This window comes from Plectrocnemia conspersa, unplaced genomic scaffold (genome assembly GCF_051122295.1).
Source record: "Plectrocnemia conspersa isolate PC_06_02 unplaced genomic scaffold, ASM5112229v1 ptg000007l, whole genome shotgun sequence".
NCBI classification, from domain to species: Eukaryota; Metazoa; Arthropoda; class Insecta; order Trichoptera; family Polycentropodidae; genus Plectrocnemia; species Plectrocnemia conspersa.
Window position 1 is genome coordinate 4658874 of NW_028277171.1, and position 72089 is coordinate 4730962.

Below are 72089 nucleotides of genomic sequence, written 5' to 3' on the forward strand. Positions count from 1 at the left end.
CTTTTTTTGTTAAATATACATTTGCGACATATATATTAAAAAAGTAGAAGTCCTACATAGAATTCCCTTCCTTTGTTAAAATTATATTCAACAAAACACAATGGAATATAATCTAATAAAAAATCGGCGGCCTTTCTTTGAAACTCATATTACGTTTTGATACAATGAAAATATATCTATAAATTCTATTCATATAAGTTTAGTATGTAGATGTTTATTTAATTTTAATTTATATATACATATTATTGTATATTATATATAATATTAAAATTTAAGATACGCGTGTTTTGGTTAGGAAGCCAAAAATATTAGATTATTTCTTTGTATTTGTATTCATGTTTAATATTATATGGCTTCGTGTACTCACTATTATAGTTATCAAAGGACAACAAAAGGTCCATTTGTTCTGGTACATCCATTATTTTGTAAATAAATACCCAGTAAGCGAGTTAGAGTAATCCCTTTGTGACAAAGCGTCAAAGGGTTATACGGGCTCTCAGTATTTTTATACCATCGACAAATTGCTGTATTTATGTTGTTATTAATCTATAATAGGTGTACATAATAAAGCTTTTATGTCGTTGATCTAAATAAATTTTGATATTTATAGCAAAATATATTTATTTTTATAAATCACATCGCTCTTCTTTTTTAAAATATCATATTTTTGAAAACATTACTATTTGATATAATATTTAAAAAATGATTAGTTATAAAAAACGGAGTTATAGGATCTAGATTATAATTTTATTAAAAAAAATCGAATTGACAGAAAAAAATTCTCCGTATTTTTTTTCGTATCCTTATGTAAATTAAATTTGTAATGTATATCATTATAATGTAGTTCAAAAGAATTTCTGTAAATTTGGTTTTGATATGTTTAACATGTTAAAAATAATGCATTTTAACGATTAAATTGATTGATGATATCTAAAAACTAGATATTATATATATATATATATATATATATGTCTTATAAACGTCGTGTCGTAGTGGGAACGCTCTTTACCAAGCTTTCCCACTGCGACTGTGCTGACACGATTTTATTGCTTTTGACGTGAATTTTTGCCTTCTGAGAAGCGATATTTGTTTTTGCGCTTTAATCAATACTCTCATATCAAAAGTCCGTTGTAATATCGAAAAAGATAACTTTAATATTTTAAAAATAGAGTGTAATATCGTAGTGCAGACAGACTATGGTACGGTATGCGAGATGCGACGTCTGTCTGTATTTCTTCCGCTTATTTTTCTCTAAGAGATGAGTTGGTTTAGCTTGTATTTTGGACTTGAACTAATAAAAGTTCTAAAACTATAACTATTTGTAAACTTTCATTGTGTTAGGTTTGGGTTTGAACAGCAAATGGACGTTTCGCAACTATAAAGCTTAGTATCATAGACATTTTAGAGCGCATATAATTTCACCAGCGCCCATCAGTTATTATATAAAATATATTTTCGCTAATAGAAATATATATCTACTGTTGAAAATGTATTTGAATATTTTTTAGTGAAAATTTATCTTCACTGAAAAATACACATTTACTGTAAAATTTATAAATATAAATAAATAATGATAAGTATGTAAATGTAATAATATAATTTTACTAGCACCTGCCATATAAATTAAATTTTCACTGATAAATATAAATTGTATGTATATATCTAACTGTGAAAATATATTTTGATATGATTTCATTGAAATGATATTTTAAAAAATATTTTTCGGATAGATTTAAGACTATTTTTCTTAGATTTTCTTTGAGGCATAACCCGAGAATCAAGGACAACATTTCAGTGGTATTTTTTAATATTTTGATTTCATTAAGATTCATAGTATTTTAATGAATGTATGTCCCCACCTGTCCCTCCTCCAAAGGACGTCTCTCACAGTTACTGATATTGTACAAAATTATCTTAAACAATAACAATATTCAGAGTTGATTGATTTTTTTTAGCAACTGTATCGGAACAATATTTTTTATTTCAATTTTTGCATCACATATTGATTTTAAATGTAATATTTCTTCAGATTTCTTCTCACCAAGATCATCGTTATATTTGTTTCGTAGTTTTTTTGCCTTTTCCCGAATCTCATCATCATCCAAAACGCGAAATAACCACATGAAACTAAATGCATTTTTATTTCTTTTGCTGCATAAAATTTAGTTGTAAAATTACCAATAACACAATCTATAAAAACATTAAAAATATTTAATTCAGTTGGTGTTATTGTTGATTCTTTGTTATTTCTTGGTTTCTTCCACTTTCGTCGATCTGAAAATTAAGAAGAAATACCTAGATTTACTGCTACTCGTTGGGTACATACAACATTCGCTAGGTATTTCCTCCCACCTAACTTTAACAAAAACAGAGCCGCATTAAAAAAATACACTCTGTTTCTTTGATTATTAATGCTTATTGTTAAAATATTTTCTAGAAAATGGGTGCTTTTGAAGGCAATGATCCACTCCTTTTATTTCTGTATAAATAATAATAAAATGCACTCTAAGATTATGTTTTGTTTATGACGTCTATTTTAGAGAATACATTTATCTTACATTTATCTTATCTTCTTGCATCGCTACTTCCATTATTAAAACAGATATCGAAAAAACGAGTTCATTGTTTATAATAAGTATAATATATTATTGTTTTTTGTGCAAAAAGGAAAGTTGTAGTCGACCCATTGGTAATATGGACTACACTATAGTTAACAATTTTTGTCGGGCGATTCGGCCCAGTAGATCCAAAAGTTTGGACACTCTTAGTTTAGATGTAAATAGTATTGACGAGAGATTATTGTCGTATATGCTTTTTGAGATCAGGAGCTAGAGTTGAAATAGTAGAAATAGTCTTATTTGGAACTCGTATTTTTAGTACCTTATAAATACTAATTCATTTCATATAGTCGATGGATATCTGTATTTCTTAACACAAGACAAAAATCACTTGCTACACTTGCTGCTCCTAACTCATATTTTATTGTAGTATTTTAAGAATGTACGTAAAAAATTCTATCCCGCGCAAATCAGAAACTATGGCCACCCCATCAGATGGTAAAGTGTGTCGGCATAAGTGTGACGCGGTCTCGTTGCACAAATGCTGCTTAATGCACAATGCATAAATAATACTTGTAATGACAAAGCTCACTGTCCGCCATTGTGCGGCTGTGGCTATGGGCTAGCTGCGGCTGGCTAAACCACTCACCCTCAAACCGCACACAGGGCCGTATCGACGTTTTTGGCGCCCATGCCTAATGCCTAACTCGGTTCTCTAATACAGTTAAATTTTATATATGCATACTTTAAATGTCAATTTACTTGTGTATAATGCAGGCTTGGCAGTTATACATTATACATAAAAAAAAGTATTATTTTTTATGAATATGCATGACTAGACTCTTATGAAGGCACAATACGCTTCTAATTGTATCATCAAACACATAATGTATTTTGAATTTATTATAGTTATTTTAATCATATTTAAGGCTACTTGTGAGACTTGGATATCTGCAGGAGTGGAAGTGAAAAATTGTCTTCTCAAAATGCAATAATAAAATAAAGTTTATAACCATTTTTTTACCGAAACGGTATGCCGAAGAGTTTCAGCTTCTCGTGATGTGTTTTTCCCTAGTTAGGTATATAAGTTATTTTCTGTGATATTTGTTTCCATATAAGATTATGTTTTAAGTTGAATGATAAACCTAATAGCTGAGAGCAAATACCAAGAACTTTAATTAGAAGACTTCAAACACTCCTTTAGAGACTTTAGACCAGTCTAGTAATTTTAACACACACATAAATCGATTTAATGTGAAATATGGAATTATTGACATTAATGTGGTTTATAAAAACCGTTTTTATTAAAATTTTGAAAAATTGTAAACCATTGTTTTTAAAAATAAAATACTGGTTTGCGATATTTAAATTATTATGTAGATTTTTTTTTTTTATGTTGATTTTATTTGAAAGCATTATTTAATGAAAAACCCTTAAGAGTATTACAGAAGAGTAATTAAAAAATTACCTAACTGCTAAATAAATAAATATTTTATATAACATAACCTAACCTGGTAGAAATATGAGTTTCCTAGTTTTAATTTTGGGCAAAAGTAGAAATTTTTCTCGTTACTTCCAGAATTGTTTGTGGTTTATTTTTAAGTTACTCTACATTCTTTTTTACAAATTTATTGACTGAAGCAATATTAGCCAAATAGTTATTTGTGTTTATTATGTGTACAAGCTTAAAATATGTTTTGAATATATACTAAACGTATTTTCAAAACTTTTTGCAGGTTATTTCTAGATTCCTACATATTTTTTAACAAATATTATATTCGCGTCACCTCACCCTTACTCTCACTGTAAGGGTGAGGTGACGCGAAAGAAAATTGCCGTGTTCATTTCACAGTATCATAAAATGTCTGCAAAAACGATTGGTTTATTTCGGTTAATAATTTAGAGATTTAAATAAAATCCACATAGATATTTTGCTGCATACTGTAGGTTCATATTTGCTATAACCCTCATGTAAAATTGTGTTCTCGCTACTTTGTTTAAATTCCATAACTCCAGTTCTCGTATAACTAAAAGACATGAATATGTATACATTGCGATAGCTTTACCGCAATGCAGGTGTAATATACTGAACGGTGGTGGAAAATCTGACGGATGGATTTTCCGAATTGTAAAACACACGTACAAAACGCATTATCGGTTTCTGGTGAATTATTCGAGCCTGCTATCGGGGGCCCATACAAATGAATTGCGTGCAGATTTATCAATATTTGCGTGATATACGCGCACGTAAACCGATTATGAAAATGCACTACTGCAAATGACAGCGATACTCAAATGATGTTGATTTGTCGGACGTGAGTTAAAATTTAACCGGAATATGTTACGTGACGGTTCGATTTGTTGTTATTTTTATGGAAATTTTGGAGCAATCATTTTCAAACACCTTTATTTTTACTATATAATTATATTTGAACAGCGATTTTTTTCTATACTCAATCTCTTTATTTAATGGATTAATACACCGTGTTATATGTATGAAAGACATTAAACGTTTGTAAATGAATTGTTTCTTTAAATTATAAACTCTAGTTCATTCAGATACATGCTATTTTACATGTTCATTTTAAACTTTATTAGTTATGAAATTTAATATCGCTAGTATTGAGGAGCGTTCTGATTTTGCTACTGAATTGTGTTTATTTTGTAACCAAACAAAACATTAATCTAAACTGGAAAAACAATGATCATCAAAGTCAAGGAGCAATCGAATCAAATAAAGAATAAAATAGCAACATATTTTGTTGAAATTACAGGTTTTAAAATAGTTCTACTTGAGTATGTGAAATATGTATTATCTGCTGGTGTCCTAATTTTGGGGTTTATTCTGTATTATGAGAAAGTTAATTATTTTATTCGTAGTCTCTGAAGTAAGTTTGAGCTGGATTAGTGGACGTCAAGCTGCAATTTTCACTGGTCTGAAGTTAAGTCAGCCTCCTCTTAGTTGTTGTCATAATTTAGAGGGTTCTTGAAGTTCAGATGCCTTGAACTCTAAAGCGGATGTTCAATTTTTAATGTCAGTAGAAAATTTTTCTGAAAGATAATGATACACGGTCGACTCCGCGGTCAATAACATATTTCATGGCCTCCTTCCAAGGAAGATTTTATTGTCCGCTCCTTTTCAGAGGGACGACTAATTACAGAAGGTTGCGAGTATTTTAAAAATAAATTTTTGTTAGGCGCTAGAGCAGATAAGGAACGGCAGTTTTGAGGGCACATCTGAATGCACGCGTTATCTTTTATCAAAGATATTTTAATCCTTTGTGGTTTATAGTGGATACTTTGCAGTACTAGCTGTTAAAATGTTTCTCACGGTAGTGTGCAATTAAAAAAAAATGGGGTTAAAACGCTTTATCATGTATAGAACTGTCATTGAATTTGTCCATCAAGTTTTTTTTAGTGCGAATCAATAAATTAGGCCAAATAAAATATAAAAAAAATATTATGAGGGAATATATTAAATGAATGCTATTCTTACAATGAAATTTAATACTTTATTGAGCAATTTTATACCATTAAACAATTAATAACAATTTGGGAGAGTAAGAATGAAACGTAAATGGGAGTTAAATTAAGAATATGAAAAAATATCAATTAAATAGAGAATGAAAACAAGAATTTAAGTAAAAGTGGAAATGGGAATGCATATGAAAATAATAATATAAATATAAAAGAGAAAAAGCTTAATTAAACGTTAAAATATGAAATAGATGCGATAATTGTGCAGTAGAAATTAAAATGACAGAATCTTTAAACATCTTATGAAAAACCCATATTTTTTTGTTATAATGATGGTGAATATTTTTAAAAGGGATTTTTCATTCCATAACTAACTAGGAAATATCTGTATAAAATCTATTATATATACTAAATCCTATAAAAACAGCAAATTAAAAAAAATAGAAAAAAATATTAATTTAATTTGGTTTTTAAAATACAATTTGAAGCTGAAATTTTGTATAAGTTTAGTACAAATTTTAAGGAAAATATAAAATATATATACATTTCCTATTATTTACGATGCGATTTTAATTGGAAATATATGTACTTATACACAATTCTTTCTATAATTTAGTTTATTTTTGTTGATTGAACTATAATAATAACTTGTTATAATAAGTTAATCGTACAAAATAATATAATATATAATAAATTATGTATAATACATAAAATTTTGATATTTCATAAATATATTTCCTTTACAATATTTGTAACATTTTTCTTAAAATATTTGTTTAGTCTTTGATTAGGATAATTGATTTATTATGCAGTTATTAAAAAAACTGTTTACTAGATACTGGCGAATGTATTATATTATTTATAAATAACTTAAATATATAAATTAATAATTTTAAGATGATTTAAAATAATTATATTAGAACAGTGCACTATTGAATACTATGTGTATTCGAATGTTAATATATTAAATGTTCGCAACGATCTATATAATATATAACTAAATTTCCTCTTATAAAGATATCTCAAGAACCTTTTCTTAAACTTTTTCGAGTAAGAAAGAGTATTTAGGTATTCGAGGATTGCAAATTATAGATCTTTAACTATAGTGTCATAGAGGATACGAATAACTGAAATGCGTTTTTTGTATCAAACCAATATATTATTACTATTATATAAAGCAATAATTTAATTTGCAAAAGTAATTTTTTTGTATAGCTTGAATTTGTCATGGACCTAATTGTCGTTCTTATGTGATATGAATTCTGATTATAAAACATAAAAACACGATAAATGAACGTAAAAAAATACATAACGCTAGAGCTAAAATTTGATTATCAAACACAAAATTGAATACAAATTGTCAAGTAAAGCGTTAATCAAACAACTTTCGAACGATGATTACATTAATTAGGAATTCAACACTTGAACGTTTGATTCACCCTTTGCACAAGCGAATCGCCCCCCAAGCTGGATGTAAACGGTAAATAAATACCCCTAAATGCCTCTTGATTATTCGAATAATGGGACCGCGGTGCGATTCAACAAAATTTAAACCCATCATACACCCTTAGCCTAAACCTAGGCACTGACAAAACTGCGAGCATCGTGAATACGAGTCGAAGTAAATCGCTAGTAGCCAACGAGAGGGTGATTCAAAGAGTAAGCACAAATAATAACATTATTAAACTTGGGCACCCTACTAAATATAGAGTTAGTCGAATACCTTACAATAATGGCAGCACCGCGAGGGGATCTAGGTACACACATGTGATTCGCCCCAGGGTGCCTCGCAATTTGTGATTGATGCTATACACTGAGGGTTTGAGTCGTTCAAAGGAATATGGATTTTGTGTGTACTGGTCGTAGGGATCAATGTTAATGGACAATTTGGGGCAGAGTCGCGATGTTCTGGCAGTTTTGCAATAATTGAATTCTTATGGGGGATGAAGACCGCAATTTTACACGTTAGCGTTTTGTAAGTCGCAAATATACTGGTGGCATTGTGTTGAAGGAGATTAACTTGTACGACTTTGGTAGGAGGAGGGTATGGTTCTGGTAGATAATTAGAATATGAAAATTGATATCGTTGAGCTAATTGAGTGAAAGATACATGGGATTAAAATAGAGAATATTTTATAATCTGTATAAATGTAAATGAGGTCGTTGGCAAGAATAGGAATTACTATTCATTCATCTCATATCATGATCAATATAATTGAAAATATATACATATGCAATAAGAGCAATGCAGTTAAATAGATACCGGAAAAACTAGTAATAATTTATTTTATAAATATAAATAAATTATCATAGATATAGAGCTATTAAATGCTGCTATCGAGTTGAATAAGCAGATCTTGGTAGTCAGAGAGTTTTCACTGGATGGCGTGTCGAGTTGTATTATTATCGGCTGTGATTTCATGGAGTAGTTGGAATCTGTCGTGATGTTCTAGATTATCTGCTGATGTGTCTCGTATCCATGTAGTGTTTTGGCTCGTCTCTTCTTGGCCGTCTTTTACTCATATGTAAACAAGTGTCAGATCTTTTATAATACTGGTTCGATACTCTTATTTACGTATGTATTTAAAATAGAAAACTCATAGATGGTCATTCCGGCGACCGGTACCAAAGTAAAATGTGGAATAACAATATTACTATGCGACATTTCATTTCAGACACGCCGCTGTCAAATAATTATGCGTCGCAGTGGGAACGCTCGTTACCGATAGTTCCCACTACGACGGCACCAACACGATTTTATTGCTTTTGACGTGAATTTTTGCATTCTGAGAAGGGATAATTGTTTTTTGCGCTCTTCAGTAAGGCAAAATTAGTTGTGATTTATTTGATTCTCACTCGTAATATTGCTACAAAAAGTTTTAATATAAACGTTTGATAATCGAGCGTTTTCACCGCGATGAAAAAATCACAATCTGCCCCAATTAAGTCGGGAATATTAACTTAATTTATACTGATTCGTATGACCAGTGATTGAAACCCGATAATTAAAAATATAACTGTAGCTTAACTAATATATAAAAAATAGTTTTGAATAAAATTAAAATCTCTAATTGGTTTCTCAAATTTATTGCATTTTTCTAATAGATTAGATTCTTGTTGGTTTAAATATTTTTGTAACTACTTAGTTAATAAAAGTTAGATTCTTATAGGCTTCTCGTCACTAATATTACTAATTCATAATATTCATCATTGCGTAAATTAAAATTATAAGTTTTTCACATACGCCTATACTAATTTTCAATGAACGAACCACCATTATCTTCATCAAGTAGTTTTAGCTCCGCATCGGAAGCGTTTAGATCTATTTTGTTCCGTGCCTGATTCGGTAATTGTTGCCCTTTCATACAAAATATGCTTCACAATAGAATTCAGAGATAAACACAAATAATATGCATAACGAAGGGCACACGACCAGCAAGTGAAGGAAGAAATCCGTGAAAAATTCATTCATTTTTCTTCTTCAATCCCCATACATAGGTTAGATGCACACGTCGAGATTGGCGAATACTATGGTGGATATAAAAACCTTTGTTATCCCGTATTGGACAAACAAGGAGACAGTAACCGAAGCGACGCTCATTTAATTACATCCGTTCTGATCCCTCCCCAATATCCCCCCGGTGCTGCTTTACAACTATTCGTGATTAATTGAGGAGAATATGCACAAAATTGTATAAGATAAAAATAATATTCATCGTAATAAAAATTGAGGGTATAACAAAAATATTGATATGTATAACAAAAAAAATCCATCAAGATACAATTGCTCAATTAAATAAATTTACGCACTAATTTCAGATATATGATTGGTATTTAAAACGATTTTATTATTTAACCTCCTCAAGCCCAGTGCACATTGCAATGTACAATAATTTATTGCTTGTTTTTGAAGCCATTTTTGACTTATTTTCACCGGGACACAAGGTACACCATATTATTTCAAAATACAAATAAATATTTTTATGTCCCTTTAATGTAAGTACTTAATAAAATATTTAACAAATATATTTTTTGTACAAAAAATAAAAACTCAGGTTTGAGCAGCTTACAAACTAATACTCTTGAATTAAAAATAGATAAAATTTATATTAACTCATATACAAATATCTGAAAAACTTGTTTTGGACACTTTCTAGTGGAAGCCCCTTAATTGTATTGCAAGAGAAATCTCAATGTCTTAGATTTGCATATTTTTTTATATACTGATGAAATCTGTAATCTACTTGAAATATTAAATTTTACTTCCGCGCGATCAAGCACTGTGCTATCCATTTCATTATGAAAATAAAGTGGTGTTTTTGATTGGATATGACTACGTGGCGGCTCTGGTGGACGCTGGCTCTCTGGGAAGACACAGTAGCTCTGCGCTGCAGCGTCTGACAGCCACGAAAGCCCTCTGAAAACGTAGCTGTTTCTGGGGGACTGACCACCCAAGGGTAGAGCCCTGGAGACTGGATTCATATTTAAGTAATAAAATAACAGTGAAGTTAAAATAAAGTAAATACTTAAGGTAACAAGCCAAAGTAACTGCTCTTAAGCGATGTTCCAAAATTTATTGGATCACGTTAGGAGAAGCAAAGCTAGCATCTTCTCTCTATTTAAATAATCAAAATATAGCTCACGTAAATATTTAACGGTCTTACAATGGCCCTCAAATTTATTACAAACAATGCACAATTTCGGCTGAATTCCTTAGATATTGACAGACAATTGCATTTTTGTTTTGTATATACGTACCCAATGGTATTTTTACATTATTGACAATTTGCGTCAGTTATTCGCGTGACGGATAAATAAATATGCATTAAAAGCATTAATAAATCGAAAGGGAATCTTTTCGACGGTTTGTTTCAAAATCTGTTGCTATGTTTTGAAAATAGATAAATAAATATGATATAATTTATTCTTTTCTTGTATGACTTTATTTTTGTCTCGTAATTGAAAAAAAATCTATATTTTTCTTTTCGTTTCTTTGCGTATCTAGGTAATAAAACACATTTTGAGTACCATTTTAATTATTTACATCCCGTCATCATCCGTCGGCTTTTATACGCACATTCATTAATCCCTAACCTTTTTAAAAAGCCGTTAATATGTCAGTGGCTCCTAAATAAAACATATTTTATTGGTTCGTGACCCATATTTTGACAACAATAAATAACACTTATTTGACCTTAAAACGTTGGTATGCAATGTGTTTATTTCAGATAATATTTATTTATAAATCAATCAAATAAAAAATGGCAAAAATGTTTGGATACGCTTATATGGAATAGCAATTTAAATGACCCGGAGTTAGACGTATATTCACGTGATTCCAATCGGCGATCCTATTGAAGTGGATATGAACTACGTGGTGCTTCCGTTTTGGACATCACACGACAGACGACGATACTTTCCATACGTGATAGATAGGGTTGAAAATATATTTATAATTAAATATAAATTAATAAAAGCTTAAATATTTTAATTTTAAAATGGGCATGGATATACTATATATTTTTATATATGTGTTTATTAAAAAGGTAAATAAAAATTATATTTACGTATAATATATATTCGAAAAACTTGAATTATAAATAATTATCAGAATATTATAAATATGGTAAAAAGAATATTTTTTTAATATATGTTGAATCCTTTGACAGCCCTGCCGATGATGCAAATGGTCCTTACATGCAATACCATTCCGGAAGGATGTTTCGCAGAAGGTCCATCATCATGGACGTAACAATCTCTGACACGCCCTATTGAAATCTACCATATCCTTGTCTGGTATCACAATGACCGTACATAGTACCTGTACTGTATACGTATGTATGTGATTTTGCACATATATATTTAAAACTACTCTCATTGCCCTATTTTGTAATTTTTGCAACATCGTCTTATCTAATTTATTGAGCATATATAATACTGTTGCACAATAATTAAAGTAGGGCAATATAATATTATTGTAGATTATTTTTTTGTATTTATACTTAACATATTTCTCGTCCTAGATAAAATATATCTATTTTTCTTTTATTTTTTTGATTATGTAATTACAATGTTTAATAATAAAACGTACAGTCGCTACATCTGGCGGAGTGAATGTTAAAACTTTTAATAGTAGTATAAGATCGATTCGATAGATAGCGCTGTAACGATCTGACTTAATAATCGATATTATTATTAATAAAAAAAAATTAATATATCCACATATATATTAGATAAATTGAATTAATAAATAATTTATATTTATAGTAACATATATTTTTTTTAATTGTATAAAATTTCTGTGTTTTATATTTTTTCTCTGAGTGTTATAACTAGTCACCAGATGGCACGTAAATATTATATATAATTTAAAGTGATATACATATTAAACCTAATTTTTTTAACATGATAAAAATATATAATAATTGTGCCTCACATTGGATTAGAATCCTCGAAATATCAATTGATAAGCAATGACATATACCACTGATCTGGTAGTAAGATAAATATTTAACTGGAAAGAAGTAGCCCAAGGGTTAAAAATAAAAAGTGAGGGATATTAGCGGATAACTCAATTGGTTATCGCGGCCATTTTCGGGCAGCTAGACATTAACTTAGTTTGCCATTTGATATCATACGCCTCGAGGCATGGGGGTTGGAGTAGTTGGACGTGCGTGACGCGTTTATATACATATATATATATAAATAAAATATTTTTACGGTATTGATTTTACTAAATACTATATTTTGAACATATATAAATGTTATGTGTTAGGGTAACTGAAACTAACATGTAGTATAGTTAGTATAGTTTATGAATCGCGGCACTGCAATCAGTCCGTATGTTCTTTGTGGTTGCTAACAACAAGGTTGTCCGATTAAGTTAGTGTCCATTGTCGGCGACAGATTTTAACTTGCAATTAGGTATTGGAATAAAAGTCTAAATTACAAGTTGCGCTCGACAAAGGGTTGTCATTTATGATTTAAGCCGGGATCAATTCGAGACCTAGGGGTGGAGCTCATATCGTTTTAGATAAATATATATATATATATTTTAGTCAAAATTTTAAATTAAACTTGAATTTTTTCTACGTTTCTGTACAAATCCAGATGTACATGTACAGTTATATTTATGTATATATTACAGTAAATATGTTATTGAATCGTTATCGGATTGTTCGCGTATCGATTTTTACCGTGATATTTCGGCCGGATCACACCAGCCATCTTCGAACGAATTTAATTTTCACTGCAATTATATCTGAACACATATCCAGAGCCGCCGTGAGTAAATCATGACAAAAATGGCATTTTATATATTTTTTAACATAGTAATATAATTTCTTAAATAAATAATAATATGTACGAGTAAACCCTTTCCATGCTACAAATATATATAAAAATTAGCCACCATTAGGGATTCTGTGTCGAGACAACCCGGGAATTTATTCCCGAGAATTCAAAGATTTTTGCTGTCTTGAGTCCCGGGAATTTAAAAATTAATAACCCGGGACTCGAGACTTTCCGAAGTGCAATTTTACAAAAATATGTAAAGAGCGAATTTGATGTCGAGCTTAAATTATGTCTCGATATGAAGACAAGGTGGAATTCCTTATTACCCATGATCTCGAGATTTCGAAAGTTTTGAAATTGCATTAGAAAATCATTAATTGATCTTGGCATCGGCCAAATTTAGAATGAATCGAACATTCACGTATTGGAAAATATTTGTGAAGTACTCACTCCTATAAAACTGGCAGCTGAAGCTCTAAGTCGTCGAGATGCCACTTTATTAACTTCCAAAATTATTGTTAATTTCCTTTTAAAAAAAATATTTGAAATGAACACAACTCTGTCGCACGAACAACCAAAATATTTCAACGACTAGAAATAAAAAAATCAACTTTAAAAAGGAATTTCAGATATTAGATTCAACTATCAAGCGAACTCCAAATCTAGAGCTTTTATTCAAATCATTGCTTACAATTAAGCCAACATCTACAGAAAGCGAGAGAGTTTTTTCTACATCTGGAATATTTGCCACAAAAACCAGGAACAGGCTATGTGATTCATCATTAAACGCCTTGGTGTTTTTAAAAACATATTTTTCCTTACAAAAGTAAAGGTTTTAACTTAATATTGATATAAATATTGCGATTAAAAAAATTGTAATAAATTAAATTTAAATAAATATCGAATAAAGTGTTTTTAAATTGTTTCAATAAATTTTCACCTATCGTACCTATAACACAAATAATATAAGTTAATAATAATAAATTAATTAAAGTTAATTAAAGTTATTAATAATAAGTTAATTTTTTAACATACTTTTTTTTCATGATTATACGAAAAATAATCAAAGTCTCGAGTCCCGGGAATTCCCGAGACTTTAAAAATTTGGGTCTGGAGTCCCGGGAATCGACTAATCCTGAGACTTCAGAATCCCTAGCCACCATATTTTATGCGAAATATTTTAATTATGCATTAAAATTAAAATATCTACTCATAATATTTACCTGATAATTAGTCGTGTTTCCAGTTAAGTGAATTTCCAGTGTTGGTCAAAAGCAATAAAATCGTGCCATCGCGGTGAAAACGCTCGATTATCAAGCGTTTATAATAAGACTTATAACCATATTACAAGTAAGATATTACACATCTAAACCAAATTTTGACCAATAGCAAAGCGCAAAAAACAATTATCCCTTCTCAGAACTCAAAAATTCACGTCAAAAGCAATAAAATCGTGTCGGCGCCATCGCAGTGGGAACGCTCGTTACCGAGCGTTTTTTCTATATTGTATTTTAGGAATAACCACATAAAACTGAATGTATTCTTTATTTCAAGGGCCCTGGCAATTAAATAAAAATAGTTGATTGAATATTCATTTGTACTATCTTGAATGAAATTTGAAAAAATATTTGAATAAAACAATTTGTGTAATTTGTAACACAGGTTTTAGGGCCATTCAAAAATCCATGGTCATGGCATTTATTTTGTTTCGAAATGCATGAATGATGATTTTAATAAAAATTATTTTATGTCTTCAAAAAACAATTGTAAATAGAATATTTATTGTGTATCTACTATGACCGAAATTTGCAGAATTCGTTTGTAGAACGAAACAAAATATTGGAAAGCACCACCTTTTACGCTTATCTCTAAAACAGGCGTACATCTCAAATTCATGTTACGTTTTTGTATTTTTAGTTTATTTCTAGTAAATAATTTATATTAAAATCCGCACAAAAAAAGCACCAATACAGATCCGATCTTTATGCGTTTCAAATTTGTTTTAAACATTATTAGCTATAAGGAAGCCTCTAATCCCCTTCTTATATGTTATTTTTATTCTTCTCCAAGTGCCTAGTTGCTGAGACAAAGAAGAAAGAAGGAAATATATATTTAATATAATAACTGCTTATCGTCAAAATAGACAGATTACATTTTATTAAAAAAAAATGTTTTATTGCCATGTGATTCACAAATAAAAAAAATATAAAAGCATTTTTTTTTAGATGAATTACTTTGTTCTGAAACAAGATTACAACTAATCGCCTAATTCGTCACTCTCAAATTAGATTTCGCTACTGCGATTATTTTCTTGGTCATTAGAGTAACTCTTGGAATTTGATAGTGTTTCGTTTGTTAATGAATAACAAAAAATTGGGCCAGACATTGAATACATAATGCGACACTGAGACGATTGATCGGTTACGAAACACCGCCCGGTGAAAGATCTATAGATCGCTGTTGCGATCTTGTGACATGATAATCGAGTGCTTAGTTTCGAGCACTGGGTGCACTTAGTTTGTCTCGGCGGCCGATTGTCTTGAGGTCAAACCAGTTATCGAAAATGGGTCGATGGCGAAAAAATGGATCTGTTTCGCGCGTTACCGCATTTCTTACTGCTGGGATCTCGTTACTCGATCGTATTTAAATTATGTAACTTGTTGCATTTCTTTTTTGTCTATAGCGTTTATTGGTTGAATTAAAACATCGTGGAAGATACAATTTGGATTTTTTTTATTAGGATATAATAATAATATTAATATTCACATAGTTATTATTGGTAAAATGTGCACGTGTCACATTTTTTTATTAAGCTCTAGAGAGTCGCATATGAGTATGTTTGCGAATCAATTAGTTTTAAAGAAATTTGCTGATACTATTAATTTAACACGTAATTAAGACGCGAGTTATATAAAAATAATAATAATTTGCAAATAAATACTATATCGATGTATATACAATACATAATAACATACAATCTGTTTTTATAAAAATACAACAATATTTTTGAGCAGATCATTATATTTTTATGGGAAATAAATATTGGTAGGTTATGGTTAATTTATACCTTTTTAAATTACAGTTTATTATTTTTTAATGGGTAAAATACAACTGCATCAAATTGTTTTCATTACGGTCCCTTTACTAGAATAATATTTCTTAGTAGCATAATTACCGCACCCACATATAAGAAACTGTCTTTTTTCGAATTGGAAAGGTGTATTTGTATCAGACGAAATAAAAAGTATTGCCGTATAAAAAATGAAACATATGTAAGATGTGTATTTTATATAATTTTTTCATCATAATCATACTTATAAATATTTATATGAAAAAGTTCGGGACTCGTTTCGATTGAAATTACCATGACCTATAAATTATTATTACGCAATTTTTAATAATATAGGTTATTATTTTATATTTAATTAATTTGCTTAAACAAAATATAGCATCTGTATACAGGTGTTTTATTTTCATGAAAAATTACATCATTTCTACATATAATTTACGATAATTTATGATTTTAATGACTGTTAATATATATATTATCTACAAATCATATTTTTATTAAATGAAAATTTTGGACCTTTGAGCTGTAATAAATTTGAAGTTGGTCGATACGATCATAGCGAAACGCATTATTACTACACACAATCACGATCGCGTTATACAATTATTGTTTTATGCAATTAATACACATATCACCAAATGGAACAAGCTATTAATTTTTTGACACCTTAATTTCCAAATGATCGCGGTGAATTAAAATAATAATAATAAAATACATTCGTGCAAGGTTCCCGAATCGCTTCGGGCTAAAGGCGTATATGTGGTAAGAGAGAATGAATGACTCGTTCCAAACAATGTGTGGGCCAACCTCGAAATGTAGCATAAGCAAACGGACTACAGGTGGTAGGGTGACCGAGTGCGAAGTGAGGGGTTCGAACCTGGAGCTGGTATAAAAGCGCTGACCAGCTATAGCAAATCATCAGTTCACTTTTGTTCGCAGAGCAAGAATTGTGATACAAAAATGGCATTCAAGGTATACCGATAACTTCTAATTTTATTTTTATTTATATTAAAATTATTATATTTTTATTATTATTATCGATATTTACATTTTTTATTTTATTTGAGAAGTGCAAATTAATTTAAAAAAAACACTATTTTATGTTTCTTATTTCTTGGCATTTTTCATTTATGGAGATTTAAATTATTATAAAAAATAAAGTTACAGTTATTTTCATGTATTTATTTGGCTTTATATATTACATATTTATATGTTATTTAAAATTCAAATTTACACAAAAAAAAGTAATCAAAGAAATGACCAATTTATTTCCCATGAGATGAACATTTAAGTTTTTTTAATAAAATCATTAGCTACTAAAAAGTTTTGCTAATACAGTTTAACATTTATTTTATGTTTCCTTAGTTTAAGTTATTTTACTTTAAAATTAAAACTAAAGTTCAATACTTGAGTATATATACTTTCTAAATTTCTAAACCAAAATTTAAAAACTTATTGTAAAAACAAAAATGCAAAATATTTGGCTATAGTTTGATTGATATCAGAACATATATTACCATATCAAAAATATTTTTTGTTTTGCTAAAATTTTACAGCATTTTTAAAGAATATTTCATAATTCAGTTTATATAATTATTGTAGAATATTTTAAAATACTTTTACTCGTATTCGTTATTCATATCTATCACTAAAAACGAATTCTTAAATTACAAATAATCAAAATTAATATAAATTTTCCACTTGCTAACTTTAAATAAAACTAATATATTATTATTTTTAGTTCGTAGTTCTCGCTTGCTTCGTGGCTGCGGCCCAAGCTGGAGTTATCGCCCCAGTGGCTCACTATGCCTCTCCAGTGGCTCAATACGCCGCTCCAGTGGCTCAATACGCCGCTCCAGTAGCCCACTACTCGGCCCCAGTAGCTCACTACTCCTCCCCAGTCGTCAAAGTAGCCGCTCCAGTAGCCCACTACGCCGCTCCAGTAGCTCACTATGCCGCCCCAGTCGTCAAAGTAGCCGCTCCAGTCGCCCAATACGAACACTACCCAGACTCCCCAGCCGAATACAACTTCGAATACTCCGTCCATGACGAGCACACCGGTGACGTCAAGAGCCAACACGAAGTCCGTCACGGAGACCAAGTACAAGGATCTTATTCCCTCATCGAAGCCGACGGATCTCGCCGTGTAGTCGAATACACCGCTGATGATCACAATGGTTTCAACGCGGTCGTCCACCGTGAACAGTCCCAACACGCCGTTGCCTACAAACCAGTAGTCAAGGTAGCCACCCCAGTCATCGCCAAGATCGCCGCTCCAGTAGCCTACGCCGCCCCAGCTTACCACGGATACGCTCAAGCCGCCCCAGCTCACTCTTACTACCATCATTAAGACCTGCACCAATATCTGCGAACAAATAATATTAAGTAGATAAATGTAAATAAATTATTCAAGCTAATTTTTATATATATTTTATTATAACATTTACCTAAATATGCTACAATATATCGAATCAAAAGATGATGTGGCTTCACTCTCCTGAGTCTTCCTGTTCGGTTTTTAACGTAGAGGAGACGGACAGCCTCTTTGTTGACATCCCTTTGCAGCCTCACTTGATGGACTGTTGTTGTTTTTTTGTACTGCCTCACTTACAGTCTCTATACCAAGATCATTGTATAGATCAGCGTTTTTAATGTACCAGGGTGCATCAATTATGCATCTAAGTACACTGTTTTTAAATCTCTGAAGCACCTCTCGATTAGCTTTACTGGCATAAGTGCACACCGGCTTAAGGACTTACTTGTACAGAAGTAGTTTGTTTTCGATAGACATCGGCAAATAGCTAAGCACACACGCACAGATATGTCTGACGGACAATAGGACAGATCTGTCCGAGCTTCGCCACACTCAAACTGTCTGAACTCGGACAAAAAAAAGGTTGTCTGATGTCTCTGATGAACAATTAGAGATGGCTATGGAAAAATAAAACTATACCATTAAATCACTAAAGTTTAGTGATTTAATGGTATAGTTTACAGTTCTTTAGTAACTAAACAACCGTTTGACCGAAAATAAATACAAATAAAGGCCCTTACAAAATACCACCACTCATACCAAACGCATGAAAAAAAAAAAAACAGGTCAATTCTAGTTATGGCTAAAGGCCTACATCACTCATGGCCATAAGAGGAGATAATGAATAATCTGAACAGAAGAGGATTTGAAATTTAAAGGCTGATCTTAAGCTGTCATGAAGGCAGAAGAAACCCATTGATATGTTTGTCCTAACATTTAATTACACTGAAAGTGTAGAAAGCATTTACAAAATCACAGATTTTCTCAAAACTAAAATTGAAATACACCCATTGAAGAGCTCTAAAACAGTGTATGCCACAGCTTTCACTTTTTATATAAAAAAAAACATGCACACTAAACTAATTCAATCGTAATTTAGGAGTGGACAACTAGCTACTGTGATATTTTATATATTTTTTTATTTATTTTGTGCGAAAAGGGCAGAAATATAATTTCTTTAAACATGTTTAATCATGAATAAACTTGACTGATTGGAAAACCAATATAACAAAATGAACTAGCGATTGAAGAAAATCGAAAACCTTCCCACTTCAAGACTGAAACTTAAAAGTCAGTCATGCATAATCAAACAATAATGGTTTGGAATGCCAATGGACTAGTGCACAAACGCAATGAACTTCAGATAAGCAATATAGATACATGTCTTATATCCATATGCCACATGAGAAGCAATAAACAGATTAAAAGGACCCTTAAATCAGTGACTATCACAAGACTAAACTTAAATTTAAGTTTAAACATAAAATGTCTTACTTTAGATGCTCATTTTTTTGTAGCTCCAAATCTCCAGTTGAGTGAATAATTATAAATAGTTTTAAGGTTAATCTTAATTTTAATAATTAGGTAAAATATATTTTTTGTACTCTTTGTAATTTTTTTTATATTTAGTCTTATTTTATAATTTTAATTTCTTTTTGTATGGTAATAAACCAACGCACTATATTTTTAACTATAATAAACGTAAATATAAAAAATCCTTTTATGAATATATTTAGATTATTTTGTAAGACAATCTTTTAAAATTTAATTTAAAAGACATCAAGTATTATTATCCATTACTAAATATAGAGTACTGTTGATATATGTATTAAATAGTGCAAATTTGCATTTTGCAAGATTACTTCTCATATTGTATGTCATCTTCCAATGCTTCTACCTTCAGTTTGCGAAAATCAACTGTGAAATTTTTTTCGTTCATAAGTTTCGATAGCGTATAAATATATATCAATTTAATTACACAGTACATTTTTAGCTTTAATATTTAAATAGCTCTTTCTGATATCTTAAAGAGGTGTATTACTTATCTAATGAGCATCCATGGAATTCAATCAACTCAAAAAGCTTTTCAGACACAATTATGACTTCGCATTATTACGCAAAATAATTCTGCAAGTTTTATCTTAGCAAATATAATTTTTAAATCTCCTGAATAAAGGACCAATCGTATATGATTTAAATTTTTATTATAAATAAATTAATAAAATTATAAAACGGTAATAATATTAATTGATACATTTAGTGGTAGTAGTTGTGAGCTGGAGCAGCATAGACTACAGGTGTGGCGATCTTGGCAATGACTGGGGCAACCTTGACTATTGGTTTGTAGACTGCGTGTTGACCAGGTTCACGGCGGACAACAGCGTTGAAGCCACTGTGTTCATCAGCAGTGTATTCCACTATACGACGAGAACCATCAGCTTCGATGAGGGAATAAGATCCGACGACATTGTCTCCGTGACGCTCTTCCTTTTGGCTTTTGATGTCTCCGGTGGTCTCGTCATGGACGGAGTATTCGAAGTTGTATTCGGCTGGAGCGTATTGTTCGACAGGGACGGCGATTTTGTGAGCTACTGGAGCATAGGCTACTGGAGCAAAGACTCCAGCTGAAGCCACAGCCACGAGGCAGGACAAGAGGAAGAACTAAAAATATCAAAATGTTATTAAAAATCACTGTATTAAATCACGTCACAGAAACACTCAAGACTCACTTTGAATGCCATTACTACTGTTACTGTTTCCGTTGCTTGTTTAGAACAAACTATGCTTATTGTACCTGAAGTCTTAGTTTATATACAGTTTGATAAAACTGAACCACCCACTTTATCTTATACAATATATTTAGTAATAATCCATACCATTTTTTGCTACTGTTCATGCGTGATTGTCGTCGTTTTCAGTTTGAAAAAAATATATAGTGACACAATCGAGTTGTTGGCCCCGTTTTGGTGATAAGAAACATATTTTTTTATTGACTGACCCTGACAGACTTAAAATATAATTTATTCATCCCTTAATTTGCATTATAAAACTCGTATGCATTTTTATGGTACCAAAGTGAGTGTACAGTATTTTTTTTACATATTCAAACTGAGAAAGCAGTATAATAAAAATATAATTAAAATTTTTATACATTATAATATTATTAAGAGCCAGGCTTTAATATTTATATTTTTGTTACTATAATTGATTTAAACTTTATACAGATAATTATGACATGTATTAGTATATATTATTTTAATAATTGTGTAGTATATATTATTTAAAAAAGTGTATTATTAAAAAACTAGAAATTAATTTAATAAGTTATTTTTGTATTAATTGAGATTAATAGCTCGACAATACAATACAATTTTTTTATTATTATTACATATTTACAAAAATAGTTTTTGAAGGAAAATATTTGATTGAAAGTATTCAATTTTTAAATAATAATTTCTTAATTAATATTTTCTATTGACGTCTATTAATATGTATATCAACAATCAGTTAAAATAAAACTAAGTATTTATTTAAAATACCCCATATATACAAAAAAATATTTATAAATTAGTAAAAATACTAATTGCTTAACAATTTACCATTTATTTACCATTCATTGATCATCAAACAACATTGATCAAATTAATGAGTGTTATTTTTTCATCCGTAAAGTTGTAATTAACAGACCTATATGTTAAACTATACGTTAATTTTGACTTATTATTTTATCTTATCACTTTAAGCGACATTCATAGCAAAAACATCGAAAATTTTATTAAAACGCTCCGGTAATCTTTTTTTAATTTTATTAATTTACTTTATTTTAATACACATTTTTCTGATAAGCCAATCTTAGTAAATATTTATATTGATCCTATATGGCTTTGTTTTTTATTGGTACAGTTCCTTAGTACAGTTAACTGTTTAGGTTCTAGCTGTATATTTCTAAAACATATTTTACTTTTATTTTTATTCAAAAAATGGTATGGATTCTTTATATAATACAATGGGATATATTATATTATATAAAATATTAAAAATAGCAAAATGAAAAAAAATATAGATTAAAAATAAATATAAATTTATTTATTGAAACCTATGATAGAAATTCAACATAATAAAACATGTGTTGCTTATGTGAGTATTTTTTTAATATTTTGTTTTTTTAAATAGAAAGTTTTCCATAAATACTAAGTTTAAATTTAAAACTGTTTAACAATTCATTAACAATATGTGCCAATATAAGTTTATACATATGTGTTAATTCTTGTAGTCCTCCGTCACATATTCTTTTAGTCGTCTCCAAGAAGTAGGTTGAACTCTTTAGACTCTAGTGACATTTTAGTTATACCTGGTCTGTCGTGTAAGTGTAAAACAGCTGCTTTCTCGGTCTTATAAGGATCGCTTCGGTCGATAAACGGCCTAGCTCCACTTGGTGCGAGTTGTGCTCAACTTTTGAATGTTTCAATCTGGAAGCGAAGTAGTAGAAATGTAAAGTTATAAGTGAAGTACCTTGAAAGTGTCTCTGAAATTTTCATGTTCCGGCTAATATACTATTTTAAAGTTTAACTATGTCATTCGCCCTCGATCGTCTAACCAATCCGATTAAACAGACTATTTATTATTCTTAAAAATGAATCAATTTAGTTTAACTATTATTTGCATAACGGTGGTTTAAAAATCAGTAGAATTAACGATATTTATTTTCCATGTTTTTCATTCCTTGTTTTTCTCTAGAATTCTTAAAAAATTTGATACATATCTTTGTTTTTAATAAGCAGAGAACTGGATGAACGTTGAAGAGAACAAACTTCAATAGGATGATATTTTATTATAATGGAAACGATTAATCGAAGGACCCAAACGGATCGATCTTCTTCGATTGATAGCGTCGAATATTTATATCCGAATCGTGTATAAAATTGTCAACAACAGTTGTTGTTACTTTTTATTTATTATATTTCAAACAAAATAAAGATAAAAAAACCTTTTTGGATTAGTAAAAAAAAGATATTAAATTTTGCAGATAGGCAAATATTATGGTTTAACCCTGTAGAAAGCCCCCATACATTTTTTGCAATCTGCTAATTTCCATGCAAAGCGGTTTCTTCTTATTGAATCTTAGATTACCAAAGCAAAGATAAGACCTTTTTGAGTAGTTATGATAATATTTTGAAATTTATTTATTTTATATTTGATTTTCTCAACTACTCAAATTGGTATTATACCAATTTGAGTAGTTGAGACAATCGCTAACATTTTTTTTGGTAATAAAAATACTTCCAACCTATATTAAAAGCTTCCAAAAAGCATGAATATTTTCAAATATCTGGCACGAGCCCACCCTTTCTTATGCAGCAGTATAAAAAAATGCAGCAGTTGTAAAATATTAAAAAACATTCAAAGAGAAGAAAAGTTTTAAAAGTATTTCATAAATTAATATTGAAAACTCTTACGAAAAAATTGTAGAATATTAAAACATGTTAATGTTGATTCAAATTTTTATTATAAATTAATTAATAAACTTATAAAACGGCTACAATAATAATGGACATATTTAATGGTAGTAGTTGTGGGCTGGAGCAGCGTAGACTACAGGGGTGGCGATCTTGGCAATGACTGGGGCAACCTTGACTATTGGTTTGTAGACTGCGTGTTGACCAGGTTCACGGTGGACGACAGCGTTGAAGCCACTGTGTTCATCAGCAGTGTATTCTACTATACGACGAGAACCATCAGCTTCGATGAGGGAATAAGATCCGACGACATTGTCACCGTGACGCTCTTCCTTTTGACTCTTGATGTCTCCGGTGGTCTCGTCATGGACGGAGTATTCGAAGTTGTATTCGGCTGGAGCGTATTGTTCGACAGGGACGGCGATTTTGTGAGCCACTGGAGCATAGGCGACTGGAGCATAGACACCAGCTGAAGCCACAGCCACGAGGCAGGACAAGAGGAAGAACTAAAAATATCAAAACATCATTAAAAATCACTGTAATAAATCACGTCACAGAAACACTCAAAACTTACTTTGAATGCCATTGCTACTGTTTACGTTGCTTAAAACAAACTGTGTCTTTGGTACCTGATGGTTCAGTTTATATACGGCTTGATCAAATTGAACCACCTACTTTATATTACACAATTTGTTAAGTAATAATACAAACCGTTTTTTGCAACTGTGCGTCGTTGTCAACGTTTTCAGTTTGAAAAAAATTATTAAATGACAACCGAGTAGTGATAAAAAATATCGATTGACCCTGAGTGTCTTAAAATATAATTTATTAATCCCTTAAGTTGCATCATTATTTATGTATATAATTTTATGGTACCTTAGTGAAAGGATTTTTTGCATATTTTAGTTAAGAAATCAGGATTTGAATAATGTAATTGAAATAAGCTTTGCATAATAAATATATTAGGGTATGTACTTTAGTCAATTATTTGATCATAGCTTGACTTTAATATTATTATATGCATTTAGAATTGCTTAAGAAATTTATCCTTAATCATGGCACTGGATAATAATAAATAATGATAAATATTATTTTTCAATTTGCAATTTACATAATTAAGATAATAGCACACATGTGCTTGAACCCATAAGTAACCCCCCAAGGAATTAAATAATATTGTTTAAATACATAGGCTAACTATTTACGATTGCTTAAATATTTCGGAAATAAATGAGTTGGATAATCTGATCAACCGGGGTCCGACCATTTCCTATAATTACTTTGTCAAAAGCTTTTTCAAAATCAGTACATACGACGTCTGCTTGTATTCCCACGTCAAGGGATTTTGTGAAATCAGGTTATTGGTGACCGTGGAACAAGCGGGACATAAACCATGCTAATGGTAAAAAAAAACTTACCGAAATTCTAAATGATATAATTTTTTTATTGTCTGAAGTAACATTCTATTATTGTCTGTTATTGATTGGTCAGGTTCAAATGTTTCGTAATGCAAATTCCTTTTGCAACCCCAAAATACACACAAAATAACTTTATTTCAGTGAGGCCGGGCATTGAGGTTGATTTTGCTTCTTGATCTTTGTATTACTACTGTCTTCTACGACAATTGCTGTCATACAACATCCATTTCTCATCTCAGTTATTACAACATCCATTTCTCATCTTCGTTATTAAGTGATCGAGAAAAAAATCAGTTTCAAGATCCAGAAGCTCTTTGGATATGCGGATACGCGCCAACTCGTTTTTTTCGCTCAATTCGTGTGGAATCCATACAAATTGTCTCCAAACCTTCCCAATATTTTTAATGCATCTATACACTATTAAATCAGATTGGCTTAGTTTCTCGGCCAGATGATAAATAGTTTGAGTAGAATTCGCTTCCACATCTCTAGCCAGACATCATATTATATTTTTGCTGGTCTCCCACACCTTGGAATATTCTTGATATCGTAGTTTCTTGTTAGAATCTACAAATATATAAAGAATCATCTAACACTTTACAAATTCTTTTAGTGGCCGATAATTAAAAAATCATATAACATGCAAAAAATCATATAACTTTGCGATTTTTTTTAAGAAATGCAAATAACATGTATTTTCCTGCAATGCACAAATATAACAGAATATATACTTAGGTATCAACGGCCAAAGCACGACTGACTGTGAAATCTTAAATTAAAAAAAACTACATTTACTTTGTGATAACTTAATATAAAGAAGTTCATAAAATATTAGTGTTCATCAAGCCTGAATTAAGCTTTCGGCTATACTTGATCAAACGGATTACCAAACTTTATTAATATAATATATTATATTTACAACGTAAATATTTTAGAAAAGTTAAAACGAAATCTCAGTTATCTTTGAAACAGTACGTAATGTAAAATTTTTAGGTTTGCCAATATAAAAATGGTTATATTTATATATTAATATGCCTTTATTTGAAGAATGTATTATACTTAGAGACGCTTCTTATAAATATGCTACTTATTGATAGAACAGATTTTTAAAAATCTATAATTAATTTGATAAAAACGACACATTGTACGTAGGAAATTAAATTTTTCAGAAAGTAATAAAAATAAATAAATAACATCATACAACAGATTTTTCTTTACAAGGTTTGGTAATTAGTTTTATTTTACCAATAATCTATTTTTTATTTTATTTTTATTTATAGTTTTATTTTATGGCTGCATGTGATACATTGATACGTTAGTATATTATGTATTTTACTGTGATAACAATATATTCTCAATAATCTGGCTTAAATGTAAAATATGCCAGTTAAATATTATTATTTAAATGTAAGCACTTTCGGGTTTTAGGACCGAATGCTGTGAACTTATCAGCCAGTGAGACGCATATTTATTTGTGTGGTATATATTATTATTATACAACTGCTATTTGTAAACCAATACATAGATATAAATGAGGTGTTGGTGTCGGGCGGCGGTGTCAAATGCAGAGGAGTCCAGATGAATCAAAGTTGTATAGGCGCTTCGAATGTGTTTGTGAATTCGTAAGAAACCGTCTGTATATTCTTGGAAGCAGTTTTGATAAATGACGAGCAAGCATATTTTGACTTTATTGTCAATCCTTGGCACCTTCTTACAGCACTTACATCTTGTTTTGGCTTTATTGTCTCGGGCACGACAGTGCTAAATTACTTCCTAATTGCATGATTAAATAAGTATACATTGTTCAGTGGTAACCAACGGTTATAGAAATATTGATCACAAATATTAATTTTTTGTTTATGTCTTTCAGATAGATCTCGCAAGCATCCAATGTTTATGTTTTCAAAACTCTGTGGCAATTTTACCTTCTGATGACACTTTATGTTTTGATTTAGTGAAAACTTTCTCAAAAATTTATTTATTAATAATTTTTGATAAAATGTCACTATTTAGAGCGAAATCATATAGAATATCCTACATAATTATTGACAATATTTATTATAAGAAGATTCAGTTTAATCTGCTTTATAAATTATTAAAAAATATATATATTTACTTTCTTAAAGATATTTTTAAATTGCGCATGTTTGAGATTTTTTTACCAATAAAAAAAATATAAAAAACTGCAGTAATAAAATAATTATTTTTCTTGGTTTAAATTTTTATTAAAAAATAAATAAATAAAATTATAAAACGTCTACAATATTAATCAAGATTAGTGATAGTAGTTGTGGGCTGGAGCAGCGTAGACTACAGGGGTGGCGATCTTGGCAATGACTGGGGCAACCTTGACTATTGGTTTGTAGACTGCGTGTTGACCAGGTTCACGGTGAACGACAGCGTTGAAGCCACTGTGTTCATCAGCAGTGTATTCCACTATACGACGAGAACCATCAGCTTCGATGAGGGAATAAGATCCGACGACGTTGTCTCCGTGACGCTCTTCCTTTTGACTCTTGATGTCTCCGGTGGTCTCGTCATGGACGGAGTATTCAAAGTTGTATTCGGCTGGAGCGTATTGTTCGACAGGGACGGCGATTTTGTGAGCCACTGGAGCATAGGCGACTGGAGCAAAGACTCCAGCTGAAGCCACAGCCACGAGGCAGGACAAGAGGAAGAACTAAAAATATCAATACATAATTAAAAATCACTGTATTAAATCACGTCACAGACACACTCAAAATTTGAACAGAACTCACTTTGAATGCCATTGCTACTGTTACTGTTTGCGTTGCTTGCTTAGAACAAACTGTACCTATTGTACCTGAAGTTTCAGTTTATATACGGCTTGATAAAACTGAACCACCCACATTATCTTGTAAAATATATTTAGTAATAATCCGTACCATTTTTTTGCGATTGTGCATGCGTGATTGTCAATTTTTATAATAAAAAAATGACACAGTGACACAATCAAGTAGTTGACCCCGTTTTGTTGATAAGAATAATTAATATTTTGATTGTTTGACCATGACTGTCATTTGGTTTTAACAGCTATGCAATTTTTATTATTATTTATTGTATTCATCCCTTAAGTTGCATTATCATTGACGAATACATTTCAATATTACTCTAGTATAGCATTGTTTTGCATTTTTAAGTTGAGACTTCAGCATTAGAATAATAAATATATTATATATTAATTATAAATAATTACTATGTTATTCGTATCGCTATCGTATAAATATATTTATGAAAATGCTTTTAAATTACAAACTAATATTATTTAAAATCCAATAATTGTTTTATTTAAAATATTTAAATTAATCAAACACAACAGAGTCGTATAAGTCGCTGACTATTGACCTAAAAGACATGGGTTCGGATCCCATATGGACCTAAGGATTTTTCCATTTTGCTATCGGCTACTTCAGCTTATATGTATTTAACAACAACAACAAAAAATATTTTTTCAAACTATGTTCTGAAAATTATAAAGTGCAAAAATCTTCTTTAATAGTGGTAATTTATTATAAAAGTTTATCATATAAATTAATTTAAATAATTATATTATTTGGTATTAAAATCCAGAAAATGGTTTTGACTTCTATATCGTATCGTATCTCATTTTATATATTCAAAAAAATATATAAAATGAGATACGGATTTTCCAAATTTGAAAGCTAACGATCGTATGATAATCTCCATAATTTTTGATGCAAAATTGAAGATGAATTAATTTGATTTCTAACCACACGTTAACTAATAATGACTGAGGTATTTTTCAAATATTTTTATTTATATTTTCATGTAGCTAAAACTCCACTATTATAATTTAAATCTTTATTCTACCAATAATTAAAATGAAATTGTTTGTAATATATTAAAAAATATGATTCCCTTATTAAATTATCAATGTGAAGATAATGTTTTCAATAGTCATTCAGATCAAGGACAATTCAACAAGAGTGTTATGAGACAGACGCGAGTAACACACATATGACAATAATTTTAAATAAGGGGGTCGTACGTTCGAAAGTGACGACATAGCACACTTTTCAGATTCAAGACAGCTTGTTAAAAAAACTGGTCGTTAATAAATTAGTAAACAGATGACACAATTATGCGAGTAGGAGAGTGTTACGATACAATAATATATAAACTCACTTTTCAGCAATTAAAGGCACAGTTTGTTTCAAGCAACGCAAACAGTAACAGTAGCAATGGCATTCAAAGTGAGTTCTGTTCAAATTTTGAGTGTGTCTGTGACGTGATTTAATACAGTGATTTTTAATTATGTTTTGATATTTTTAGTTCTTCCTCTTGTCCTGCCTCGTGGCTGTGGCTTCAGCTGGAGTCCTTGCTCCAATCGCCTATGCTCCAGTGGCTCACAAAATCGCTGTACCAGTCGAACAATATGCTCCAGCCGAATACAACTTCGAATACTCTGTCCATGACGAGACCACCGGAGACATCAAGAGCCAAAAGGAAGAACGTCACGGAGATAATGTCGTCGGATCTTACTCCCTCATCGAAGCTGATGGTTCTCGTCGTATAGTAGAATACACTGCTGATGACCACAGTGGCTTCAACGCTGTCGTCCACCGTGAACCTGGCCAACACGCAGTCTACAAACCAATAGTCAAGGTTGCCCCAGTCATTGCCAAGATCGCTACCCCAGTAGTCTATGCTGCACCAGCTTACCACGGATACTCCGCTCCAGCCCACTCTTATTACCACTGATTTCTATAGATAATGACTGAAATTATTATTTAATTTATTTATTTTAAAATAATAAATTATGAAAAAAAAGTTTAATTTTTAATTTATACGATACACACAACCATTCATTTATTACAGCTATTATTATAATGAATAAAGCAATTATTTTTATGTTATTAGATAACACTAAAAACATACATTACTTCATATATAGATGAAAAACGTTTTAGGCAAAAAATCACTTCTTGAATCCGAAAATTCTTTTTTTAATCAATTTTTATTTTTATAATATTAAAACTAATTTTAATAACCAACAATAATTTGTACTCTCTAATATATAATTTGTGTTTTAACCACTTCATCCTCGGGATTATTTAAAAAAAAATGGTTACACAATGTTCACCCATTGGCGTCTAAAAGTTTACTGTTCTACACTACACAATCAATAAAATAAGTTTTTGTAATGACTGTAGCTCATTTCTTTTTGCTTCATAAATCATGAACGAAAATTTATTTTGGTAACACAATAAATCCCAATAAACAAAAATATAATTTAGATTTGTTACTCAACGTGTTGATGTATCATAAACGTAAAATAATTTGGCGTAATAATGAGTCTCTGTGTTATAATTTCTTATATGTAAATGTAACTAAATTACCACTTCCCTTAAAATAAAACGTTGAAACATTAAATAAAATATTTTTGCTTTTGGAATTTCTATGCTGTTTTCTACAACGTGACAAAAAAAATCTTAAATACAAAGATTATTTGGCGATTAACACTGCATAGTTATTTAAAAATGAAATGACGTCTCTATGCTTTTTCACACTTTCGACTAAAATAATGTTATGCATAGGTGAGTTTTTATGAGAGGCTTTACCATACACCATTTTGTACCATACTGTTCAGCAGGATATTAATAATATCGATCTTTAGCCGAATCGCAGCTAGCTCGTAGCCATATCAATTATAATTAAAATCATCGAAAAACTACATAAATACATTATTTAAAATTTAAGGTTTAAGACTCTTTATAACTATTCATTTAACACATAAACCAATTAAAAATTAAATGTTGTTATTTGCATTAAAGTTGATCTTGTTTAAGTCACCAGTTTTAGACATAAATGGCTTAAAATGGTCTCGCGTAATATTTTTTGTTAAATGTCTCTTTTATCACTACCTGCTATGAATGCAGCCGTGAATTACCTGAATTTAAATCACAACCTGATTTTAAAATATAAGTGGTTTTAAACCACTTCCTAATATTCATATAAATTTATTGTTTAACAAAAAATCATTTTACGAGAAACAAAAATCATGATTTTGCTTTTTTTAAATTGTTTTTGAGAATAATCTCTATTGGTGAGTATGGTGGATTGTCATATTTCATAGCTCAACTCTTTAGGAAAGTAGGACTTTTTTTGGACTTAAGCAATGGCAGTAAGCCTTTTGGACCTGAGTTTCACGATAAGTTTGAAGTACCAGTCCCTTCACTTAATGCAGTTTTTTGTTTAATTTTAAGAGATGGAGGCAAAAGTTTTCAGTGAGTTGTAAAATTTAATGCTTCAGATTTTTCTTGGTTTATTTTATTGAACCATTTAATATAAATTTATTTGAGGTTATATAAAGTATTTAAACTTAATTTGTGGATAGTAATATCACTAGTATATAAATATAAAGAAAAAACAGCCTAGGCGAATGGTAGAATTTTACGCGGTATTGAGGGTTAATTATTTAGTAAAACTCTATGAGCGTACTGTGTGTTTAATAAAACAAAAGCTTTAAATTTAGTCATACAACAACAAAACGATCCCTTCATTAGTTAATAACGATCAATTGAAGGCGTTTGTTAATCGTGATAGCTAGGCTCAAGATAAGAAATGTAGGTTCAATTCTCACAGCAAAAAATAATTTTATTTATCAAGATACGCTAATCGTTAAAATTCAGTAGCTGCATAGATCTTCTCGCAATTAAAGAAAATATGAAACGAAAGATTGTGGTCAACATGAATTCTAACTTTCAAATGTTAATCTATTATAATATGTTATTGGTTATCATGAAATTGTATCAAGTTTTGATACAAAAATAAAAACATTGCTATATATTTTTCAAAATATTTATTATAAATAAATAATTAAAATTGGAATATGCCTAAGACAGTCGGTGGTATAATACATTTAGTGGTAGTAAGAGTGGGCTGGGGAGGAGTAGGATTGGTAAGCTGGAGCAGCATATCCGTGGTAAGCTGGGGCAGCATAGGCTACTGGAGCGGCTACTTTGGTGATGATTGGGGTGGCTACCTTGACTACTGGTTTGTAGGCAACGGCGTGTTGGGAGGGTTCACGGTGGACGACAGCGTTGAAACCATTGTGAGCATCGGCGGTGTATTCTACGACACGACGGGATCCGTCGGCTTCGATGAGGGAGTAAGATCCTTGTACTTGGTCTCCATGACGGACTTCCTTTTGGCTCTTGATGTCTCCGGTGTGTTCGTCATGGACGGAGTATTCGAAGTTGTATTCGGCCGGGGCGTATTGTTCAACTGGAACGGCGTATTTCTGGACGACTGGGGCGTAGTGGGCTACTGCTGGGGCAGCATAGTGGGCTACTGGAGCGATAACTCCAGCTGAAGCCACAGCCACGAAGCAAGATACGAGGAAGAACTGAAAATTACAATTTAAATTATTATCACAAACACAAATTTATAAACGCTTGTGACAAAGTGTAGAACAGTAATTTTAAAACATACCCTGAATGCCATTTTATTGTTGATGGTTTGCTCGGTTTGTACAAACTGTGCCTTTCGTGGATGAAATTTCAGCTTATATACTAGAGTCATGAACATGGCGACCTCCCACTTTCATCTTAAACGATTTACCCAATACCTGTTTCATATCAAGTTCGCTAATGTGCTTTATATATTTTAAGGAATGCAAGAATGTCGCCACACATGATTGTGCGATTTTTTTAAACCACCGTGTTAGTATCGACCTGTCATTTTTTCTCGCTATTAGTATATTGATTAATCATATGATATGAATTGAATACACATTTCAGTTAGTGGACTACTACAACTTAATTTTAATTAGGTAGTAGCATAACTTAATTATAATTAATATTATGTTCTTACAATTTTTTTAAATGTGTGAAGCTTAGTAACATTTTATTAAAATGAGAAATTTAGGTTAATATGTTGTATGAACGACATCTGTGAGATTCTATGGCAAAATTAAATTATGATAAATTTAATAAATTAAAATATTTCTCGTGTTAATAAGCTACTTAATAAAAGTTTCAATAAGATAAACTACTACTATTAAGTTCTTTGTAATTAATATAATTTATAATAATAAGCCGATAACATATCTACTAATATTGTAGATAATTTTAAATCATTAAAAATAAAGTAATAAAAATAATATAAAACACACCTATACTTACTTTTAAAATAATAGTAGATTTTACAAGCAATTTAAGAATATTAATGATATATCACGTGAGCAGTATTTTATTTTTTTAATAATTATATAAGAAAACGGTTATAAGCTAGCAACTTTTATTTAATTTTAAAATATTTATTTACCTTTATTTTTCTTTTTTAATTGAACTATTATTAAAAAAATAGTATATTGGTTTGACTGATATATAAAAAAATAATATAAATATATATGTATTTCTTATTCAATTTAAAATTTTTCAAAGAAATTTTATAGTTTGTCATTTAATTTAGCAGGAGCTTTACTTTTATAGAAATTAAAATCGAAGAACGGATAAAAATAAATAAAATACTATATTTAGTAAACTAACATTACAAATTAAAATTCATATTTTAATAAAAATATTTTATCACATATTTATATTTATGTACCTTTGTATTTTATATCATTGTTAGTAAAAGTATTTCTACGTTTGTAAATATTTTGTTATAAAAGCTCGAAAGCTTAAATTTAATTAAAAAATGTTTTATTTTATAAAATCTTTCAAAAATATTATTTAAGTATATTAAAAAGCTACTTAGTAAATTCTTTTTAATTTTACTTACCACTTGTATAAGCTCACTTATTGACAAGGTATAGTTTTTAGTAAAGCAGCACAACAATTTAGAGATGTGCAATATTTCAAAATATTTTCTAGTAAAAAATCAAGGTTTTCAATTATATATAATATTTTCACGAAATAATAATTGCACTGCAAGATATTTTTTATAACAACAAATCAATTGTCACCAAATTAGGTTTGAGTTTGAATAGCAAAAGGGCGTTTCGCAATTGTAAAATTGAGAATCATAATTATTTTAGAACAGTATATAATTTGAATCACTTAAAATACGTCTTCATTACAAACAAAATTTTTAGACTTGTAACACTGTCAATTAACCATTACATAAACGAGATAAAATCATCACATTGCTTCTATTTGAAGGCAAAAAATTGTTTATACGATCAATTGATGCGGCGGTAAACTACTAGCGATTAATTGTTGGCGGTAAATTGCGGGCGGTACATTCTCCTAGACTCATTCGATGCTTATTTAAATTTTTTGAAAAAACTCATAGGAAATGCTACGTATATTTTTGAGTATTGCTATAAATAACGCAAGCGTCATTTTCGCAATCTGTCTTGTTACCCTTACATTGAGCAACACTTCTGTCATTAAATCTCACATGGACGAATCGCACGAAGGAACAGCAATAATAATAAAAAAACAACATTAAACACCACGAAGAAGAATAATTGCAAGGCAACAACCATTAAAAATAAGAATCGGTACTTATTACTGACGCTCGCCGCAGTATATTGTCCTCTGAAGCACAATATTAAAAAATAAAATTTAAAATTTGACAACGGGAGGGTGAGGGGTGCCAATTAGACACAGATTGAGCCGCTGCAGTTGTGTTTTTATTAACAATTAAAGTTATTTACATGTTTATATAGACAATGCGCGGATCAGCCGGCCGTTGCAAGTCCCACCAGGGTTGCCACTCGAGAGAAAAATTGCTGCTAGGCTTCCTACAACTGGGAAATATTTTATTTTTTTAAAATACGTTTATTTCAGTAATTTTACAGACATGATAATTATATATAAAATACATGTTACTGATTTATCATTATTCTCATGTTTAAAATTAGTTATTATTTGAATTCAATAAAACATAAGAATATAAATCAAAACCTTAGTGGTTATAATATTAAAGCGGTGCGGGTCGTCTCCGGACGCTCCGTAGTGTTCCGTCGCCCAAGTGTCGGAGACAAGCCGATCTCGTGAGGAGCTGATGCCGGAAGTGCTAATCCAGTGCCAGCCTGCTAACAGAGATCGCTCATCCTCCGAAGACAGCGAGGAAGACCAAGGTCAGTGTAGCAATAACCCCAAAAGTGACAATTCGCATTGCGCAACGGCGCCTGCGCATCGCGCATCGATGCCCGCTACACACGATACTAGCGTCTCGGCCATCCGGGAGGGCTAAGATTTATCCGCACCGCTTAACGGCGCCCGCACCACACAATACCAATTTTGCGCCCTTGATAATTAAAATCGCGGGGGGGGGGGGAAACACTTTGCGTCGCGATTAAACGACTTAATGGATCACGCCGCGAAACTTTGATATTATTGTTTGCGTTTGTTATATCAAATAGCATCTGAAACTGCTGTCATTTAATACATATGGTTGGTGACTAAATTTAAAACATAAAAAATCATTTAAAAATACTTTTATTTATTTCACAAGCGTTGTTATACTTTTGTCCGATATTCATTCTTCAAATAATTTAATTGTTTTTAAAATAAATATATCACTATATTTAGGGTTCTAAGTTTAAAATACATGATAATGTCGTGTGCATTCTCAGAGAAATTATGTCTTTTTCTTCACATATCAATCTATCTACTTTTCAAAAATGTCTTCCAGTTTTAGAAAAAATAATTTCAATAATATAAACAGTCACTTCTGATTATATCTATATATTTAAAAACAGAAACGCAACGGTCACGGCAAAGGAATAACGCATACGGGCTGAATCTATTATTTTTTTCATTAAATTACTTAAAGTTTATGTGTTTAAAACCAAACTTATTCACTGAGGTAAAGTGAGAAATAATTCGGCAATTTCTTGCGATCCGGTAGTTTTTTAACATATGGCAACATTGATTCGTCAAATCATATATTTAAAGTTTTTTAACTTTTCTCTAGGCAATATATTTTATTTAATTATTTTTTAACTTTTCTCATGACAATATATTTTCTTTAATTATTTTTTGAGCATGACCCCCTTATGTCTCATAAAACGCTGAAACGGTTTAAGTCAGTAACGTCCAAAGCACTGATGAAATATATAATGTTGACGTCAACTGACGTCTTAAGCCTCGAAAGAGTTAAAATAATGTGTGAATTGAAAAATATTTAGCATTAAATAAATATATAAGGACATAGGGACGAAATAGCGTAGTTCGTAACGTCTTAGACTAGTAACTCTGAGGTTGCGGTTTCGAGTCCCGACAGTGACACTCGAATTTTTATTTACAATAAAAATGCGCTCTTATTAAAAAAACCGGCCCCAGCTGCAGTGATATCTATTAGCAATAAATTGTATTACACATTATAATTTATAAGTATTAAAAATGTAGATGTCACCGATATCCCGACTTTGAGTCTGGTGGTTAATACTTACTTGTAGGCTGGTACAGATTTATCCCGTTGTAACGCATTGGGCTTACGCATATCAGGTTACAACGGAAGATTTAATAAAAATAAATAAATATCTATTTATATGTAAAATTATGTAGAAATGTCAATTATATTATTATTAAACAGAAATCAAGTAATGTTCAATAATCATAAATAATATAAAAACAAAACCAATTACATAGATTTTATTGCTTTTGACGTGAATTTTTGACTTCTGAGAAGTGATAATTGTTTTTGAGCTCTCTTATTGACCAAAATTCGGTTTGAAAATAGTTTGATCCGCCCTCCTATATTAGAAGTCCATAGTATAATCGGTAAGGATAGCTATTCTATTTTTAAAATACAGTGCTTTATGCAAGCGCAGACAAACTATGGTGCAATTTGTGAGATGCCACGTCTGTCTGTACTTATTTTTCTACTTATTTTCTTCTGGAAGATGATTTGGCTTAGTTTGTATTTTAGAATTGACCTAATGAAAGTTCTTAAACTATAATTAGTTTTACAACTTTCATTACGTTAGGTTTGGGTTTTAACAGCATATATACGTTTCCCAACTGTTATATTTATTTTTATAGACATTTTGGAGTAGATTATATTTTCGCTAATAGGAATATATGTATCAACTGGTAAAAATGTATTTGAACTTAGTGAAAATATAACTTTACCAAAAAATACACATTCACTGTAACATATGTATATATTTATTACTACATACGAAAAAGTGGAAATCATATAATTTTACTAGCACCTGCCAGATAAATTATGTTTTCACTGGTAAAATATATATATATGATTTTACTGAAATAACATATTTTAAAAAATATTTCCGGGTTAGATTTGAGACTGTTTTTTTTATTTATTTTCCTGCATTAAATCTAGTTGGGAAATTACTCATAATATAATCTATAAAACATAAAATTTATATAATTCAGCTAGTGCTTTTGCTGCTTCTTCATTAGGTATTCGATATATCTAAATCTACTGCTACTAATTTACATTCGTTGAATATTTCCTCTCATGTCTAATATTTCTTAAATGTTCAAAAAGCAATGAAGTCAAAAATAATTTGCAAACAAATTTTAACACAAACAAAGCCGCGTCAAAAAATACAATCTGTCCCTCTGTATAATAATGTTTATTGTCGAAGTATATACTTCCTAGAAAGTGAGTGCTTTTGAAGGCAATATTCGGCTCCTTTTATTTTGTGTATGTATAAAAAAGAGCTATAGAAACTTATACCTGAAATACATCTCAAACAACTAGTTTAGGTCAGATTTTTTATTTGAGGTCGATTTTTACTTTTTTTATGAATATATTCTTGCTATGAATTTTTCTAGAGTCGGGCCCCTTAACGGGAATAGGCCCCAGGAATTTTTCCCCCCCTTCCCTCTGTTTTCGGCAGGCCTAGGCCTAATTACACGTGGACCTCAAAATAAAAACAGTTTAAAAAACTTTCACCTAATCTTCAGATGTCCAATCTCGGTGTTTTCAGGCCCACTCTAACCTTCGAGCTTTATTTATTTCTGAATGCCACTGTTCATGTCGGACTTAGCAATCTCTGAGTTCCACATTGTTGAGCTTTCTTCTCACTGTAAACGAATAAATAGATGGCCATCCGCTTGCAAAAACTTTAGCAGCCAGCTTTGAAGACGTTTTTCAATGATTTTTAATGGACTCACGAACTAAAATTCGATCTTTCTGGGCAGCTGTCTTACGTTTTCTTCCAGTTTTTGGCTTTGATTTGTAAGAACCACATTCGAACTGTTTCTGAATTTTTTTGGCAACGGATCAGGAATAGTTTACGATTTATCCTTGCGAATGCAATAATATTATATTCGCTCTTTTATCTTCACATAAATCGCGTCTTTTTTGTCTTTTTAAATGTTTATATAATATTAAAAATAAATTAATAAATAAAAAAGTTATATCGAGAAATAAAAGCCAAAATGTTCATGCAACTGAACATAACGTCCTGTTATCCCATTTTAAAACTAAAGTGAGCAAGATGCACTTGTAAAGAATTACACACCTTTTTAAGGGGTGCCCAATTATTATGGCCATGTCTGTATATATTATAAATGTGCAGGTGTATAGAATTAAAAGTTTATATTATTTTTCAATCATTTATTTACAATAAATAAATCAAAATTAAAACATGCAATTATAAAATAGTCATTGGTGGAGTTAATGGTAGTAAGAGTGAGCTGGGGCGGCGTAGTGTGCTGGGGCAGCATAGTGAGCTGGGGCAGCATAGTGAGCTGGGGCAGCGTACGATTGGTAAGCTGGAGCAGAGTGGTAGGCTACTGGAGTGGCGATCTTGGCAATGACTGGAGTGGCTACTTTGATTACTGGTTTGTAAGCAACGGCGTGTTGGGAAGGTTCACGGTGGACGACAGCGTTGAAACCATTGTGGGCATCGGCGGTGTATTCTACGATACGACGGGAACCGTCGGCTTCGATGAGGGAGTAAGATCCTTGGACACTGTCTCCGTGACGGACTTCCTTTTGGCTCTTGATGTCTCCGGTGAGCTCGTCATGGACGGAGTATTCGTAGTTGTATTCAGCTGGGGAGTACTGTTCGACTGGGACGGCGATTTTGTGGATAGCTGGGGCGGTGTAGTGGGCAATGGGTGCGGCATAATGAGCTGGAGCAGCATATTGCGCTACTGGAGTAGCGTAATGAGCTGGGGCAGCATATTGGGCCACTGGAGAAGCATAGTGGGCTACTGGAGAAATAATTCCAGCTGAAGCCACAGCCACGAGGCAGGAAACGAGGAAGAACTGAAAAGAACACACAATTAATTTAAGCACACACATGATAATTTCACTTGCGATATTTATGTTATAATCGATAGATTTATAACAACACTTTTAACTATTCAAACGTACTCTGAATGCCATTTTCAGTGTTGTAGGTTTGCTTGGTTAGGACAAACTGTGCCTTTGATGTATAAAATTTCAACTTATATAGTTGAATAACACGGTAACCTCCCACTTAATCCCGCATCATTGACTCAATACCAGTTTTTTTATTCCAAGATCGTTTGAAAATGTGTTACATATTTTGGTAAACCGTCGTGTCGTCACATTTGACTGTGCGCTCATACAAAATATTTGCCATTCGCTAAACCTAAGGCTATTTGTATATCAATGAAATTAATTGGTAAAAAATACAATATATATATTATTACTATCATAGTTTACATCAAAAAATAGATTATATTGTTAAATACTAATACGTAATATGAAAAATAATCTTCAATGATTGTAATAAATATTTCGAAATATTTATATTACATATTATTATTACTTTGATTAATTTAACGTTTTTTATTGGGGCAAACATCGACTTCCGATAAAATAAAATACCGATAGAATTAGAAAAAAAACATTTTTCATTAATTTTTTTCAAATCCGTACATTTTATTTGTTAAAAAAAGTAGATAATAAAATATGCTCATTGTAAGGAATTAACCTAAGTAGTGTTATCAGTGTAGGATATAAGTAGAATAATGTTATGCAGTATTTACGTATTTTCTATTCAGTAATTTTTACCTAAACATTTATAACTGAAATTTAATTTAAGGGATTTTAACATGAGTAAATAAATATATGGGAGATAAATCTTTAAATAGTTAATATTAGTGAGATATTCTAAAATAAATAATAAATGTGCAATAATTAAAATAAAAATATATAAGTAAATCACATTTTTAGAAACAGATTTTTATTTTTCTACGCACTCCTTTCTTATAAGGTTCTTTTGGATAATTATAACTGACAAAATAATAATGAGTAATATAGAGATATATTTTATTGGAATAAATTGGCTAGTGGTAATTTGGTCCCTCGTATAAGGGCATCCAGAAGCCGTCGATATTTTGTTAAAGATTATGTTATCCTAGACTTTTTGTTCCACAAGATGAAAGATTTGCCACCCACATTTTTAAAAATATTTTTTTTGACAATGTAATAAAAAAAATGACAAAAAGATTTTTGTGCATAGTTATCCTAATAATTTTTATTGATACTCGTAGATAACACAATAAAGGATCAGCGTGTAGTATTTATAAAGAAGATTTTTTCAAACGCTTCTTATTGTTTGAAACACAAAATATTCATAAATATCGGCAACTTGAGTCAAAATTTAACCAGTTTGTTTATTATATTTAAAAAGAAAACTCGAAAACGACAATAGTTACTACACCTTCATTTAATATCTTTAAAGAAAATATTCCGACTCTTGAATTCTTGGATTTTTTGCAAAATTTTCAAGCATGTATTAGCATTCAACACTATATTACAATATAAATCTAAAAAACCTTTGAAAATACTAAATGTGACAATTAGGTACAGTTGTAATTTATTTTTAATGTAATAATTTTTTTTTCAAAATCAAATAAATTTCTAAAAAATATAATTACACATTTTATCCAATAGGATAAAGATATAGTTTTAATATTTAATATACCGAAACATTAATTACCGGAGTATTCGAATGCTTTGATCTTACTAATCAATAAACACTGTACTTGAATTATTATTATTTATTTATTAGCAATTAATTAAAATAATAATAATAATGTTAATACCGATATTAACTATTTTTTTCTCTCAGTAATACCGGTATTAAAATTCCCGATATTATTGCAATCCCTAACTATGCCTTAACCAAATGATAACAATGACTTTGATTGATATTTCATTATCATTTTATAAATAATTTGATCTGACATATTCAAGGATTAGCTTCATATGTTTTCAAGGCACTAACTAATAAATATCAAACAGTAATTTCCAATCGGAATTAAAGATTGAAATTGAAGGTCGTGGTTATGACCCATAATTAACTAATGTAGAGCAAATTTTTGATGGCTGAATCATTGGGTTCTAAATAATTCACCATACCCGACTTGATTCATAAAATATTCTTAACTTATACAATGCTCAAGTATGCTTGAGCTTTATAAATTATTTTTGTTCTATTTTTTTTACAACGAACATATCTACACGTTTAAATACATTGTCATTTATTTGCTAGAATAAATGTATTTATTTCTCCATTCAAAATGTAAAAGTTGTTTTTAAATGTATATAATATTACCATAATGTATAACAATATTTCAAGTATTGTGTCACATACAGGTATTAATAATATTCAACCCCATTATTCATTGAATTGTGACTCATTAAAAATATTAACATTATAAAAACTTAATATCATATATTGATACTAAAAAAAATTTTTCATCTAAGCCTAAACTTATGAATAAGAATTTTTTTTATGTTATCTTTATATGTAAGCACTATAAAATATAAAGATATTTAATATAAACAAATTACTACTTCGAATTTATATTTATCTAAATTCTTGAACAAGTCAATTTTACATGAATTTATATGTATATTTTATTATTATTAAATCTCTTTTTAGAATTAAAACATAAAAATCCAATGCTTTTAAAATATTTTATTTTTGCTTAACTATTAAAATAAGCCACTCAGATAAGAAACCTTTTCGAATGTATTCATGCCAGATATTTAAAAATAAGTATACTTTTTCGGAAGATCGAAAGTATTTGTAAGACTAACATTTTTTTGCGATTTTCTATTATTCTAACCAGTCGGTGGCTTAATCTTTGCTCTGGTGATCTAATAACCCGCTCCGATAAGAGTCAATTAAGCATTTGAATCGGCAGAATTAAAAACGATTTAGGGCTATTTCTCTTTTTCGATGATCCAAAATGTATTTTTTGTATTGTTTTTGTAAAGTAGCAAACATAGTTAAAAGTTCCTTTAGTTAATTTATACGTAGATCTTTTTAGTGTCTCTTGAGCTTGTACATAAATAAAAGTTTTTAATATTTTTTAATCATTTATTTACAATAAATAAATCAAAATTAAAACAGTCTTATTAAAAAACAATCATTGGTGGAGTTAATGGTAGTAAGAGTGAGCTGGGGCGGCGTAGTGAGCTGGGGCGGCGTAGTGAGCTACGGCTGGAGCGGCGTACGACTGGTAAGCTGGAGCAGCGTACGATTGGTAAGCTGGAGCGGAGTGGTAAGCTACTGGAGCGGCGATCTTGGCGATGACTGGAGTGGCTACCTTGATCACTGGCTTGTAAGCGACGGCGTGTTGGGAAGGTTCACGGTGGACGACAGCGTTGAAGCCATTGTGTTCATCAGCGGTGTATTCTACTACGCGACGAGAGCCGTCGGCTTCGATGAGAGAGTAAGATCCGACGACATTGTCTCCGTGACGTTCTTCCTTTTGGCTCTTGATATCTCCGGTGGTCTCGTCATGGACAGAGTATTCGAAGTTGTATTCGGCTGGGGAGTATTGTTCGACTGGGACGGCGATTTTTTGGATAGCTGGGGCAGCGTAGTGGGCTACGGCTGGAGCGGCATAGTGAGCGATGGGAGCGGCATAATGAGCTGGGGCAGCATACTGTGCTACTGGAGTAGCGTAATGAGCTGGGGCAGCATATTGGGCTACTGGGGATGCATAGTGGGCTACTGGAGTGATAACTCCAGCTGAAGCCACAGCCACGAGGCAGGAAACGAGGAAAAACTGAAAAAAAACACATAATTAATTTAAGCACAAACACGATAATTTCACTTGTGATAAATATGTCATATTCGTTCAAATTATAACATCACTTTTAACTATTTAAACGTACTCTGAATGCCATTTTCAGTGTTGTATGTTTGCTTGATAAGTTCAAACTGTGCCTTTGATGAATAAAAATTCAACTTTTATAGTTTAGTCGCATGGCAACCTCCCACTTACATTGTTACATATTTTTGTAAATTGTCATGTCGTCACATTTCATTGTGCGCTCACATCGAATAATTGCCATTCGCTTAACGTAAGGCCATTTCTATATCAATGAAGTAAATTTGGGAAAGTTAAAATATAAACTTTTTAATTGTTTAGAATGAACAAGATATACAATTAAATTGAAATATTCCTGAAATATAATTTTAAATAAAAAAAAAATTTCTTTTAACATAAACAGATAAGTCTCTATGCAAAAGCACTTCTAAGGGGTTATTTTTTTTTTGTATCAATGTATAAAAATTGCTATTTTATTGACTAATACAAAATTTTTAATATAAAAAAATCAAGAAAATATTTTTATAATGTTCAGAAAATATTTATGAACTTACTTTTATCTAAAAATATCCCTTTACAATTTTTATCATGATTCTTTAAATAATTGGGTAGCCTTGGTATGAATTTATTGATTCAAACTTTATGGTAATCTAGCGCTTGCTTTCTTTATTTGGTAACATATTATTTTAATAACAATTTTATAAAAGACAGCTCTGGACTAGAAATTGCAATACCGGTAATACCGGTAATGGAGCAAAAATTGACTTACGGTACTACCGGTATTACTAAATAAAATACGGGTAGTAGCAAATTTTTTTATATTTTTTGCAATCCTGATGATGCTTCTTATATGGGATTAACCTTAGTAGTGTTATCGGCATAGGATATAAAATTATATTATCCCTTTTAATCATAGAAAGCCGAAATATTGTCCCACTCGCATTTGCAAAAAATCCTGCCGGCCGATTTTTCAGCGCAAATTTAAAAAAATAATTTAAATTTATAATGATTTTGTACGATATACGCGACGTGTCAACATAAAATAAATACATTTGCTTTATCTCAGTCTCTTTTTTCTTCCTAGGATGAAATCTTCAAAAGTCACCCCCAACCAGCGTGACTGGTTTGTAATAGTGAAAGATTTTTACCTACTACAACCCCCCTTTCTCATACCACCTCTCTGGAAACGGCTTTCACGCAATGTTTTTTTGAGCTAGGATCTCTTAGTCGTCTTGGCTGCCCTTAAGAGCTTTGTTCAGGTTTTAAAGTGCCTTTTCTGGTTTCCTGTTCCCGTTTCTTGGCAGAAATAACGCACGATACGAGTGTAACGTAATTAGTAGTTACCAGTAATTAAGCTAAGTAACAGAAAAATGATGCCGCAGCAACCTGCCAGCCCCTCTTTTATAATAGGGATGTCTGGCGAAGTGAAAACTAATGCAGGTATTGCATACACAAAATATTTCTACTATTTGTACATTTTTATCTCTATTTATACATATTTTTACCCAAATAGTCCACAGAATATGCTTCACTTAACATATGTGTTAAATATTAAAAATAAGCAAGTCGAATTAATTATATTTAAATAAAAAACGTATTTTAAAAATTATCCCAAAATGTATGCTTTTAAAAATAAAAAGTTTTGATTTAAAAAATATTTAAAATTTATAACTATAATATTTTTTTTTGTTACCAACAAAAGGTATAATTTAAAAAAGTAATAATTAAAATTTTACTAAATTTATATTTAATTTTTTTAAATAAATACATATAAAAAATATAGTATTTTTTTATTGTTGTAACAACTAAATAGTATAGTTTTGTATTACTTTAAATAAATAAAGTGCAAGTCTGTTTAACCATATACTAAATAAATTATTTTAATAAATGATTTTAAGAAAAAATTGTCTGAAACTAAAAGGGTTATGCAGTATTCACGTATTTCTTATTTTATAACATTTACATAAATATAAAACTCAAATTCAATTATTATTACTTTTAACGTGCGTAAAAATTAGTATACGAAAGATAAATCTTTCAAAAATAAATAAAATTGAGATATTCTAAAATTAATATTAAATGTGCATTATTTAAAATAAAATAAATAAATCACACAAATATCATAAGCATTAATCATATAAATCTGTTTTTTGGAAATCATGTCCCTTTGAACAAACACACATTTAAAAATAAACAGAATATAAAAAAAATGTTAAATATTATAATTTATTTTTAATGCACGAAGGTGTTTATTTATTCCGTTGAGAAAACCAACTTTACTTTTATTTTTGTGGATTTTCCTTGGAATATTATTTAAAAAATTCCCGCCTCCATTCAATATTCCCCTGGCCGTACTCGTTTTATTATGTCTAATTATCCTTAATTTTTCTATATTTCTAGTATTTAATCTATGTATATCTTTATTTATTTTAAATACTTATTAAAACACTCTGGTAACATACTATTTTTAAACTTAAATATATGAATACAACAACATTCATCTTCAATGTTTCTTGAACATCCAACCATTCCAATCTATCAATCCTACTTCTACAACTAGAAAATTTATTTTTATTTAAAACTACTCTCATTGCCCTATTTTGTAAGTTTTTCAACATCGTCTTATATAATATATTAAGCAAATATAATATTTTTGCACAATAATTAAAGTGTAGCAATATAATACTGTTGTAAATTATTTTTTTGTATTTTTACTTTACTTATTTCTCATCATAGATAATATACATATTTTTCTAATATTTTTTTGATTTTCTAATTATAATGTTCCTTAAAATTAATTTTTTTATCTATGATTACTCTTAAATATTTTTCATTACTAAATATGTTTATAATAAGATTGTCTCTAATTATTTTTATAGTAATATCGAACAAATATTTATAGTTGTAAATATAAATATTAGGAGATTCATTGTAATTATTTTTGAACTATTCTGGAAAATAAGCTCTATAAACTGCTGTGTCTTTTCCTATTGCACTTCATGGATATACACACGTATGTTTTCCATTACGATAATTATTTTCCAGTACGGTAAAAAATTGTCAAAATGCACCAACGCTTTGTACATATTCTTAACGATGAGTGCATTTTAATCTTTCTATATTTTTTAGATCTCATAGATCAATAAAGTCTTCGTTTGATTATGATTCCAAATCAAATGCCATAAACCCATAACTTGAATGTTTGATTAATTCATTATCTTAAACAATTAAGTTGTGATAGTTTCGGGAGTTTCTTTAAAACCCGAAAATTGACTTATTATTATTTTTGCCTTCAATGCATGTTTTTAAATTTAATTTATTTCGTTCTATATTAATAAAAGTTTATGATATTTTTAATTATTTATTTACAATAAATTAATTAAAATTGAAACAGTCTAATATATCTATACAATAATCATTGGCAGAGTTAATGGTAGTAAGAGTGAGCTGGGGCGGCGTAGTGTGCTGGGGCAGCATAGTGAGCTACGGCTGGAGCGGCGTACGATTGGTAGGCTGGAGCAGCGTACGATTGGTAGGCTGGAGCGGAGTGGTAAGCTACTGGAGCGGCGATCTTGGCGATGACTGGAGTGGCTACCTTGATCACTGGTTTGTAAGCGACGGCGTGTTGGGAAGGTTCACGGTGGACGACAGCGTTGAAGCCATTATGTTCATCAGCGGTGTATTCTACTACACGACGAGAACCGTCGGCTTCGATGAGGGAGTAAGATCCGACGACATTGTCTCCGTGACGTTCTTCCTTTTGGCTCTTGATGTCTCCGGTGTGCTCGTCATGAACGGAGTATTCGAAGTTGTAGGCGGCTGGGGCGTATTGTTCGACTGGGACGGCGATTTTGTGGATAGCTGGGGCGGCGTAGTGGGCTACGGCTGGGGCAGCATAATGAGCAACTGGAGCGGCATAATGAGCTGGGGCGACATATTGGGCTACTGGAGATGCATAGTGGGCTACTGGAGTGATAACTCCAGCTGAAGCCACAGCTACGAGGCAGGAAACGAGGAAGAACTGAAAAAAACACATAATTAATTTAATCACACACAATAATATCACTTTTGGAATTTATGTTATAATCGTATGAATTATAACAACACTTTTAACTATTAAAACGTACTCTGAATGCCATTTTCAGTGTTGTATGTTTGCTTGGTTAGTTCAAACTGTGCCTTTCATGAATTGAAACTCGCCTTATATACTTGTTTCACACGGCAACCTCCCACTTAGGTACTATATCGTTTTATAAATGTGTTACATATTTTTGTAAAATGTTATGTCGTCACAACCGACTGTGCGCTACGATCGTGATTTACAATTTTGTGAATAAACCGTATTGCAATAAGTTTTATTTATGTAATGGATAATACATATAAATAATGGTATATTGACAACAAGAAAAAAATAGAGATTCTTCATGTTGGGCTGTTCTTTTAGGATTGGTCGCCCATGTATCAATAATTTACGCAAAATATCATATTTTATAAATATAAATAAGTAATTTCTGAAACATTTTATTTTTGGATTGGCTAATATTTCATAATAATTACTATGGGCTTAAATGCATTTTGGGAGCCAGTATAAATTAGTAGTCTCGCGCTTACTTTTTTTGCACTTGAAGCACATAGAGCTTTCATGAATTGTTTGGTACTTTAAACTATTTAATAAAAAATAGCGTGTATATTTATATCTACATCTAATATCACACCTAACGATTTTAATTAGTAATATGGTTCATTGTTCTATTTTTTATTGCTTGATATTTTATCTCATGTCCTTTCTTGTTAAGACAATAGTGTCTTAAAGTATAATAAATTTTCATTTATGTTCAATACATACTTCTAAGTATTAAATATAATTATATTTTGCACCAATAAATCATTAAGTTTACATATTCCTTATTATCTCCCTTACTATTAAAAAAACTAACTTATTATTTATCGTATCAAATTAATATTTAAGTACTTATTTCATATTCTCACTTACATAATAACTCGATATATCATCCGAAAATTAATAAATTTTATTATTTTTTTACTAAAACAATAATATTATTTATATTTATCACAAACAATAATGAACATAATTTAGAACCTTGTGATACTCGTAAATTCATTTTTACTTTTTATTAATTTAATAGTCTTTATAAAGTTTAATCCATCTTAATATATGACGTTTTAATCCAAAATAATATTTTAACAGGCACTTTTTGTATATTCCCTCAAACGCCATTTTGAAATCTAGAAATATTGCACTAATTATTTTATTTTTATTGTCATTTTTTATGTTTAATCATATAAAATTAAAATTATGATAATCTTTCAATTTTCAAGTACTCTATATTTTTTTTATAAAATCTTTCAGCTAAAGATTTTTTCGGTTATCGGTAACATATTTACTGTTCTAATTTCTTCACATTTTTATACCGTTCACTTTTGATATAAGTAACACAGTTGCCACTTTCCTTCTATCTAATATAGTATATTCACTTAATGAAATATTTATTATGCTTCCTATTTTTTATTTAATCTATCTCCATATTTTGGTTTTTATGTATTTATATATTTCATTATTACTCATTAATTTTTAATATTATTTGCGAAAAGTTTAGGGATTTTCATTAAAATCAAGGTATATTTTTAGTATCTTTCTAATATTTGTGTTATAATTAAATTTTCTCTTCATATTTAAAATGCCATTTATAATTTTTTTAACACTATCAATAAAATAATGATTTATTTTTTAAAGAAATTTAGTGATTATTATTTAAAATTTTCCCATAAATTTAAAGCTTTATTTTTATTTTTTATTTTACAATATAATCTAAATGTCTATTGCTTTAAATAATATATTAAAATGTGTACACGAAATTTTATTTAATAACATTGGATATGCAACATTGTAAATATTTTAGTTTGACCTTGGATTCAATTACCAACATTTCAGCAACATCAGTGTTTTTGTTAGATACTGCACTGAATAGAATTTAATTGATTAAAAATTTGTAAGTAGATTTCTGAGAAATAATAACATTGCTATTAAAAAAATGGTTTGTGTATGCACCGATGAATGTCCTTTAATAATCATATCGGAAAGGGGATTTATTTCGCAATTATACCTTGGTGTGATGGTTAAGCAGAGGGAATTGTCCAAAATTATTATTTTCTTTGTAGCAAAGAATTTTTTGATTTTATAAGGGAACAATAAATTTTACAGGTTGAAAATAAAATCATTTGGCAAATGACGAGTAAATTATTTGGTTTTTATTTTACATATATTGTAAAGAAATAGAAACCCACATGCTGCGTAATTTTTTAAAATTATATTATAATTTCAAGTTAAATAGCTTCATTATTATCCCTTTTAGTGCCAAGCGAAATTAGGCGGTGTATGCTAAGAATATCAAGTATTTTTTAGCAAATACAGATGATTTTATAAATATATTTTAAAAATATATATTTGAAAATTTTAATTTTCTTGTGTAAGCCACTATTTATAATAAAAACAAAAATATTGAACAGTATTAGAATTTTAATATGCAACGATATATCATTAATTCAAAACGAACCTTAAATCAATTTTTAAAGAAAATAAAAGATTTGTCTAAAATCGCTTAAAGTTTGTCTCAACATCCGAAATCGTATTAATTTTTGAATAAGCGAATATATAATTAAATATGAATTGACCATACAAAAATTGTACCTAGAGCTGCATAAGTATATGTAAGTGTTAAAAAAAATAATATAGATAAAAGTAATAATTATTAGAAATTAATTTTGGTACTAACCAGTTATCGAAGGCTAAATTTATTCGAAAAAATATTTATTAATTGGGTTATATATTTTATTTATTTATATATAAATAAATGACATGTCTAAGGCAAGTAACAATTTATATAACCCTCCATTTTTAAGTAGATTCATTGCAGAGAGAAATTCATGGGGTGTTGATTATTCTAAGCAAAGCTCGCCCGTTAAATTTTAAAACGTATTTATGTTGAAAAATATTATTGGACCGTAAAATTTGTTCAAATTAATATAAGTTTCTTTAAAAAATTTAAAGCTGATTTTTGTCAATATATATATCCACCAAAAATATAGCAAGTAAGAGACAATGGTCAAGAAACTGAAATATCCATTTAATACTACATATGTTATATTATCAAGCATATGATCTTCATTAGTAAATAAATAAAAAAATAGTACGTTAATATACTTTCGTTTTTTAATAATATACTTTGTATTTTATCTCAAACATTCAAAGTGTTTTCAAGGCACTAATAAGTAAAACTATCTCAAATAATAATTTCTAAACGGAATCTAAGATTTATATAAAGGTCATGGTTATCACTCAGAATTAATTGATGTAGAGCAATTTTTTTGAGGGTTAAAAAATATTTCATGGTTACATAAATGTGTTTTTAATATTCCATGATAGACATTTACTTATAATAAATATCGATTAAATTTAAATTAAATATGTAAAAACTAGCAAATAGTAAATTCATATATTTATAAAAAGTATAAATTCTTATTTACGTGTTTTAAAGTAAACAATAATTTTCTGAAATACAGAAAAATTTGTTTTTTAATATCAATAATTTATTTATTGTGTCTCATACTAATATAATGCTATATTCTGTACACAATTTATATATTGAATTCTAACAACAATTCTTAAAATTTGATATTTATGCATTATATATACTCCATATTAGATTACTATTTTAATTAAAATTTTGCAACATATCTAATAAAATTCAATTAACAAATACTTTGAAAGGATTTAAATAAAAAAAAAAAAATAAGTTGAGTATTTTAGTCGCATCTAGGAATTATCTTACTTTGATACAAATACAATATTATAAAAATAAACCAACTTTTATGATTTTCAAAAATAGAAATAGATTTCTTATTTAGGTACAATTTTTTTTAAATTCAGGATTTTTAATTAATTATTATTTTTAAGCTTATTCACAAAATCGATTTTTTCTTTGGTTTGTGCGTGTGTATATAAATAATAGTTCATGCTATTTTTTAATCATTTATTTACAATAAATAAATCAAAATTAAAACAGTCTCATAAAATAACAATCATTGGTGGAGTTAATGGTAATAAGAGTGAGCTGGGGCGGCGTAGTGTGCTGGGGCAGCATAGTGAGCTACGGCTGGAGCGGCGTACGATTGGTAAGCTGGAGCAGCGTACGATTGGTAGGCTGGAGCGGAGTGGTAAGCTACTGGAGTGGCGATCTTGGCGATGACTGGAGTGGCTACCTTGATCACTGGTTTGTAAGCGACGGCGTGTTGGGAAGGTTCACGGTGGACGACAGCGTTGAAGCCATTATGTTCATCAGCGGTGTATTCTACTACACGACGAGAACCGTCGGCTTCGATGAGGGAGTAAGATCCGACGACATTGTCTCCGTGACGTTCTTCCTTTTGGCTCTTGATGTCTCCGGTGTGCTCGTCATGGACGGAGTATTCGAAGTTGTATTCGGCTGGGGCGTATTGTTCGACTGGGACGGCGATTTTGTGGATAGCTGGGGCGGCGTAGTGGGCTACGGCTGGGGCGGCATAGTGAGCGATGGGAGCGGCATAATGAGCTGGAGCAGCATATTGCGCTACTGGAGTAGCGTAATGAGCTGGGGCAGCATATTGAGCCACTGGAGAAGCATAGTGGGCTACTGGAGAAATAATTCCAGCTGAAGCCACAGCCACGAGGCAGGAAACGAGGAAGAACTGAAAAGAACACATAAATAATTAAAACACACACACGATAATTTCACTTGTTATATTTATGTTAACATCGTTAAAATTATAACAACACTTTTAACTATTCGAACGTACTCTGAATGCCATTTTCAGTGTTGTAAGTTTGCTTGGTTAGTTCAAACTGTGCCTTTGATAAATTAAAATTCAACTTTTATAGTAGATTTACGCCGCAACCTCCCACTTAGTTTGTAAATGTGTTACATATTTTGGTAAACTGTCATGTCGTCACATTTCATTGTGCGCTCAAATCAAATAATTGCCATTCGCTCAAAGTAAGGTCATCTCTATATCAATGTTATCAATTTATAAAAATAAAAATTTAAGCTTGCTTACTTGCCTAACATAGAGAGATTAGAAAATCAACATCAGTAAAGAAATATAGTTTTATAAAATAAATTATTTTTGAATTGTTTTTTGTCGTGGATATCATTTTTGCAAATATGGGATAAAAAACGCGACTTTCTAAATTTTTCATTGAGCGATGTGTCATTTATGTATCTATTATACAAAGAATATTTCACTAGGGTAGAATCTTTGTTGGCATAAAAATAGAGTTGCTCCTATATAGAACGAGCGATAGTTGTAACACTATAGCTGGAGATAGTTACAATGTTTTATATAAACAGTCTATGAAATTCTAGATGAGATATGTACATATAACATAATAAACCTAAATATTTGCAGCTTATCAAGTGGGGCCCTGTCTTCATTTATCGCAAAAATCAAATTGTGATGATGAATTCAATATGTTTTTAACACATTGATAAATAATATTCTGTCTTGAACAATAATTTCTATCAATGATTCATATTGGAGGTCATGGTATAACCAATAATTAACTAATGTAGAGCATTTTTTTAAAGGTTAAAAAATATTTCATGGTTATATGAATATGCTTTGGGTAGATTTATTATTTAATATACATATTGCAAAGTGACTTGTAAATTTGTTAAGGGTTATTGGATATTTTTATTGCTTCCTTACAAATTTCTCAAGCTCGTTTTCACAGAGTTTATTACTAATACAGTTTATATAAATGAAAGAATTTTCACCTTTGTGCCAATTAAGTGCTAAATTTTAACCATTTTTTTGACTATTTATTAAGTGTCTCTAAACCTTGTTGAATGTTGATTTCAATTTTTTCAACGTTTGTTTTCACAACATTTATTATTTACAAAATTATTTCTTATATGCAAATTTTGAGCGAAACTCAAAATTATTATCAATTCGTTTAGTGTTATCAGAGCTTCCTAAAGTTGGTTTCCAATTTATCTTAGTTATTTTTCACGGGATTCATTACTATACAGCTGTTATATGCAGACTTTAGAATTCTAGACTTTAAAGTCTCACTTTTGTGTCAATTTTTTTATAAAAGTATAGGTTGTTTTCAAGTTATTTTTGTTCGTTTACACAGCTTTTATTACCAAAATTCGTTTTTGTATGCAAGTTATCAGACTTTTTCATGGTTTCTTTTCAACTTTTTCTACGTCAATTTGTATGGCTTTTATTAACAAAATTCTTTCCTATATGCAATTTTTATCCAAAACTTTTTCTTTCATTCTTTTTAAGTTTTATCAAATCTGTTTACAAATTTCTCTACGTTTGTTTTTATAGCTTTGATTAATAATATAGCTTTTATAAGTGAATGAATTCTAGACTTAATCGCTTTTGTGCCAATTTTGTGCTGAACTTTTTCTTGACCATTTTTGTAAATATCTAGATATTTTTAGTAGGTGATTTTTAAATTTTGCTACATTCGTTTTTACAGCTTTTATTAACAAAATTCGTTTCCATACGCCATTTTTTGCGAAGCCCTCACTTTTTGGAGTGGTACTATTACTAGGATGATACACAATGCATGCAATGCAATACAATGGTCTTCCTGAGCGCTCGGGAGAAAAACTAATATATCTCCGATAACATATTTAGTACTACGAGCTGTAGGGAACCGCTTCCCGACCGTCACAACCTGAGTGCCCACCCGAAGGGTTGGACTCGTAGGGCCTTATAGGTAATGGCAGTGGTGCACGCAATAAATTCCATGTGGTTTTACCTCTGTACTACATACATAAGAAATTTCAGCTTACAATGACTTTAGGCGGAATTTAAATAAAAAACAATATTATTGATAATTATAATAATTAGTATCAAAGTATCTATATCATTCGAATAAATTGCCTTGTAATTACTTTATTGTAAACGAGGAAAGTAAAATTTATTTTCAATTAAGATTCTTAAAATGTTAAATGTCAGGTACTTATTTGATTTTTATCACCTGCTGTAAGACGCACCTTATTTTTCTCATTAGTTAAACATATTTAGATACTTAACCGATAAGATGAAACAAATGGATTTAAAAATAGACTAATAGACAGATGAATATAAAACAATCTGAAGCTGCGAATAGTACTTTAAATTGGGTAATATTTTTAGAAATAAATGCCATTAGATTTCTTAAATATAAGCAGCAAAAATTTGTTACACATTTCATAAAATATATTTTTTCATTAGTGCAACTTACTGCGGATTAATCATGGTTTTATAATTACACCAAATAAATATAACAAGTGACTGAATGTATTTAAAAATAAATATAAAGCAAGTTATATTCAAAGTAAAGTAATTTGAATTATAAAAAAGCGGGATTGTTTTGTCCACTAAAAATTTGAAGTAGCAGTTTCAGTTAATTTAATCGTATATCTTGTCTATGTATCATTGTAAATTAGATGTGTGTATGTGTATATAAATGAAAGTTTATAATATTTTTTAATCATTTATTCACAATAAATAAATTAAAATTGAAACAGACTAATATAAAACAATCGTTGGTAGAGTTAATGGTAGTAAGAGTGAGCTGGGGCGGCGTAGTGTGCTGGGGCAGCATAGTGAGCTACGGCTGGAGCGGCGTACGATTGGTAAGCTGGAGCAGCGTACGATTGGTAGGCTGGAGCGGAGTGGTAAGCTACTGGAGTGGCGATCTTGGCGATGACTGGAGTGGCTACCTTGATCACTGGTTTGTAAGCGACGGCGTGTTGGGAAGGTTCACGGTGGACGACAGCGTTGAAGCCATTATGTTCATCAGCGGTGTATTCTACTACACGACGAGAACCGTCGGCTTCGATGAGGGAGTAAGATCCGACGACATTGTCTCCGTGACGTTCTTCCTTTTGGCTCTTGATGTCTCCGGTGTGCTCGTCATGGACGGAGTATTCGAAGTTGTAGGCGGCTGGGGCGTATTGTTCGACTGGGACGGCGATTTTGTGGATAGCTGGGGCGGCGTAGTGGGCTACGGCTGGGGCGGCATAGTGAGCGATGGGAGCGGCATAATGAGCTGGAGCAGCATATTGTGCTACTGGAGTAGCGTAATGAGCTGGGGCAGCATATTGAGCCACTGGAGAAGCATAGTGGGCTACTGGAGAAATAATTCCAGCTGAAGCCACAGCCACGAGGCAGGAGACGAGGAAGAACTGAAAATAACACATAATTAATTTAAGCACACACGCAAAAATTTCACTCGTTATAATAATGCCATAATCGTTAGAATTATAACAACACTTTCAACTTTTCAAACGTACTCTGAATGCCATTTTCAGTGTTGTAGGTTTGCTTGGTTAGTTCAAACTGTGCCTTTGATGAATGAAAATTCCACTTATATAGTTGATTTACGCCGCAACCTCCCACTTAATCCCGTATCATTGACTCAATACCAGTTTTTGTATTCCAAGATCGTTTATAAATGTGTTACATATTTTTGTAAAACATCGTGTCGTCATATTTGATTGTGCGTTCATATCAAATATTTGCCATTCGCTAAACGTAAGGTTGTTTTTTATAACAATACAATTAATTTAGAAGAAATAAAATTAATATTTTATTGCCCGTCCAGAATGGACAAGCTTAAAAACTTAAAATAATATTTTTCAATACGTTCAACACTATTTTAATTTAATACAAATATAAAAAATGGACACTATTGTTTACTGTTTTGACATTTATTTACTTAAACTATTGCATTTTGTTAGGGCAAATTGCCGTTATTAGCTATTTTTTTAATACATTATCGATAGTAATACAAGTATCATAGAAAACAATTTTCTTATAATCTAATGAATTAATACATCATTAAATTTTCTATATGAACGATCTCCATGACTAAGCCTAAAATTAACATTATCTTTAAACTTGTATTTATACTCTATTATCATTTTTTAATAGCAGTAATCTGATACATTCAAGGATAAAGTTAATTAGTGTTTCTAATGCACTAAAAATATTTATGCGTTTCTTAAAAGTAGTTTTCAAACGAAATCTTATATTCAAATCGGAGGTCATCAATTATCATCGATATATACTTAATGTAGAGCAAATTTTTTAGGGTTAAAACTCATGGCTATACTTTTTAATGCCATACTATTTTTATTTGTAATGAATTAATAAAAATTATATATACTATTGCATAATTTGATTTTATTATGATATTTTATATGCAATGTGTACATACTAATTATTTCTATAAATAATCACTAATTTGTTTCCATAAATAAGTACTTATATTAGATATACAAGTATTGTGTATCATACAGTTATTTATAGCATCTAATGGTAATAATTCTTTACATCATATACTCATCCAATATAATTATTTTTGTTATTGTTTATCTATTTAATAATCATATTCATTTTTAGATTCTTAAAAATAAAAGAAAAGTTTTTATAATTTGTTCCAATAAAAATGCATATTAATTATGAATATATTTATTAATATATTTTATTAGTATGTAACCTTTTCCAAGTAAAATATAGATACTTTAAATATGATCTCATTATTCAAGTTAAATCTGTTTTGAGTCAATATTTTAATAAATTAAATCGATTACATATTGTGAAATTGAAGTTTGTTGATATTCTGACCAGTATTTTTCGTTGTTGTGGTTCATACGTCTAAGATGTTCTTGATCTTTTCTTAGATGCACGTTTGAAAGGCATTCAAATTTATGTGTTTCTATACCCAATTAATATTTTTTTGTTATGAAATCAAATAATTACATATTTTTTAAATAATTTATTAGAAATAAATAAATTACAATTGAAATAGGCTAGAATAATTCTTCGTTTGTATAATTAGTGGTAGTAAGAGTGAGCTGGGGCAGCATAGTGAGCTACAGCTGGAGCGGCGTACGATTGGTAAGCTGGAGCAGCGTACGATTGGTAGGCTGGAGCGGAGTGGTAAGCTACTGGAGCGGCGATCTTGGCGATGACTGGAGTGGCGACCTTGATTACTGGTTTGTAGGCAACGGCGTGTTGGGCTGGTTCACGGTGGACGACAGCGTTGAAACCATTGTGCTCATCAGCGGTGTATTCTACGACACGACGGGAACCATCAGCTTCAATGAGGGAGTAAGATCCGACGACATTGTCTCCGTTACGTTCTTCCTTCTGGCTCTTGATGTCTCCGGTGTGCTCGTCATGGACAGAGTATTCGAAGTTGTATGCAGCTGGGGCGTATTGTTCAACTGGAACGGCGTATTTCTGGACAACTGGGGCGTAGTGGGCTACGGCTGGAGCAGCATAATGAGCCACTGGAGCGGCATAGTGAGCTGGAGCAGCATATTGGGCTACTGGAGCGGCATAGTGGGCTACTGGAGCGATAACTCCAGCTGAAGCCACAGCTACGAAGCAGGATACGAGGAAGAACTGTAAAGCACAAAACATTTTAAAAACCAGAAAAATTAAAATATGATGTAAAATGCGATAAAGCGCCATTGAATCCGTAACCTACTTTGAATGCCATTTCAATGCGGTTAGTTTGCTTGGTTCGTCAATTTGAACTGTGCCTTTCTTTTCTGAAATTTCAGCTTATATACTACATTCTCAGGGCGACCTCCCACTTTAATCTTGTTCCATTTTTTAATACCAGTTATGTATAGCAGGTTCGATTGTTAGAGCCTTACGTATTGTAAAATGTCTCATATTTTTCTTAGAATATATAAGGTAAATTGTAGTGCTAGTATAAAAAATAGTATATTAAAAAATATTATTTTAAGAATCAGTTCTTATACTAATGACCTGTAGTTACAATGAAAGCGCCACAAATATATAAATAGTCATTTTGCTTAAAGAAAATGGCTGGCCCTCGATGAACTACATTTAATTGAGTCAATCACTCACGAGCCGAAAAAAAATTCTCGCGCTCTGCGGGTTATTGAACCATGCTTTAAATCAGATATCTTCAAATGTGTTCTGCATAATTCATGTGTTTCGCACAATTTTTCAAAGGTTTTCTTATAAAAAAATACATATTTACCGATTAGATAAATATATAATAAACCTTTGTTGAGCCATTAAGCGCTATATTAAAAAAATCTCTTTTTTATAATGTTTAATTGGCATTTATTATTAATCCGAAAAAATTCTATCGAAGGGATTTTTAAACAGAGATATATTGCTAAGTAAATTAGAATTATAATTAGCCATTTAATAAAATTTAAAAAATAGACAAAAGTTACAATAAATTACGATGGACAATATATAACTATAATATATTTTAATTGCTACCTTTTCTATTGTTCAAGTTAAACAAATCCTGTATTTATTTACCCATATAGATATGTACTGAATTTATTATTTATATGCTATATTAAAATAAAATTTATTTTTGAAACATTTGAAACATTTTGAAACAACAAGAATTACCAGAAAAAAAATAATTAAACAGAGTATAACGGTTGATATAAAAATCATTATATTTTACTAAATTAACAATTTTTGCACACCCTTTTTTTAAGTGAACAGAGTTTTATAACAAAGCGTTAAATATTTATGTATCAAGTTGTCCCATTTGTCTTTGGATTTTTTTCTTACATTTGCAAAACATTAAGATACAAATATGGATCCGACACGTATTCTCTCTATATATTATAGTCAAGCAAAGAAGTGTTGCTTTCGCCGCCGCCACGTCGGTGTTGCTGCTTAGCTTGTTGCAATATAAATCGGCCCCCCACCTTCTTCTAGCGATGTAAAAATTTTCTTCATTTTATTAATTTTATTTAAACCAAGTGATTTTTCGCGAAATCGTAGTGCTAGATGAAGTAAAATTTTTTATGTATTAAAAATAAATAGATCTAATAACTTGAGCTATATTTGTGATAGTACTTATATCATCAATGTTAATTTGTATTTGATCAGTTAGAAATGTTTATTAAATTCATTAGCTATTTTTTTGCTCGGTAGTTAAATCTTCATTAGTATTTAGAAAAACTTTTTTCTCATTTTTATTTTCTGAAAGATTTTCGATAATTGTTTTAATATTTTACCATATTTTAAATTGGTAATTATTAGCATTATAAAATGTATTATTATAGTACTTTGTTTTCATTTTTCTTCGATAATCAGTTATAGCATTTCTACCGAAAAAAAAATGATCTGTGGTGTTGTATTATTTTATTTTAATTATAATAATCAGGGACATCATTTCGGCAATTTTCAAGAGGAGAGGGGGGGGAGAAGTTGGCCTTAGCTTATTAATATTTTAATTTCATTATGATTTGTAATATTTCAATAAATGCATTTTTATGGCCAAATTCGAGAAGGAACAAATGACCCCATCTTATCCTCCCCCAGAATGACGTCCTTGTTTATAATGTACATGAAAAGTAATAAAGTTGTGCTGTCCCTGTTCATTTTATTACTTTTTATAAAAATATTACGACAAATCGAAATAAGAATTTCTAAACCGAATTTTGCCCAAAATGATCAAATATCACTTCTTAGAAGTCAATAATTCACGTCAAAAACAATAAAATCGTGTCATAGCCGTCGCAGTAAAAAAGGCTCGTTACCGAGCGTACTCACTGCAATGACGCCAGCACGATTAACTTGCTTTTGACGTGAATTTTTGACTTCTGAGAAGTGATAATTTTTTTTTGCGCTCTACTATCGACCAAAATTTGGTTCGAATACACTTTGACTTTGACTTTCATATCAGAAATCCGTAATAATATCAGTAAAGTCAGCTCTCACATTTTCAAAATATAGTGTAATATCCAAGTGCAGTCAAATTATGGAGCAATATGCGCGGTATAATGTCTGTTTGTAAAGGATGAGCCTTTCCAACATTTTGCTTAGAAAGGCTATAAACGAATTCTTCGAATTTCGGTCATAGTAGATACAACCGAAATTGTATTGCTTTTGGCGTGACATAATATAAAGCAATATGCTATTTATATTTATATGATTTTCCCCTGAGATATGAGTTGTCTGAGTTCATATTATGGACTTGAGCCAATGAAAGTTCCAAAACTATATTCAGTTTTTTAACTTTCATTATGTTAATTCATGTAGGTGAGGTTTGGGTTTGAACAGCAGATTGATGTCTTGTAACTGTCAAATTGAGTTTCATAGACATTTTAGAACAGCATATAATTTCACTATCACATTCACATTCACTGTAACATACACATTCACTGTAACATTTTTAGATCTCGTGTAAATAAATAACGTTAAGTATGTAAATGTATATATTACTACGCATGGAAGAGTTGAAATCTTATAATTGTACTTCCACCTGTCAGATAAATTATATTTTCACTGGTAAAATATATATCGACACGTGAAAATGTATTCTGATATAATTTAATTGAAATGATTTATTTTAAAATATTTTCAGGATAGGTTCGAGACTGTTAATTTTTACATTTTTTTTAATGATAGCCTTAAACAATTGGTTTCATTAAGTCAGGGACGTCATCTTAGATTTTTTCAGGGGTGAGAGGGGAGGGGACAAAAGTCGTTTTTTAATATTTCGGTTTCATTAAGATTCATAGTATGTATTTTATTAATTGACATGCATTTTTCTGACCAAATTTAAGGGGAGTCAAATGCTTCCAACTGGCCCACTCAAATGATGTACCTAATGATAATACCATCTTGTTATATTAATGGCTCTTTACGACCGAGTAATCTTTTTTAAGTATAATACATTACACATTTAATATGTACTTGGCATTGAATCTAGTTTATATATTGAAACTTATTATTTTCTTTATAACATGTTCACAAATATGTCGTGCTTCGGTCGAATATGCAAATACATGGTAAGTATTTGCATATTCGATCAAGCTCAGTGCGTAATTGCTTTCTCTTACGACTATTAAACATTAACACGACAAAAGTGTTTTCGCAATGATTTTATACAACACATATTTTTGTGTAATATAGATTGACTAGGATCTTAAAAACTTAAAGATTTTTCCTTGTTTTAGTTATTTATTTGAAAATACAAGTTAAAAAAAAATATGGTTAACATTCTGATTTTATTGTCGTATAGATACGTTTGTTGAAGTTATTTTTTACTGTGTATTCTCATAGCTTAGTTATATAAATTGCTATAGATTTATTCGGTGAAACCACTGAAGTTTGAATAAATATTTTTATTATTTGGACTATGTTAGATTATATCGAAGAAATATAACTTAGTACGGCACTTTATTGATACGATTTTTTAGGATTTATATTATGTTGTTTGATTGCTTGTTCTTCTTTGTAACATCGATAGATTTTACGAATAAAAGTTGTGTGTATGTTTTAAACATATTTATTAGAAAGAAATAATTTAAATTAGAAAAATCCTATACAGTTGTTGGTACATTTAGTGGTAGTAAGAGTGAGCTGGGGCGGAGTATGATTGGTAAGCTGGAGCAGCGTACGATTGGTAGGCTGGAGCGGAGTGGTAAGCTACTGGAGCGGCGATCTTGGCGATGACTGGAGTGGCTACCTTGACTACTGGTTTGTAGGCAACGGCGTGTTGGGCTGGTTCACGGTGGACGACAGCGTTGAAGCCATTGTGCTCATCGGCGGTGTATTCTACTACACGACGAGAACCATCAGCTTCGATGAGGGAGTAAGATCCTACGACATTGTCTCCGTGACGTTCTTCCTTTTGGCTCTTGACATCTCCGGTGTGTTCGTCATGGACGGAATATTCGAAGTTGTATTCAGCTGGAGCGTATTGTTCGACCGGGACGGCGTATTTCTGGACTACTGGAGCATAGTGAGCTACAGCTGGAGCGGCGTAGTGGGCTACTGGAGCGATAACTCCAGCTGAAGCCACAGCCACGAAGCAGGATACGAGGAAGAACTGAAAATGACAATTTTAAATTATTATCACGCGTATATTATTTTCACTTTTAAATGTCCATGTTATAGCTTATAGCTGTAACATCACTGTCAACTTTAAAACGTACTCTGAATGCCATTTTAATGTTGTCGGTTTGATTGGTTGATACAAACTGTGCTTTTCATGGATGAAATTTCAGCTTTTATATCGTCATGATAGGGCAACCTCCCACTATGATCTCGTGTCATTTACTTAAATTAAAACCAGTTTTGTGAAGCATGTTCGATTGTTTTGGGTATTAAAAAAATTCAATGGCGTAACAGTTGTTCGTGCGACCTATTTAAATGATATTGTCAAATAAATACATTAATATATATAATATTATACATATTTAATAAGTGATAATTAGAATATATACAACAATTAAAATTTCTGATTAAAGTAATTCAATTACATTCTGTGATAATTTAAGAGAATTAAAAGAAAAACGAATCCCACAATTCCAATTTTTTTTCAAATAATAAAACAGATTTTTTCTTTTGAGAGATCTGAGTATTTAATATATCTACAATAATTTATAAAAATGTTAAATACTCATAAAATTACATTTAAGACTTTAGTTATATTGTATATTCCCAAATAATAGGAATTAATAAGGAAAATAAAAAAAAAATCTACCTATCTATTACAATTATAATAAAATATGATAAAAAATCAGTTAACATTATAAAGGCTATACTAATATTTTGGTTGTTAAAATCATTAGTTACCGGATTTTGTATGGATGTAAATTAAGTGGTATAATAGAGCATTCCTCTGTTGTTAATTCGCTCATTCTAAAATTCGCGATTCGCTCATTCTAAAATTACAATAAATCCTTAACACACGTAATTGATTTGTTTTAAATATTTTTCTATTTATAAGTAAAAAATTGCGTAGGTAAAACACAGTTTGAAATCGAGCAATTTTCAAATGGAAGTTTAAAATAAAATGGTCCCTAATATGTAGATTGAAAAAAAAGTTTTTGAAATACAATTTTTTCAGATACTGTTATAATAATAATATAAAAAGTAAAGGATCTTCTTTGCTTTAGATCTTGAATGCTATCAAACTTCGTTGCTCATTTCCGTTAAAAACGAAATCCTCTTCTTCTAGATTAAGATCCAGTATTTTCGAATAGTATACTAATAACATAATAAAGTTCTTAAGTTGTATTCTATCTCCGAGAAACTGGGGAGTAAGGTCACTACTATTATTACTATTGGCATTACTAATATTTTAACATCTTTATAAATTTTATACTTTTTTCAGAATTGCGCTAACAATTTTACGTTTAGTTCATTAATAGTAGAGTTCTTAATTATTTCTAGTTTTTAATGGGTGAAGTATTCGAATATTCTAATATAATTATATTTTTTTTCTCGGTATTTACCGATAATAATTTACTTAACCAATAAGTAAAAAAAAATGCATGTAAAATATTATTTAATTAAAAAATAAGTATTGGTAATTAATAATTAATTTAATTAATCATTAATTACTTTAAGAATTACTATATTTTTTAATATTATAAAATATGCATGAGGGCGTAAAAAGGAAAATGTTTAGTATATTATTTTACATACTTTTTGATTAAGAACGTATTTCCAAACATGTTAAAAGCAAATTTACAGTGGATATAGGCGTGACGTTCGTCAAATAAGAATGTCGCTTATTGCTTTATATGTATACGATTTGTGATTATCAGTAAATAGATAATAAATATAGATATAAAGACAAATTTTTCAAAACATAATAAAGGCGCATAAAGGACCGTGGAGTTTGGAGCGGCACTAGTCACTCAAGTATATTGAGACAAAAAACGACTACCTGTATTCCTCAAATTGTTTCATTTTAAGTTTTTTTAAATTTCATTTGTAATAGTATAAACGAATATTTTACGAACATTCGAATTAATAATTTAAATAACTCAAATAATAAAATATTCGATTAAGAATCATAATAGTTAACTAGTGATAGCAGTACCTGATAAATATATTGATACCGGTTTTTCGGTATTTTATATTAGATACCGGTATTGTAAATATCAATACTGGTATTTCAAAAAAAAATTAGACAAGTGGATTGCGATAACATCGGTTTATCTATTTTTAATAAATAATATATTTATAACTAAATTGCAGTATACAAATAAGTTTATATTTATGTATGTCATTATAACTTCAGATATTTGGCTAAGGATTGACAATCCTTACAAGTAAAAAATAGGAAGACCTCACTTTGATGTAGCTATAACTTGTCCATGTTTCGGCGTCAGTTGAAAGAAATTTAAAAAATATACTATATGCATACAAGATAAATGTCTAAAAATACCTTAAACTTATTGCTTCTTAGAATTACAATATGAGCTTAAAAAGCCAGCTTATTAATGCTGGAATCGCTAGATCTTAATTGGATCTTCATGCAAAAAAGTCTGGCTGCAGAAAAAGCTCTCTGAGATAAAACACTTGTTGGACGAATGTCCTTAAATAATTGTACACCAAGTCTTTGCCAAAAATATTTAATAATTATTTTATAAAAGTATGTGGTAGATTTTTATTATTGTTTGTCTGAAATCATATTAAATATTGTTTTTTGTTGTATATTTTAATGAAAAATATCTATCTGAATTGGATGGTACAATTTATATTTCTGCATTTTCATCATCAATAAAAAGTATACGAGAAGCATAATTGTCTTTTTTCAACAAAAACTTATAGAAATTCATTTTGATTTTATGATAGGTTGAAATATCTCCGTGGATGTTTTTGAATTGTGTAAATATTTTAAGACATCTAAAATGTCAGTTCGCCTCTCTTGAATCTATAATTTTAATTCGGTCATAAATTTATTGCTTATAAATGAAGTCAGTTTTTTTCAGCTCTTTAAATAAAAAATCCAATGTTGCATCTGCACTCAAAAGAGTTGCTTCTTGGCGACATAGAGCTTTTACGATCAGTTTAATTGCCAATAAAGTAAAATTAACTGACAAAATGGTTCTAAATTCGTCTACTAAAATTGTTTTTAATTACAGTTTTTCAGAATGCAAAATTTAATCGTTTTTACACAATGAATGGCAAAGTAATTTCACTGTCTTTCTAATTTTAATATTTTTCACGAATTTGGATGTTCTCTATTTATTTATATTTATTTCTTAAACTAATATCATTAATAGCCGTTAGACTACATCATTCTCTTCAAACAGATTCGTAATTAATATTGATCTCATCTAGTATAATTATTACTGCTCCATTATTTTGCCAATAGAAAACATCAATTTTGTGAGCCAAACATAATTTTTGTTTAGCATATACATTTTAAAACTTTTACCATTACGTGATACAAACCTGTAATTTTTTTCTTCGACTTTCAGACATTTTTCTGCAAGTATTCAAAAAGCGTTTATCTCTATGCATGTTTATATTTAAATAAGACGATTTCTTACTAATGTCCACTCTTCAAAAGTTACACTAAACCTTTTATTACTTAACAGTCGTTAAGTTAAATAATTTTTAATTTTTTCTCGAGCTTTTTTACTGCATGCTAAAATAGTGTTTTTAATCGTATCTATTGATTTTGGTAAATTTTTGATTCCTCTAGCTAATAATCTCTTTCTTAAAGCGATAGAAGTGCAAATTAAATTTAAAAATATTCTATCCTTAGATGTAATCATAATCATTATATGTATTTACTGTGTATATATACAAAATTACTATATAGTTTCTTATTATATATAGATTTTGTGTTTTTTTGGAATGTATGTACATATATTTATACATATATTATTTTGGTTTTATTTGTGAATATTTTTTATGATGTGCTATTATTAATATAGTATATACTTTGTGGGCTAAATAAATAAAATAATATATTTTATTTTTTGCGATATTTATTTAAAATAAATAATTTAAATTTAAAAATCCTAAGGGTGTCATCGGTGTGTTTAGTGGTAGTAGTTTTGGGTTTGGGCGGGGTATCCGTGGTAGGCTATTGGAGCGGCGATTTTAGCGATCACTGGAGTGGCAATCTTGGCAATGATTGGAGTCGCGACCTTGATCACTGGTTTGTAGGCTGCGTGTTGGGCTGGCTCATTGTGTACTACGGCGTTGAATCCATTGTGTTCATCGGCGGTGTATTCTACAGTACGGCGAGAACCATCAGCTTCGATGAGAGAGTAAGATCCAACGACATTGTCTCCGTGACGTTCTTCTTTCTGGCTCTTGATGTCTCCGGTGTGCTCATCATGGACGGAGTATTCAAAGTTGTATTCAGCTGGAGCGTATTGTTCGACTGGAACGGCATATTTCTGGACCACTGGGGCGTAATGGGCTACGGCTGGAGCGGCATAGTGGGCCACTGGAGCGATAACTGCAGCTGAAGCTACAGCTACGAAGCAGGATACGAGGAAGAACTGAAATATTTCACAATAAAAATTAATATTAAATCACTTTTAAAAACACTTTAAACACTTTAGATCACTAAACATACTCTGAATGCCATTTCTTTGCTGTTTGTTGCGTCGGTGACAAACTGTATTTTTCAATTCGCTCTCAACAGCTTATATACCAGTTGACAACTACCCTACCACCGAATCTGTAATTATTAAGCAATTTTTGGTGTCCAGTTTTTGTGCTACTACATATTTGAATGTCCCTATTACGATGAACTGAAAAAACACTATGTCGACACACACTGGACCGCCTACATTAAGTGATTATCGTATCAATCTGTTGCATAGATTAATTTGACTTGGCATTGATCTAAAGAAAATGACCCTTACATTGATCCAGAAAATTTGAATATGTTATGTCATAACTATTCGATAACCTTTTACTATACGTTTAAGAAAAACGTACATTAAATTTGACTTGAAAATTAATGTTGGTTAATTCATAAAGGGGCTATAAGAATATATAACAATTGATTTTAAAATAGAATAATTATTATTAAATTATTTGGGAAAAAATGGAGGCATTATAAATATATATATAATATTAAATTATTTAGATATTAACTTAGTTGATTAAAAAATAGAAATAAGTTATAAATATATATAATAACTTTAATTAAATAATGAACGCATACAGTTTTATTTATCATAGTAGTATTGCAAATAGATCTATAAAAAAATAATATTTTTAGTTTAAAATGTAATACGTAAAACTAACAGTAATGATATAACATATTTTTTACTGCAGTAACAGTTGTAGCGATATTAATAAAACAACATGTAAAGTTTTTATTTTTCTATATCTTTAGCATTAACGAAATTATATTTATGAGATTAGTATATAAAATATTGTACGTTTAGTATTTGATTATAAATTTCTGTGAAACATTTCAATCTTGCAGCAAAATTTGTATGATTTTTGTATTATACAAAAATATATAATTTAATATAAGTTCTATAAATAATTTTTTAATATGTAATTAAGTAATTAAGCTTAATTAGGTATATTATACATTAGTGATTTTTTTAATATAAAGTTTTCAATAAGAATATAATTGTATTTATTAAAGAAAAAAAAAGGTAATAATAAACTTAATGAAATAATTGAATTAATTAAAGAATATAAAAAAATGTATTCTTATGTAAAAATTATATTTTTTTAATTCAAATTACTCTCTTGTATAGTTTTATTTTAAATAGATCGCTTAAAATTCTATATTTAGTAGCTATATTATTATTAAAAAATATAGGTATTCTACTACCGAATATATTTACTCATTTTTAAACTACTTTTTATACGACTATTTGTCCAATTGTTTGTAGGCTTAGAGCAATTATATATAAAATAATTTTTGATATTAGAATATTTTAAATTTCAAGTTTTTAAATGAATTTCGCACTAACAGCACTTACACTAGAGTTCTCAATTGAATATTCGATTACTTGATTTATTCGCCAAATAATTGATCGAATATTTGTGAAATAATCGTTTCTTCTATATCTAATTAAATTTTAAAAATCTTAGAATGAAACAATTTGTATACTTAAGCAACACATGTAGACGTTTTTCTACAAAATTCATGGTCCTTTATGTGCCTTTATTTCGTTTCGAAAAGCGAGACAATGAGACGCTTCTTCTTACCAAAAAGATTTAGATAAACAATACGATAACTTATATTACACGGCAGATCAAATTTATACATTTTTTGTAATGTTGTATCTAAGAAAGATTTTATTTTAGTTAAAATATTTCTATTTTAGAATCCATAGTCAAGATTAAATTTTGTCATGAAATCAAAGTAAGATAGCAAAGAAATATTTTGTTCGTGAGCGTGCTCATCGTTAAAACACGTTAAATGGCTCACCCGTTCCAATATATTTTTTACCTAAAAAATGTGTTTCTACTATCATAAAATTTTGAATTAAAATTTTATAATCTTCTATTTATGGATCACATAATTGTAAATGAAGAATTTGCTCTTTTCATATTTTCAAAAGTAAATAGTAAATATTTTTTGTTACTTCTTAAACGATAATACATTATGTAGTTGGTATCAAAATTAAATTAAAATAGTTTTAAAAAAATCTGTTCACATTTCGTACTAGCGGTGTTAACCATCAACCGATGGATAAACATCAACGGATAGGAACTTGTTATTTTATTGGTTTTGTTTTGTAAAACCGGGTTTCATGAAATAAGAAAATTCGAAAAACGTTTTTTACAAAAGTCGGTTTTTGTCGCCCTAGTTGTATCATAGCGGACAAAGCTTAATTGAAATTAAAATGTGTTCTTTGATGTCTAGTTTTGATATCTTATTGTAATATTTCTCTGATATATTCTGAATATGTAATATTGTACGAATAATAGACATGTATTAGCTTGAAAATAATTTATTTACAATATTTTACCTACTTAAGACTAATGATGTTTATAATACATTATGTTCAATCGTTTCGCATCTTTGTAGTTCTTAATGATGGTAGTAAGAGTTGGATGGGGCAGCATAGTGAGCTACGGCTGGGGCGGCGTAGTGAGCTACGGCTGGGGCGGCATAGTGGGCTACAGCTGGGGCGGCATGGTAAGCTACTGGAGCGGCTACCTTGACTACTGGTTTGTAGGCAACGGCGTGTTGGGCGGGTTCACGGTGGACGACAGCGTTGAAACCGTTGTGTTCATCAGCGGTGTATTCTACAATACGACGAGAACCGTCGGCTTCGACGAGGGAGTAAGATCCTTGTACTTGGTCTCCATGACGGACTTCCTTTTGGCTCTTGATGTCTCCGGTGTGCTCGTCATGAACGGAGTATTCGAAGTTGTATTCGGCTGGGGCGTATTGTTCGACTGGGACGGCGTATTTTTGGACAGCTGGGGCGGCGTAGTGGGCTACGGCTGGGGCGGCATAGTGAGCTACAGCTGGAGCAGCGTAGTGAGCTGGGGCGGAGTAGTGAGCCACTGGAGCCGAGGCGTAGTGAGCTACTGGAGCGACTGATACTACTCCAGCATGGGCAACAGCCACGATGCAAGCCAAAGCGAAGAACTGCAATTATAGATAATAAAAAATAAATAAATTATACAAGTCAACCTAATAAATTCATATGAATCATCAGCGTACTCTGAACGCCATTTTTGGTTGATTACAGTTCGTCTGTTGGAGACTGAGTGTGTCGATTGAGACGCTCCAAGCTGTTTATATAGTGATTCGATTGCTCCACCCTTCCACTTGCTTCAACATTGGGTGATCCAGTTTTTTGTTACTAAAAGAGTCTCGGCCCCGAGGGCAAGAGTCATTTTATTTGTTTACCATATGGTTAGCGTCATGGGAGGCGATTTTGCTACGCAAACCTGTTTCCTGATATTTTGCGCAAGCGAAGCTCACTAGAAGCAATCAATTAGAGCATCGCTCAGCTAATATCTACTAGATACTAATTGCGCGATAGTTGATCAAGATAAAGAGGAAAAGATAAAATAGTTAAAATATATTATAATAATTCATATATCAAATTAGAAATTAAATTTAATGTTAGGCAATATCCATCATATTGTGTAAAGCATATTTGTTTTATTGCTTTCATTTATAACATAATAAAGTATCATTATGTATAATTTACAATGTACATATACTACATTATATAAAACGTATTTAGTCAGTATAACCAATATGCAATTATAGTTGCATATAGGTATTTATATCTAACATAGATACATATAATACATAGGCAATTTTATTGCACATTTCCTTGAAAAGTGCTGATTGTTACCAGCGTCTATCATCATAAAAATGTATATTTACAATAATAATCTTTAGGTTCAAAATCCTAAATATGAGTTAAACAGCGATTTAAAAATTGAGTCGAACATATTTTTAAGACGAAGTATTTAAGTAAATTGATATTACGCTAAGCATAAAACTGATGTAAATATTAATAATAAATATTTTTCTTAAAATTTATATATTGTACTTACATCGTAAAATGATATTGCTTTTTTATTTCTCTAGATTGAGAATTTTACTCAACTTAGAGCTTCACAAAAATTTGCTGAACAAACATTATTATTCAATCAAAAAAAAATCAGTGGACTAAGTATATAATATCATTATTTGGGGACCATAAAAGCCATAACAAATGAGAACAAATTTAAAACTAGACCGCAAATATTAAAGTCTCAGGTAGAATATGCCATATAAATTAAAAAAAACAATAAGTCAACCAGACTTGATCTAATACCAGCAGTTTTTTTTAAAATCTTAACAAAGAAAAATTAAACATTTTCAAGAAATTCTTTAATAAAATATATTTCTCTGAAAAATACCCCACGACTGGTTGCGATCGATACTTATTTCCTTAAAAAAAAAAATTCAAACGTGTGTAGCGTTTTTAGATGTATCAGCTTAATGAGCCACTCGTTAAAAATACTTTAAATTTGCTTCATAGATTTTGAAAAAGCATTTGATCTCGTAAAACATGATCATCTCATAAAGAGATAGATGAAAGGAATGTAAGACTTCTCAAAAATTTGTATTGTAATCAACAAGGGTATAGCTAATTTAGTATCCGTTGCTTTCACCACTGCCGTTATTATTAATAAAAAATAAATTCAATAGGATTTTTTAATTTAATATAATAATTGTTATAAGATTAAAATTTGATATATTTGTATGACTCATCGAATATTTTATCGATGAGTCACCCCTTATCTCTTTCTTTTGGAATGGGTTTGACGTAAGATGCGCGCTCGCCACATTAATATTTTATTCAGTATGATTAATCATTATTATATCTAATATTTTAATAGGTTTATTAAAAGTTGGGGGAAGGGGGGAATTTAGTTTGCATTTGCATCATTCAGATATGTCTATAAAGTATTAAAAGTGTCCATATGAGCTTAGCTAGTCGTAATCAATAAATTGTTATGTGAGTAATTTGTTTTTGAAATCCGAGGTCAAATGAAAATAAAGTGAGCAATTGAAATTTAGCAAAAATAAACTGTAATAATGTAGTAATATTAATATTTTAAACAAACTTTTTATATTTTAATTTTATTTTGAGTTCAATCTTTTATTTTAACAATTACCACTTCTCAGAAGTCAAAAATCCAC

At 30.2% G+C, this 72089-nt stretch overlaps 11 protein-coding genes across 12 annotated transcripts; 1 reads left to right on the forward strand and 10 right to left on the reverse strand.

Annotated features, from left to right (window-relative positions):
* Window positions 1-17252: 17252 nt before the first annotated feature.
* On the forward strand, window positions 17253-30344 carry LOC148233704 (uncharacterized). Its single transcript, XM_088188936.1, has 4 exons — window positions 17253-17370; window positions 18140-18744; window positions 29770-29821; window positions 29901-30344. The coding sequence occupies exons 1-4, from the start codon at window positions 17359-17361 to the stop codon at window positions 30327-30329; spliced, it is 1098 nt and encodes a 365-aa protein (XP_088045062.1). The 5' UTR covers window positions 17253-17358; the 3' UTR covers window positions 30330-30344.
* Window positions 24255-24754, reverse strand: LOC148233705 (cuticle protein-like). The gene is made up of 2 exons (XM_088188876.1): window positions 24743-24754; window positions 24255-24674 (listed from the first exon to the last, which is right to left on the reverse strand). The coding sequence occupies exons 1-2, from the start codon at window positions 24752-24754 to the stop codon at window positions 24270-24272; spliced, it is 417 nt and encodes a 138-aa protein (XP_088045002.1). The 3' UTR covers window positions 24255-24269.
* LOC148233706 (cuticle protein-like) lies at window positions 27862-28371 on the reverse strand. Its single transcript, XM_088188875.1, has 2 exons — window positions 28346-28371; window positions 27862-28266 (listed from the first exon to the last, which is right to left on the reverse strand). Exons 1-2 carry the CDS (start codon window positions 28355-28357, stop codon window positions 27862-27864), a joined length of 417 nt encoding a protein of 138 aa, XP_088045001.1. The 5' UTR covers window positions 28358-28371.
* A 2071-nt stretch (window positions 30345-32415) lies between the features above and the next one.
* LOC148233707 (cuticle protein 18.6-like) lies at window positions 32416-33123 on the reverse strand. Its single transcript, XM_088188873.1, has 2 exons — window positions 33063-33123; window positions 32416-32976 (listed from the first exon to the last, which is right to left on the reverse strand). Exons 1-2 carry the CDS (start codon window positions 33072-33074, stop codon window positions 32491-32493), a joined length of 498 nt encoding a protein of 165 aa, XP_088044999.1. The 5' UTR covers window positions 33075-33123; the 3' UTR covers window positions 32416-32490.
* A 5981-nt stretch (window positions 33124-39104) lies between these two features.
* LOC148233708 (cuticle protein-like) lies at window positions 39105-39932 on the reverse strand. The gene is made up of 2 exons (XM_088188870.1): window positions 39885-39932; window positions 39105-39776 (listed from the first exon to the last, which is right to left on the reverse strand). Exons 1-2 carry the CDS (start codon window positions 39894-39896, stop codon window positions 39180-39182), a joined length of 609 nt encoding a protein of 202 aa, XP_088044996.1. The 5' UTR covers window positions 39897-39932; the 3' UTR covers window positions 39105-39179.
* A 2917-nt stretch (window positions 39933-42849) lies between these two features.
* Window positions 42850-43717, reverse strand: LOC148233709 (cuticle protein-like). Its single transcript, XM_088188868.1, has 2 exons — window positions 43674-43717; window positions 42850-43564 (listed from the first exon to the last, which is right to left on the reverse strand). The coding sequence occupies exons 1-2, from the start codon at window positions 43683-43685 to the stop codon at window positions 42932-42934; spliced, it is 645 nt and encodes a 214-aa protein (XP_088044994.1). The 5' UTR covers window positions 43686-43717; the 3' UTR covers window positions 42850-42931.
* A 3242-nt stretch (window positions 43718-46959) lies between these two features.
* On the reverse strand, window positions 46960-47786 carry LOC148233710 (cuticle protein 18.6-like). The gene is made up of 2 exons (XM_088188872.1): window positions 47737-47786; window positions 46960-47630 (listed from the first exon to the last, which is right to left on the reverse strand). Exons 1-2 carry the CDS (start codon window positions 47746-47748, stop codon window positions 47037-47039), a joined length of 606 nt encoding a protein of 201 aa, XP_088044998.1. The 5' UTR covers window positions 47749-47786; the 3' UTR covers window positions 46960-47036.
* Window positions 47787-51648: 3862 nt separating this feature from the next.
* On the reverse strand, window positions 51649-52512 carry LOC148233711 (cuticle protein-like). Its single transcript, XM_088188869.1, has 2 exons — window positions 52463-52512; window positions 51649-52354 (listed from the first exon to the last, which is right to left on the reverse strand). The coding sequence occupies exons 1-2, from the start codon at window positions 52472-52474 to the stop codon at window positions 51722-51724; spliced, it is 645 nt and encodes a 214-aa protein (XP_088044995.1). The 5' UTR covers window positions 52475-52512; the 3' UTR covers window positions 51649-51721.
* Window positions 52513-55147: 2635 nt separating this feature from the next.
* On the reverse strand, window positions 55148-58261 carry LOC148233712 (cuticle protein-like). Of its 2 annotated transcripts, XM_088188867.1 has the most exons (3): window positions 58167-58261; window positions 57534-58081; window positions 55148-55807 (listed from the first exon to the last, which is right to left on the reverse strand). In XM_088188867.1, exons 1-3 carry the CDS (start codon window positions 58176-58178, stop codon window positions 55222-55224), a joined length of 1146 nt encoding a protein of 381 aa, XP_088044993.1. In that variant the 5' UTR covers window positions 58179-58261; the 3' UTR covers window positions 55148-55221. The 2 variants fall into 2 exon arrangements, with proteins under 2 accessions (XP_088044993.1, XP_088044992.1); XM_088188866.1 differs by lacking the exons at window positions 57534-58081; window positions 58167-58261 and adding an exon at window positions 55963-56015 and having other exon boundaries at window positions 55148-55854.
* A 3702-nt stretch (window positions 58262-61963) lies between these two features.
* Window positions 61964-70161, reverse strand: LOC148233713 (uncharacterized). Its single transcript, XM_088188951.1, has 4 exons — window positions 70104-70161; window positions 69464-70028; window positions 62629-62678; window positions 61964-62522 (listed from the first exon to the last, which is right to left on the reverse strand). Exons 1-4 carry the CDS (start codon window positions 70113-70115, stop codon window positions 62034-62036), a joined length of 1116 nt encoding a protein of 371 aa, XP_088045077.1. The 5' UTR covers window positions 70116-70161; the 3' UTR covers window positions 61964-62033.
* LOC148233714 (cuticle protein 18.6-like) lies at window positions 66422-67058 on the reverse strand. Its single transcript, XM_088188874.1, has 2 exons — window positions 67029-67058; window positions 66422-66951 (listed from the first exon to the last, which is right to left on the reverse strand). The coding sequence occupies exons 1-2, from the start codon at window positions 67038-67040 to the stop codon at window positions 66484-66486; spliced, it is 480 nt and encodes a 159-aa protein (XP_088045000.1). The 5' UTR covers window positions 67041-67058; the 3' UTR covers window positions 66422-66483.
* Window positions 70162-72089: the final 1928 nt, after the last annotated feature.

Excerpts from the sequence above, each read along its gene's own strand:
- LOC148233712 (XM_088188867.1), bottom strand. Across the intron at positions 55,808-57,533 it reads GCTGTAGCTCACTATGCTGC|TTCTCCAGTAGCCCACTATG; the intron begins CCCAGCTCACTC and ends AGCTGGAATTAT.
- LOC148233704 (XM_088188936.1), top strand. Across the intron at positions 18,745-29,769 it reads GCTCACTCTTACTACCATCA|GCACAGTTTGTTTCAAGCAA; the intron begins TTAAGACCTGCA and ends CAGCAATTAAAG. Across the intron at positions 29,822-29,900 it reads CAGTAGCAATGGCATTCAAA|TTCTTCCTCTTGTCCTGCCT; the intron begins GTGAGTTCTGTT and ends TGATATTTTTAG.
- LOC148233713 (XM_088188951.1), bottom strand. Across the intron at positions 62,679-69,463 it reads CAACTCTTACTACCATCATT|CACAGTTTGTATCAACCAAT; the intron begins AAGAACTACAAA and ends ATCCATGAAAAG. Across the intron at positions 62,523-62,628 it reads ACATTAAAATGGCATTCAGA|TTCTTCCTCGTATCCTGCTT; the intron begins GTACGTTTTAAA and ends TGTCATTTTCAG.